At 37.4% G+C, this 72,089-nt stretch overlaps 4 protein-coding genes and 2 pseudogenes across 4 annotated transcripts; all 6 read right to left on the bottom strand.

Annotated features, from left to right (window-relative positions):
* Positions 1-8,882: 8,882 nt before the first annotated feature.
* Positions 8,883-9,887, bottom strand: LOC101829964 (olfactory receptor 143-like). The gene has a single exon (XM_005069347.4). The coding sequence runs from the start codon at positions 9,879-9,881 to the stop codon at positions 8,931-8,933; it is 951 nt and encodes a 316-aa protein (XP_005069404.2). The 5' UTR covers positions 9,882-9,887; the 3' UTR covers positions 8,883-8,930.
* Positions 9,888-30,019: 20,132 nt separating this feature from the next.
* On the bottom strand, positions 30,020-30,955 carry LOC101829695 (annotated as a pseudogene).
* Positions 30,956-38,706: 7,751 nt separating this feature from the next.
* LOC101829422 (olfactory receptor 143) lies at positions 38,707-39,663 on the bottom strand. Its single transcript, XM_005069346.3, has one exon. It carries the CDS (start codon positions 39,655-39,657, stop codon positions 38,707-38,709), a length of 951 nt encoding a protein of 316 aa, XP_005069403.2. The 5' UTR covers positions 39,658-39,663.
* Positions 39,664-51,620: 11,957 nt separating this feature from the next.
* Positions 51,621-52,596, bottom strand: LOC101829159 (annotated as a pseudogene).
* Positions 52,597-57,703: 5,107 nt separating this feature from the next.
* Positions 57,704-58,663, bottom strand: LOC101828895 (olfactory receptor 143-like). Its single transcript, XM_005069345.3, has one exon. It carries the CDS (start codon positions 58,655-58,657, stop codon positions 57,704-57,706), a length of 954 nt encoding a protein of 317 aa, XP_005069402.1. The 5' UTR covers positions 58,658-58,663.
* Positions 58,664-70,144: 11,481 nt separating this feature from the next.
* On the bottom strand, positions 70,145-71,089 carry LOC121133489 (olfactory receptor 147-like). The gene has a single exon (XM_040730115.1). It carries the CDS (start codon positions 71,087-71,089, stop codon positions 70,145-70,147), a length of 945 nt encoding a protein of 314 aa, XP_040586049.1.
* Between the last annotated feature and the right edge of the window lie 1,000 nt (positions 71,090-72,089).

Genomic DNA, 72,089 nt, shown 5'->3' with positions numbered 1-72,089 from the left:
ACTACTATAGCCGGCAAAGCTCTCAATCACTATAGACGGAGAAAACAAGATATTCCATGACAAAACTAGATTCAAGCAATATGTGTCCACTAACCCAGCCCTACAGAAAATTTTGGAAGGTAAACTCCAACCCAAGGAAGCTAACTACAACCAGAAAAACATAAGCATTAGAGAATCCCTCTCTACCAACAGCCAAAAGAACAAAGGGGTGAAATTCCACACATAATTCCACCAACAACAACCATCGCAAATCGAAGAAGGATGAGCAATCAATGGCCATTAATATCCCTCAATATTAATGGCCTTAACTCACCCATAAAAAGACAAAGACTAGCAGAATGGATTCGAAGACAGAACCCTTCCTTCTGCTGCATACAAGAAACACACCTCACCCTCAAAGACAGACATTACCTGAGAGTTAAAGGTTGGGAAAAAATTTTTCAATCAAATGGACCCAAGAAACAAGCAGGGGTAGCAATCCTAATATCTAACAAACTAGAATTTAAAATAAAATCAATCAAAAGAGATGAAGGAGGTCATTACATACTCTTCACAGGTGAAACCCACCAAGATGAAGTGTCTATCCTGAACATCTATGCCCCAAATACAAAGCATCCACATTCGTTAAAGAAACATTATTAGAACTTAAATCTCATCTAAAGCCCCACCCAGTTATAGTGGGAGATTTCAACACACCACTCTCACCACTAGACAGGAATACCAGACAGAAACTCAACAAAGAAGCAAAGGGTCTAATAGAAGTAATGACCCAAATGGGATTAACAGATATCTATAGAACATTTCATCCACATAAAAAAGAATATACCTTCTTCTCACCACCACATGGAACCTTCTCAAAAATCGACCACATACTTGGCAACATATCAAACCTCAGCAGCTACAAAAAAGTTGGAATAACTCCATGCATCTTATCAGACCACCATGCTTTAAAATTAGAATTCAACAACAACACAAATTGCAGAAACCCTACAAACTCATGGAAATTGAATAATGCTCAACTGCACCATCCCTGGGTCAAAGAGGAAATAAAAAAGAAATTAAAGACTTCCTTGAATTCAATGAGAATGAAGACACAACATACCCAAACCTATGGGACACTTTGAAAGCAGTGCTACGTGGGAAGTTCATAGCACTAAGTGCTCACATGAAGAAACAGGAGAACAGTTATACCAGAGAATTAACATCACAGCTGAAAGCTCTAGAACACAAAGAAGCAAACTCCCCCAGGAGGAGTAGACGCCAGGAAATAATCAAATTGAGGGCTGAAATCAATAAAGTAGAAACCAGGAAAACAATACAAAGAATCAATGCAACGATGAGTTGGTTCTTTGAGAAAATCAACAAGATAGACAAACCTTTGTCCAAACTTACCAAACAGCAGAGAGTGAACACGCAAATTAACAAAATCAGAAATGAAAAGGGGGACATAACAACAGACTCTGAGGAAATCCAGAGAATCATTAGGTCATACTTTGAAAACCTGTACTCTACAAAATTCGAAAATTTAAAAGAAATGGATGACTTCCTGGACAGCTATCATTTGCCAAAACTAAATCAAGAACAGATAAGCAATTTAAATAGACCTATAAACCCTATGGAAATAGAAGCTGTCATCAAAAGTCTCCCAACCAAAAAAAGTCCAGGTCCAGATGGCCTCAGTGCAGAATTCTACCAGAAATTCAAAGAACAGCTTATACCAATTCTTCTCAAAGTGTTCCACACAATAGAAGCAGAAGGGTCTTTGCCAAACTCTTTCTATGAGGCTTCAATAACCTTGATCCCCAAGCCACACAAAGATACAACTAAGAAAGAGAACTTCAGACCAATATCCCTCATGAACATTGATGCAAAAATACTCAATAAAATACTGGCAAATCGGATCCAAGAACACATCAAAACAATCATTCACCACGATCAAGTAGGTTTCATCCCAGGGATGCAGGGATGGTTCAACATACGAAAATCCATCAACGTAATCCACCATATAAACAAGCTGAAAAACAAAAATCACATGATCATCTCACTAGATGCTGAAAAAGCCTTTGACAAAATCCAACACCCCTTCATGATAAAGGTCTTGGAGAGATCTGGGAAATCAGGGAAATACTTAAACATAATAAAAGCTATATACAGTAAACCAACAGGCAACATCAAACTAAATGGACAGAAACTCAACGCAATTCCTCTAAAATCAGGAACATAACAAGGCTGTCCACTCTCTCCATACCTTTTCAACATGGTACTTGAAGTTCTAGCTATTGTCATACGACAACAAAGGGGGAATCAAGGGGATACAAATTGGGAAGAAAGAGGTCAAACTTTCACTGTTTGCAGACGATATGATAGTTTACATCAATGACCCAAAGAACTCTACCAGGGAACTCTTACAGCTGATTAACACCTTCAGCCAAGTGGCAGGCTACAAGATCAACTCAAGAAAATCAGTAGCCCTACTATATACAGATGATAAAAGGGCTGAAAGAGAAATCAGAGAAACATCACCCTTTACAATTGCCACAAACAACATAACATACCTTGGGGTAACGCTAACCAAACAAGTGAAATACCTGTATCGTAAGAACTTTGAATCTTTAAAGAAAGAAATTAAAGAAGATACCAGAAAATGGAAAGATCTCCCATGCACTTGGATAGGTAGGATCAATGTAGTAAAAATGGCAATCCTGCCAAAAGCATCTACAGATTCAATGCAATCCCCATTAAAATCCCAGCACAATTCTTCACAAACCTTGAAAGAACAATAATCAATTTTGTATGGAAAAACAAAAGACCCAGGATAGCCAAAACAACCCTGTTCAACAAGGCAACGTCCGGAGGCATCACCATCCCTGACCTCAAGCTCTATTACAGAGCTATAGTCCTGAAAACAGCTTGGTATTGGCACAAAAAGAGACAGGTAGACCAATGGAATCGAATTGAAAATCCGGGTATTAACCCACACACGTACGAACATCTGATCTTTGACAAAGAAGCTAAAAATATACAATGGAATAAAGAAAGCATCTTCAACAAATGGTGCTGGCATAATTGGAGACTGGCATGTAGAAGAATGCGGATCGATCCATGTTTATCGCCATACACAAAACTTAAGTCCAAATGGATCAAAGACCTCAACATAAATCCAGCCACACTGAACCTCTTAGAAGAGAAAGTGGGTGGTACCCTTGAACAAATTGGTACAGGAGACAGCTTCCTGAACATAACACCAGTAGCACAGGCAGTAAGATCAACAATTAATAAATGGGACCTACTGAAACTGAGAAGCTTCTGTAAGGCAAAGGACACAGTCAGCAAGACAAAAAGGCAGCCCACAGAATGGGAAAAAATATTCACTAATCCCACATCTGACAGAGGGTTGATCTCCAAAATTTACAAAGAACTCAAGAAGCAAGTCTCCAAAACACCAAAGGACCCTATTAAAAAGTGGGCTGCAGAACTAAATAGAGAGTTTTCAATAGAGGAGTCTAAAATGGCTGAGAGGCACTTGAGAAAGTGCTCAACATCCTTAGCCATCCGGGAAATGCAAATCAAAACAACTCTGAGATACCATCTCACTCCTGTCAGAATGGCTAAAATAAAAAACACCAACAACAATTTATGCTGGAGAGGATGTGGTGAAAGGGGGACACTCCTCCATTGCTGGTGGGAGTGCCAACTGGTTCAGCCACTTTGGAAATCAGTATGGAGATTCCTCAGAAAAATGGGAATAATCCTACCACAAGACCCAGCAACTGCACTCTTAGGCATATATCCAAAAGATGCCCATTCATACAACAAAGATGTCTGTTCCACTATGTTCATAGCAGCTTTATTTGTAATAGCCAGAACTTGGAAGCAACCTAGATGTACCTCACCCGAAGAGTGGATAGAGAAAGTGTGGTACATCTACATAATGGAGTACTATTCAGCAGAAAAAAATAACGGAATCATGAGATTCGCAGGCAAATGGATGACACTAGAAGAAACCATCCTGAGTGAGGTAACCCAGTCACAAAAAGAGAAACATGGCATGTACTCTCTCATATATGGATTTTAGACATAGATCTGGGGAGTGCCAGCCTACAATCCTATTGCCAGAGAGTCTGGGAAACAGAAACTTCATTTAGTGGCTGATCGAAGAACAGGAAGACTCCCTTGGTTAAGTACTGAGCTGAACTCAAGAAAGCCAGTTACAGAGAGGGAGGACTGATGATCAAAGGGATTAAGACTGGGCTGGTTTAACCCCCAGAAACAGCTGACCAGACAAAGGTTAACTCTTGAATCCCAGGCATCAGCCTGGGAAGCCAGCATGGGACTGATCAAGACCCCCTGAATCTGGGTGTCAGTGAGGAGGCCTAGGGAATCTATTGAGCCTTGGGCTGCAGATCAGTACCCATCCCAAGTATACACACGGACTTTGGACTCCCATAGAACAATGTGAGGTGCACTCTCACCCTGAACTTTTGGGGAAGGGTCTAGGCCCTGCCTTATATGAAATGACAGACTATGGACACCCCCATGGAGGGCCTCACCCTCCCTGGGGGAATGAGGGGATAACGGGGGGGGAGGGCACGGGAGGAGGGGAGGGAATAGGAGAGGGACCTGGAACTGACTTGTGAAGCAACCTCGTTTCTTATCTAAATTTAAACTGGAAAATAAAATATAAAAAAATAAAATAAAATAAATTGTAAGAAATAATTTAAGCAGTGCAAGTGCTGAAAACTGAAATAGAGACAATAGGAAAACAGAGTCTGAAGAAATGCTGGAAATAGAAAAACTGGGCAAACTGTCAGGTACTACAGATACTAGCATTACCAACAGAATACAAGAGATGGAAGACAGAATCTCAGGTGTTGAAGATACACTAGGAGAAATGAGGGGAGGGGGAATGCTGGATGGATGGTCATTTGAGGGAAAGGGTTGGGCAGGCTGGGTACTAAAAGCAGGTTGGGGGCAGGATGGGGGAGATTAATGAAAGAGACATCTTTATACAAGGAGCTATTTCAGAATTAGGGAGAAAACTAGTGCCAGAAAACTCCCATGAATCTACAAGGATGACCATGCTAAGACTCTAGCAATAGTGGGGAGGGTGCCTGAACTGGTCATCTACTGCAATCACACTGGTGACTACCCTAGCTGTCATCGGGCAGCCTTTATCCAATAACTGATGGAAGCAGATGCAGAGATTCTCAGCCGAGCATGGGGCTAAGCTCTGAGAGTCCTCCTGAAGAAAGGGAGGGAGGATTGTGTGAACCAGGGTGGTCAAAGTCATGATGGGAGAACCCACAAAAACAGTTGACTTGAGCTCATGGGAGCTCATGGACTCTGGACCAATAGTTAAGCAGCCTGCTTAGGACTGACCTAGGACCTCTGCAGGTGTGTGACAATTATGTACTTGAGTCTGTTTGTAGGGCTCCTAGCAGTGAGATCAGGACCTATCCCTAATGCTTAATTGGCTTTTAATTACCTTGACCAGCCTTGATACCTGAGGAAGACCTTGGGGTAGATGGGAGTTGGCCAGGGAGGGGAGGGGACATGGGGACTTGGATAAAATGGGAGGAGAGGAGTAAGGGTAAACTGTTGTAAGTATATAAAAGAAATTGAAAAATGTTAATTAAAATAAATAAATAAAAATTTTTAAAAAAACAGAAACTGGAAACAAATTAAATGTCCCCAACAGAAGAATGAACAAACAAAATGTGATACATTTACACAATAGAGTATTACACAACTGTTAAAAAATGACATTTGGAGACAAATGAATGGACAAAAAGATCATCCTGAGTGAGCCAACACTGACCCAGAAAAATAAATATGGTATGTAATCACTTACAAGTGAATATGACCCATTAAGTAAATGAAAACCAAGCTACAATTGGTAGGCCCAGAGAGACAAGATGCACTTATATGTACTTATGTTATCCTGTTTTAAATTTACTTTGTATACTGTTTTAAAAATCATAGGCATTTCTGCCAGTAGTGGCATGCACCTTTATCCTAGCACTCTGGAGGCAGAGTCAGGCAAGTCTCTGTAGGTGTGAGAATAGCCTGGTCTACATAGTGAGTTCCAGAACAATTAGAACTATACAGTGAAAGTCTGTCTTGAAAAAAGTCATAGAATAAATATTCTTATGGATTTGTTTATGATATTAAGTCTGTTCATTTCCTTTTCAGAACAAATAATGATGCATGTCAAATAAGCCTCCTTTGATTCCCAGAACTGAGCCTGGCTATTTGCTGGTTTGTTCTGCATTAGTCTATACTTCTGACTGCGATACAGAAGTCAGACCACACTTTATATGATGTGCTTGTGGCTCACATTCACTTTCTGACTGGTAACAACCCTTTACTTGAGTGGATATTGCCTACTGCAATCTGTCTTTTATAAACATGGCTAGTCTTTCAACATGTGTGCTTGAGAATAAACACAAAACAACTTTCACAACTCTTGTTTACTCACACACTGTAATGAATACAAAAGAAAAACTGAAAAATGCTCTAGACTTTAGACTACACTGGGGAAATTAAGAATATCCAATAACCATACCACCCTTAGAATAAATAGAAATGTTTAACTTTCTAGAAACACTCATTTTTATCAGATTGATTTAACTTGTTTGTTTGTTTCAAGACAGAGTTTCTCTGTATTGTTTTGGAGGCTGTCCTGGAACTCGCTGTGTAGACCATGCTGGCCTCAAACTCACAGAGATCCTCCTGCCTCTGCCTCCCTAGTGCTGGGATTAAAGGTGTGCGCCACCAATGCCTGGCTTGATTTAACTTTTTAAAGACATCTTTTTTTCTACTTTTGCAGTCCTAAATTAAATGTATTAGACTCTTAAAAACATTGTTAATATAAAAATTATAGTTTCTTGATCTTTTGAACCCTAAGCATGATACATCCTCTATCATGTAGCTATTTTCTTAATAGCTATGTTCCTTCCTGGAGAGAAGACAGATGATAATCATACTCATGAGCTCACAAAGCTTATTGTCTTCACAATGCACTACCTGAGAACATCATCAGTAAACAGAGAGAGGAAAACAGACTCCTCAGTGAAGCTAACTGCAAGCTGGACAGGGAGCTTCATTGAGGGAGCTTAGACACTGACCACCCACATGTCTGGGGCTTTTCAGTGAACAGTAGAGAGCATAACTCCTATAAACCGTATACAGACAGTAAGAAAGTATAACAAAAGGTAAGTTATTAATTGTATATTTCATGAATGAACTATGTTTCTGTCTAAATAAAGATAGAATGTTTGGTAGACTTTATAAAGTGTATGTTAAACTATGAGAATAGTGACATAACTCTTCAGAAAGTCTTAACCATCTACATCACTTTTGTCATTCTAGAAAGACAATCACTAATCAAGAATAAAAGAATGAAATTTGCTTTGTACTTCAGGATGCTTACACCAAATTATTCTGAGGTTTCTGTAGAGAGATGTGTACTTTTAAAACTTGGACTTCAAGCCTTATAGAGTAAGCTCTTTAATATAGGCACCTTGTCTGGGACCATATTCTCATACATCTCTCTCTTGGGAAACTGTGGGGAATAACTCTCAGGAAGTTTTATCTTTCTTCACTATCATTTTCTTTGTCATGTATTACTGAATGAAAAATGCAATGTCTGAAAATGAATTGTGAATCATTAGTTGTATGGTCATCCAGTAGTCAGGCTACCATTTCCTAAATTAGATGGCATATTGATAAAAGTGGTGACTGAAAGAGGAACAGAGGTCGGGATCTACTTGGTTGTGGAAGTTCAAGGCACAAAGGTATAAACTATACCAATAGGCCTTAATCCTATGTGCTGTTTCTTTAATAGAAGTTAACTGTTGTCTTTTTAGACATCAACATCCATTCTATGGAACAGGGAGGTAATATAGATATGATTATAACACTGTGTTCTACGGCCAAAATGTATGTAATTTTACAAAAATAGTCATAGACACAATCCACATATCATAGGCAAAAAGGTGATACTTGCAACTGTATTCACAAACAAAAATATTAGTATTGAAATGTCTCAAAATCATGGGAGGGTACAGAAAAAGGGCTGGAGGAATATGCCTAATACATGCTCTGATAATCATGAAAGGAAAACCTTATATCAGTAAATTACAGATTTCAATCATAAATTTCAAGCCAAAAGGGTAGAAAAGGAAACGATATTAAATAATTTCTAGGGTTTTAGCAATTATATCATGCCCTGAACTGTCTTCCCATCCCCTTGAATGAATATTCAAACTCATTCAAATAAGGACATATAAAATACAGACATACACCAGAAAACAAAGAAATGAACTATAAATAAAGGATATAGCTCCAAGAATTTTATTGACTAGTAAAACTGTGTGACTGCAGTCATGGAGAGAACTCAGTTGTTAACAGCTCTTCATGCTCTTACAGAAGATGTAAGTTTCTTTACCATCACATACATGGCAGCTACTGATTACCTGTAACTATTCTGACACCCTATTCTGTCTGGAAATCTGATACACTCTTCATTTCTCAACCAACCTCTAAATCTACATGGTAAGCAAATACTCAGGGACATTCCATCACATACATATAAATAAATGTACAAAAATTTTAAATGAAAGAAAAAGCATTAAGAAATTTTATCCTCAAGTAAGGTTTTAAAAAAACCAGACCAGGGTCTTAATCTTCTGTACACAGTGGACTTGGAATCATCTTAGAAACACATTGAATCTGAGGCTGTTTCATATCCTCATAGATAACAGAGTGTTTTATTGCAAGGTGGAAAGAGAAAAGTGGTATTATACTATAAATTCCATCAGTTCTAATGGAGGGTGATATTAAAGATAATTAATAGAATATAGGTAATATAAAATAAAGAAAAAATCATGCTGGGAGGGATGGAGCTAAAGGAAGCACCATGGGTTGAATCAGCTTGTGAGTTTCTTCCAGGTTCTCTTCACAGCAAGTTTGACATCTTTGTTCCGGAGACTGTAAATGAGAGGATTCAGCATGGGGACCACAAGAGTGTAAAACACTGAGAAAATTTTTCCCTGTCCCACAGTCTTAGTAGATGAAGGCTTGACATAAGCAAGCAGCCCAGATCCATAGAAGAGACTAACAGTTATGATGTGAGACCCACAAGTGCCCAAGGCTTTGGACCAACCCTTACCTGGCGACATATGAATGATATTGAAAAGAATCATAGCATATGATACTAAGATAATGAAGCTAGATAAAATGATAATTGTTCCAACCACAGCAGAACTCACACACTCATTGACATACGTACTACTGCAGGAGAGCTGTAGGAGAGGGAAGATGTCACACATATAATGGTTGATGATGTTAGAGTCACAAAAATTGAGCCTGATTATAAACCCTGTGTGGATCATGGCCCCAGCAAAACCCATCAAGTAAGAACCAAACATCAGCAGACAGCAGAAATTAGGGGACATGACAGTTGTGTACTGGAGGGGCTGACAGATGGCCACATAGCGATCATAGGCCATAGCTGTCAGCACATAACTCTCTGAGTTCACAAAAAATAAGAAGAAAAACAGCTGACTCATGCATCCTCTGAAGGAGATGGTGTTCTTCTCCAAAACAAAACTCATGAGCATTTTGGGAGTAAAGACAAGTGAATAACAGAAGTCAATGAAGGACAGATTGAAGATAAAAAAGTACATTGGAGTGTGAAGGTTTGAGTTTAGGCAAATGAGATTCATTAAGCTCAAGTTTCCCATCACAGTGGCTGTGTAGTTCACCAAGAACAGAACAAATAAGGGCAGCTGGAGCTCAGGTTGGTCTGTCAGTCCCATAAGAATGAACTCGGATACTGAAGAGTCATTTCCCATGGTTACTTTCATCACTTGTAGCATCTGCAAGAATAAGTGTAGAAAGCAGTATTAACCTGTACCGTCATTCACTCCAAGGGCAGAGTTGATTTCATTGGTTTCCATGCTTGAGAGATAGAACAAGGAGCCCTGCAGAATCCCCATTTCCTTTTCCCCCTACCTGTATTGTGTTTATCTCCCCAGAAAGAGTCTTTTAGCAGTACAGCCTGTCCTACACCAATAGTTTACTAAGGTTTAATGATGACAAGAACAGTACATCTTCAGAATCTAGGACTTACATAGCTGTTGCTTAGAAGGTGAAATGTCAAGATAAAGATTACTCAGTGCTCACCTCAGTTTACCTGGGTCCTTCCATGACCTTGGAGTTCATGACGACTTTCTCCACATTGTACTCAGAGGGTCAAAGTTGCTATTAATGAAGTAAGTAGTTGCAGTCAGCGCAGACCTGTCTGACTTGCTTAAAAAGGTTCCAAGGAGAATGACATGATCACTACTTGAGAACTTCACAAAAGTTCTTACCTTACACAAAAAGAAAATAGCTTTCCTATATATGTCTCTGATGTCTCATGGACAATGTTTCTCAGAAAATTTATTAGCACAGAAAATAATTCTCTTCTTAATGACATTCCCCATGTTTGATTAATCCCTTGTGAGTATAATTTATTTAGTTTATGTCCTAGAATTAATACCAGTCCTTTAGAGATTAAATGTTCTACTCAATTTATAAATTTCCAGTAGTACTTCCAGAAGAAGTAATTAGTCCCCAGGGCAGAACTGTGAGTGGTCCCCATTGTCATTTTCTTCATTAAGTTTTGCACAGCTCACTGCTCCTCAGTTTCCCTTCAGAAAAGAGTAGCCCCCCCCCCAGGGATATCAACTATATGGCTTAACTAGATGCAATAAAAATAGGCATAAACCCTCATATCAGTGTTGGATAAGGAACCCAAAAGAAGAGTCCTAAGAGCAGACACAAGAGTTCGAGACATGCCCTACTCTGAAGCATGAATTAACAGAGTTATAAAGAAACAATTTATTAAAAGGTGCAATTAAAAGGACAAGATCACAGATACAGGGTAATGCTGAAGCCATCACTGGTCCTGTGCTGACTCTCTCCTCCCTTGGGTCTCTGATCATGCCAAGTCAAGTTAGAGCAAAAGAGAGAGTGTGCTTTCCTTTCAGTCTCATAAGTTCCTCTGCAGCATCCCAGGCCATGCCTTAAAGCTGGTACCCAAAGCTACTGGTGGAATGGATTCCCACAAAACTTCCCCCTTTGTATAATGAGAGGATTCTAAACCTAATACAAAACTATATACAATAAGAACAAATACCAAGTATTATCCAGGAGAAAGAAAGAGTTATACGTACACAAAAATAGAACTACAGCCAACAAAATTAACATCGAGCAAAAAACATACCAAATGTCCAAGCCATAGGTAATTGGCAAATAGCAAATATTATTACACCAACTGTCCATATTCTGAAGAATCTAAGTGTTGCACATAAAATGCCTCAGCTAAAATATGAGAGGATAGTGACTGTGACTCTTAATTCTTCAACCCCAAAAAGACATGAGAAGAAATTAATATTACCTGAGCAAGTCAAAAGTACAAGAAAGCAACTTCCAAAAAGTGCAAAAAATGACAGAAAAATGTCTACATAGACAATCATCTATTGTTTCTCTGCAACACTGGAGCAACCTACTTTGGTTACAGCCCTAGAATATCTGACAGACCACTTTCACAATCAGGAAAATTCAAAAGACTGTCCTACCCTGTCTTGGCAAGTTACAACAGTCACTTTTGAATCCTACTTGTCCAGATTGGACAGTGTGTTTACTGTAAGCAGATGAGGCTAGGGCCATTTTGCCAAGAAGAAAGCAACCTCCATATGGGGTGCCTTTGATGCCCAACATTCTCTTGAGAACAGCTCAGTACTGCCAGGAACAGTCATGTCTCACGTCAACAGAATTCTAAATTATTAAACTCCTTTTTCTATAAATCTTAGAAGTGTTTGAAGATTAACTATTTATGTGGAGTACATCTCTGTGCATCTAGAGAACCTAACTAACTATAAGTATAACAAACACAGGTGGCTATGTCCTGTAATTCTCAATAGCCTATAAAGATTACAGACAAGAACTTCACACAAAAATGAACAATCTTAAAACAGATGTGCATCCTGAGGACCACGACCTAGAAATTATAACAGATATATAGAAGTATCTTGACCAGAGGTAGAAATATATAGTACAATGTGACAAAAATATCCTTAAATTTTATCAATATTCAAAGCACCTTAATCAGATATAGAAGCATACATACATATAGTATAACAAAAATAATTTCATATTTGGATACAAAAATATTGTAAACAGAAATAGGAACACACAGTATGACAAATAAAATTTTGAATTTACATCAATATACAAATTATCTTAGACAGGAATACTAAAATAATTTTACATATGTATCAATATACAAGAATCTATATCAATGTAAATTGTATATAATTAATAATTGCTTAAATAGTTTACAAGTAAGTACACTAGTCTACCCCATTATCCTGTCCTATCTTTCTTCCTTTTTTCTATACCAAACAAGATTCCTGAGTTTGCTATTACTTTATCCCCAACCTTATAATAACTTATAACCAACCCTGAGGAAAACCAAAAACTATCCATCTCAACTGTTGGAATAGGGTGTGGCGTTTTCACAGAATTATTTCCAGCTGTCCAGGGCATGACAGTGTCTCTATGGGGTCCTATAAAAAAACAAAAATAAAAATAAAAAATAAAACAATGGTTAATTCTCAAGAGGACCAGCTGTAACAAGTAGAGGTAAGGCTTATCTGAAGTTGTGGCTAGTGTGTTGTAAGAAGGTGGACCATCTCAGCTAGCCAAGTTGGAATTACCTTGAGCACTTTTAGTACCAAGCCAATACTTCACTGGGCATCATTATGAACCAGGGGCTAGAAGGCATCATTATGAACCAGGTAGAAGCATTGTTGTGGGTCCTCATCTTCTTACTGGAGACTTCAGAGATTGCTGTTAGGAAGATTCATTGTTCACTGTGAAAAACGTAAATATTATAAATATCAAAATGGAAAGTTTAAGTTTAAAATTTTGATAGATATGCACCCAAGGAAAGGTATCATAGAGATGAAGATAAGTACTGGAAGAAGTAGAATTTTGTGGAAATAAGAGAGTGTTGACAACGATAGTCCCCAGATTTTCGGTTTTCTTCTGCTCCACACCAGGTGGCTCTTCTGGTATGAGACAGAAGCTCTGAATTTTTTCTTTTAACAGCATGCTTGGATTTAGAGAAGGAGAGAGCCACACTCCAACACCAAAGATAATTTTGATTTTTAGTTGATTCAGGACTACAACCATTCGAAGAAGTAATGAGATAAAGATGTTTAGGTAGTGAGATTTTACTCTGCAAAGAATATTGGTACCATAGGTGAGATTTCCCTTAGCTTGGTAATTTTTTCTAGATAGCTTTCCCTTCTTCTTTAGATACCTAGATATCCAAGGTCTTTTCACTTCTTTACTGTAAAGGCAAAAACAGAACCCTGTCCCTAGCCCTGTGAGTTTTTCTTACAACTTGTAAGATTGTCGCACTAGTAGATGAGCTGTGTTTTCTCATTATCAAGCGGCTTCTCCTGTTCTAATCGAATCTTAATTAATTTAAATGGCATTCATAGCCTTTCTTCTCTTGTGGAAAAATAAGTCAAGCCCCTTTCCCAATGTAACACATATGTACTCACTCATATATGGATATTAGGCATGGAGCAAAGGATTACCAGCTTACAATACACACCTCCAGAGGAGCTAGAAAACGAGGACCCTAAGAGAGACATGCATAATCCCCCTTAGAAGGGGAAAGTGACAAGACTTCCTAAGCAAATTGGGAACATGCTAGGAGATAGGGAAGGGGAGAAGAGAAGTGGGGGAGGACAAAAGCATTACTTTAAAAGTGCAATTAGATCTCTCAATAACAACTTGTCCTATAGAATAGTTCCGTATACCTGTAATATGCTTTGTATTATTCAAAAACTCAGTTTACTAGAGGCATATGCTGTAACATTGTTAGTTTTAATGTGTACAAGTATACCCATGAGGGCCATAACTTCTAATAGGCGTGTAATAACAAAATAAATCTTTTCAGAACTCAAAGCAGTTGCCATTGAAATCCTGAAAGCATGTCTATTGTGTGGTGCACATATTTTAATTTTTCAAATTCTGCTAAATAAAGTACACCGATTTGCCAAATTAAATCTTTGCATACCTTTTGGGCTACTTCCTACAGGCAGTGGAGTTCAGTTACAGAAAAAAACTAGCAGAACATTTTCATTTTTACAAATTCCCTGTATTGTTGCCAAGTGATCGACCAAAAAAAATCCTTTTTAAAAACATTTGCTATTGACATGATTTTTTCATGAAATTCTGAGGCATCCAGCACACTTCCTATTTAATAACTGATCAATTTCATCATTGCCTTGTACTAGAGGACCTGGCAGACCCATATGGGATCTGATGTGATATACATGTATACATATATATGATGATTCTTATTCCTGAATATCTCTTATAATTTTATAATAGTGAAGACAATTCTGTTCATCAGCAGATTCAATATGTAAAAAAAACTCTTTTCTGTGAACTGAGATCCAGTAACTATATTGAGAGGTTATGTAAAATCCATTAGTACCATGAGAATGGCATGCGATTCTGAATTTTACACAGAGTCATAAACGCTTTGAACTACTTTGCTTAAATTTCCTGATTTATATCTTGCCTTTCCTGATGTATGTACATCAGTATAGAACATAGGGACTCAAGAAACTGGTGTTTTCCAAACGATGCACATAAGGACCCAAATGATTCTTTTTATGAATTTAATTCTCTCAATTTTGGGACAATTGTCACTAATCTGTCCCAAAAAGTTACTGCAAGCTCTTTACCAATATTATATTTCCATAAAGAGGAAATACCCTCATTAGTTAAAGGTACTATAATTTCTCCTAGGGCTATTCTTGTCAAGTAATGAAATCTTAGTTTTCCTTTTAAAATCAAATCAGAAATCTTTTTCCATGTGAGTCTTTAATTTCTTACCCTGTTTTATGGTATAAATAACCACTCCAATATGCTATCTTTCCTATGCATCAAAGGGGATTCCCTCAAGGGCAATATAACCAGCTTTGGATCCACATGATCCATATGTACATCCATATTTTCTTTGTCATCAAAGTCAATTCTCTTTCAGCTTCAACTTGTAATTCTTTTGGACTATTTAAGTCCTTATCCACTTCTAGGTTCTTGGCCAAATTATTCAGTTCATGTCTTTCTACTCCAATAGTTGACCTTAAATAGGAAATGTCTCCAGCAATACTTGAAATCATTAAGAGTCTACAATTAATCTCTCTTGATCTGTACCTTATGTGGTCTAATATTTTGTAGACCTATTTTACATCTCAAGTAATTAATATAATCTCATTTCTGTATTTTTTCAGCTAGGCAAATCTTTCTTTACTTCTTTAAACATTTTTCCCTAAAGTGTCTACCTTTGACTCTGCCAATAAGATATAACTCATATAACGGTAAGTTATAGATTGTGGAAACTATACATGATTTCCAATGATTTTTGCACAAAATATTGGCGCAGGGTTAGGTGAGGCTATTTTATGTTTCTTGTGGGAGAACCTTCCATTGATAACTCTTGACTGACTGATAATTATTTTTCATAAGCACCATGAAGGCACATTTTTCCCTATCTTTTTCTTGTAAAGGTATAGTGAAGAAATAGTATTTTAAGTCAATAACAGTAATAGGCTACTATTTACATAACAGAGAAAAAAAGCATTCCAAGTTGGCTTAATTTGTAACTCTCAGGTCTGGCAGCATTCTCCATTTTACAGATTTCTTTTTAGTAATAAATACAGGAGAATTAAAAGGGCTGGTAGATTCTTGAATATGTACAGAATTTTGCTATTCCCTAATCAGTTGCTCCAAAGTCTGTTGCTTCTCTGATGTCATAGGCCTTTGCCAAACCCAGACAGTGTTTCACTATCCGAATTACACCTGACTTCTCAATGGAAACGATGAAAGCCAGAAGATCCTGGTCAGATGTCCTACAAACGCTAAGGGAACAAGGATGCCAGCCCAGACTACTATATCCAGCAAAGCTCTCAATTACCATAGATGGAGAAAACAAAATATTCCATGACAAAGCCAGATTTAAACAATACGTATCCATGAATTCAGCTCTACAGAAAATGCTAGAAGGAAAACCTAGAGCCAAGGAAGATAACTACATTCACAAAGACACAGGCAATATATAAACATACTTTACAAAACACCAAAAGAAAAAGGGAGGAGAAACTACACAAAATAACTTCACTAACAATAAATCAAGCGCAAACAAGGATCACCAATCAATGGTCATTAATATCCCTCAATGTCAACGGCCTCAACTTGCCTATAAAAAGACACAGACTAGCAGAATGGATACGAAGACAGAACCCTTCCTTCTGCTGCATACAAGAAACACATCTCAACACCAAAGACAGACGATATCTCAGAGTAAAGGGCTGGGAAAAGATCTTCCAATCAAACGGCCCCAAGAAACAAGCGGGCATAGCAATCCTAATATCTAACAAATTAGACTTCAAATTAAAATCAATCAAAAGAGATGAAGAAGGGCACTTCATATTCATCAAAGGAAAAATACATCAAGACGAAGTCTCGATTTTAAACATCTACGCCCCAAATACAAAGGCACCTACATTCGTGAAAGAAACATTACTAAAGCTCAAAATGCACATAAAATCTCACACACTAATAGTAGGAGACTTCAACACTCCGCTCTCACCGCTAGACAGGACCTCCAGACAGAAACTTAACAAAGAAACAAAACAATTAATAGAAGTTATGACCCAACTGGGTTTAACAGACATCTATAGAACACTCCACCCAAATACAAAGGGATATACCTTCTTCTCGGCACCACATGGAACCTTCTCTAAAATTGACCACATAATAGGAAACATAACAAATCTCCACAGATACAAAAAAAATTGGAATAACCCCCTGCATCTTATCAGACCACCATGTATTAACATTAGAATTCAACAATAACACAAATCGCAGAAACCCTACAAACTCATGGAGATTGAACAATGCACAATTGCACCATCCCTGGGTAAAGGAACAAATAAAAAAAGAAATTAAAGACTTCCTCGATTTCAATGAGAATGAAGACACAACATACACAAACTTATGGGACACTTTGAAAGCAGTGCTGAGAGGAAAGTTTATAGCACTAAGTGCCCACATGAAAAAACTGGAGAACAGTCATACTAGAGAATTAATAGCACAGCTGAATGTTCTAGAACAAAAGAAGCAAACTCCCCAGGAGGAGCAGACGCCAGGAAATAATCAAATTGAGGGCTGAAATCAATCAAGTAGAAACCAGGAAAACACTGAGAAGAATCACTGAAACAAAGAGTTGGTTCTTTGAGAAAATCAACAAAATAGACAAACCTCTGTCCAAACTAACCAAAAGACAGAGAGAGAACATTCTAATTAACAAAATCAGGGATGAAAAAGGGGACATAACAACGGACTCTGCGGAAATCAAGAGAATCATCAGGGCATACTTTGAAAATCTGTACTCCACAAAATTTGAAAATTTAAAGGAAATGGACAATTTCCTGGATAGATATCACTTGCCAAAACTAAATCAAGAACAGATAAATAATCTAAACAGACCTATAACCCCTAATGAAATAGAAGCAGTCATCAAAAGTCTCCCAAACAAAAAAAGCCCAGGCCCAGATGGCTTCAGTGCAGAATTCTACCAGAAATTCAAAGAAGAGCTCATTCCAATACTCCTCAAAGTATTCCACACAATAGAAGCAGGAGGCTCACTGCCAAACTCTTTCTACGAGGCTACAATTACCTTGATACCCAAGCCACACAAAGACACAACTAAGAAAGAGAACTATAGACCAATTTCCCTCATGAACATTGATGCAAAAATACTCAATAAAATACTTGCAAACCGGATTCAAGAACACATCAGAAAAATCATCCACCATGATAAAGTAGGCTTCATTCCAGGAATGCAGGGATGGTTCAACATTAGAAAATCTATCAATGTAATCCACCATATTAACAATCTGCGAAAGAAAAACCACATGATCATCTCACTAGCTGCTGAAAAAGCCTTTGACAAAATCCAGCACCCCTTCATGATAAAGGTCCTAGAGAGATCAGGGATAACAGGAACGTACCTGAATATAATAAAAGCAATATACAGTAAACCAACAGCTAACATCAAACTAAATGGAGAGAAACTCAAAGCAATTCCTCTAAAATCAGGAACAAGACAAGGCTGTCCACTCTCTCCATATCTCTTCAATATTGTACTTGAAGTTCTAGCTACAGCAATAAGACAACAAAAGGAGATAAAGGGGATACAAATAGGAAAAGAAGAAGTCAAACTTTCACTATTTGCAGATGATATGATAGTTTACATAAGTGACCCAAAAAACTCCGCAAGGTTACTCCTAGAGCTGATAAACACCTTCAGCAATGTGGCAGGATACAAGGTAAACTCAAAAAATCAGTGGCCCTATTATATACAGATGATAAAGTGACTGAGAAAGAAATCAGAGAAACATCCCTTTTACAATAGCCAAAAACAGCATCAAATATCTGGGGATAATGTTAACCAAGGAAGTGAAAGACCTGTATATCAAGAACTTTGTGACTTTGAAGAAAGAAATCAAAGAAGATACCAGAAAATGGAAAGATCTCCCATGCTCTTGGATTGGTAGGATCAACATAATAAAAATGGCAATCTTGCCAAAAGCAGTCTATAGATTCAATGCAATCCCTATCAAAATTCCATCACAATTCTTCAAGGACCTGGAAAGAACATTAATCAACTTTATATGGAAAAACAAAAGGCCCAGGATAGCCAAAACAACACTATACAATAAAGGAACTTCAGGAGGCATCACCATACCTGACTTCAAGCTCTATTATAGAGCTATAGTCCTGAAAACAGCTTGGTATTGGCACAAAAATAGGCAGGTAGACCAATGGAACCGAATCAAAAGCCCTAATTTTAACCCACACACTTATGAACACCTGATTTTTGACAAAGAAGCTAAAACTGTACAGTGGAAAAAAGAAAGCATCTTCAACAAATGGTGCTGGCATAACTGGGTACTGGTATGCAGAAGACTGCAGATAGATCCATGTTTATCGCCTTGTACAAAACTTAAGTCCAAATGGATCAAAGATCTCAACATACATCCAGCCACACTGAAACTTTTAGAAGAGAAAGTGGGAGATACTCTTCAACGAGTTGGTACAGGAGACCACTTCCTAAACATAACACCAGTGGCACAGGCACTGAGATCGACAATTAACAAATGGGACCTTCTGAAACTAAAAAGCTCCTGTAAGGCAAAGGACACAGTCAAAAAGACAAAAAGGCAGGCCACAGAATGGGAAAAGATATTCACTAACCCTACATCTGACAGAGGGCTAATCTCCAAAATTTACAAAGAACTCAAGAAACAAGTCTCCAAAACACCAAAGGATCCACTTGAAAGGTGGGGTACAGAGCTAAATAGAGAATTCTCAGTAGAGGAGGCTAAAATGGCCAAGAGACACTTAAGAAAGTGCTCAACATCCTTAGCCATCAGGGAAATGCAAATCAAAACAACTCTGAGATACCATCTTACTCCTGTCAGAATGGCTAGAATCAAAAACACCGAAGACAATTTATGCTGGAGAGGATGTGGAGAGAGAGGAACACTCCTCCACTGCTGGTGGGAATGCCGACTCATACAGCCTCTTTGGAAATCAGTATGGAGATTCCTCAGGAAAATGGGAATTAATCTACCACTAGACCCAGCAATTCCACTCTTAGGCATTTATCCAAATGAGGCAGGTTCATACAACAAGGGCATCTGCTCCACTATGTTCATAGCAGCAGTGTTTGTAATAGCCAGAACCTGGAAGCAACCTAGATGTCCCTCAACTGAAGAGTGGATAGAGAAAATGTGGTACATTTACACAATGGAGTATTACTCAACAGAAAAAAACAATGGAATCTTGAAATTCGCAGGGAAATGGATAGCACTGGAAGAAACCATCCTGAGTGAGGTAACCCAGTCGCAAAAAGACAAACATGGTATGTACTCACTCATATATGGATTTTAGATATGGATCAGGATAGTGCCAGTCTGTACTTCCACAGATAGAGAGTCTGGGAAACAGGAAAGAACCTAAAAGATATGCATATATGCATAGTACCCAAGAGAAGAGGATGGAGACAAGATCCTCTGAATGGATAGGGAACACGGCGAGGGGGGGGGGTGGAGTGGGACCTGGGAAGAATAGAAGGGATAAAGAGGAAGGGAGTTGGTCATGGGGGAACAGGAAGTTGAGGGGGTGGGGGTAGAATAGGGGGAAGAGGGAATCATAGGATCGAATACAGATCAGGCACCAGAGTGGCCTCGAGTGATCTAAAGGTATAACATCAATTGGCAAGCTAAGCAATAGTGGAGGGACCACCTCGAATGCCCATTCCTGATAATGAACTTGATGTCTATAACCATCCGGGAGCCTTCATCCTGTGACTGATGGAAGCAGAGGCAAACACACAACTAATCACTGAACTGAACCCAAGGAACCCAGTGACAGAGAGAGAGGAGCGATGAGCAAATTGGCAAAGAATGGGCTGGCAAAACCAGCAGAGACAGCTGATCTGAACAGGGGAGTGCTCTTGGACCCCAGACCGACAGTGGGGAGGCCAGCATGGGACTGATCTGGACCCCCCAAATGTGAGTGTCAGTGAGAAGGCCTGGGCAACCTATGGGGCCCTGAGCTGTGGATCAGTGTCTATCCCTGGTATACAAACTGTCTTCATGTGCCTATAGCACAAAGAGAGATGCTCTCTCAGCCTGGACTCTTAGGGGAGTGCCTTGACCCTACCAAGAGTAAAATGACAGACTCTATATATCCCCTATGTGGAAGGATTTGGCAATAGGGTGGGAGGGAGGGGGGAAGGGGAGTGCGGGAAGAGGGGAGGGAGAGGGAACTGGGATTGACATGTAAAACAAGCTATTTAAAATTAAAATAAAAAATGATAAAAAAATCATATGGAAATAAATCTCAGTCAGAAGAATATGAAAACAGAGACTACTCCTTCCAGTGAGAGACAGCTCTAAGATTCTAGACAACTACTGACTTTTTTTGAACTATCAAGATACTGCTCTATGACATGTATTGATTTTATATTAACTCCCACAAGAAGAATATTTTACAGAACTTTTCAGCTCCTGAACGTGTACATAAAGTATATACCTCTAAAGTCTTGAAAATCACTTTGCCAGAGACGCAGGAAGATGACAGTGGATATTGGCACTCTCGGGAACCTCAGCGGCTCTCCTAGGAGCCTGAGCAATCCATGGAGGCCTCAAGGGCAGAGCACACATTAACTCCAGCACAACTTTTAAAAAGCGGGTCTTATGGGAAGATCCTTTTTAAAAGTGGTGCAGAACTGCAAGGAGAGCAGAGAAAATTGACGAGACCTGGTTGCCTAGCTATCTGGCCTGCATTGTTGCTTCTGTCACTGTCAAATAAGGAACATGTTGTTAATGAGTAGGGCTAACCCTGGCTCAAGCCAGTGGGTTGTGCCTGCAACAGAGAGTCATAAATACTGAACTATTGCTGAGACTTGTCTTGGATATCATGCTGCCCAGCATATCTTAGGGCAGGATCAGCAAGAGCTCCAGTCCGTTGCACATCTCTCTGCCCTCAATGCCCTTTCCCTGTGATGAGATTGATAACTACCTTACATGCCATCATAGAACCGTCTTCCAGTGGCTGATGGAAGCGGAAGCAAAGATTCACAGCTAAGCATTGAGCTGAACTCCTGGAGTCCAGTTGGAGAGAGGAAGGAGTGATGAGCAAAGGGGTGAAGACTGTGCTGGGAGAGTCCACAGAAGCAGCTGACCTCAGCTTGTGGGAGCTCATGGACTCCAAACTGACATCTAGGGAATCTACATAAGACCAAACTAGGTCCCTTGAATGTGGGTGTCAGTTGGGGGGGCTTGGGCAGTCTATGGGGCTTCTGGCAGTGGAACCAGTATTTATCCCTAGTGCATGAGCTGGTTTATGGAGCCCATTCCCTATGGAGAGATACACTCTCAGCCTAGATACACAGAGAAGGACCTCAGTCCTGTCCCAGATGATGTGATAAACTTTATTGATTCCTCCATGGGAGGCCTCATCCTTTCTGAGGAGTGAACGGGGGGTGGGATGGGGAAAGGATCGGAGAGTGGGAGCATAGGAGGGAGAGCAAATTGGGATTGGTATGTAAAATAAGATGGTTTTTAATTTAAATTTTAAAAAGAGGAGGAGGAGGAAGATGAGGAAGAAGAAGAAGAAGAAGAAGAAGAAGAAGAAGAAGAAGAAGAAGAAGAAGAAGAAGAAGAAGAAGAAGAAGAAACCTTGGGCAAGACTGATGACTCACTGTAATAACTATTTGCATGCAAATATGTTTGGACAAATATATATATATATATATACATATATATATATATAGGTAGAGAGAGTGAGAATGTGCGTGCGTGTGTGTGTGCGCGCGTGCGCATGTGTGTGTACTGCAGGACACACCCCAGTTTGCAATGCCACGTTGATGAATAAATGTGTGATGGAGAGATGGGAAAGCTGACAAACAGCACAGCAATGCCAGTCAGGTAGAGCTGGAACTAGAGCAGCTGCAGCAATGGCAGATACGGTAGCACAGCTATGCTGGACAAAGGAACACGCCATTGACAAGAAGAACCGCAGGGAGGTGTGCATGAAAGCTCTGTCCCTGAATGCACTGCCCAGTTGTTCAGCCACCCTGGCTCAGGGCAACAAGATGTCCAAAATGAATACTGCTTCATTTTCTGGATTAAGCATCATCAAAAGACCTCTGTGGTCAATGCTGCATCCAGAGGCCATGATGGTGTCTGTGGTCTGTGTCGCCTGCCCCTGAGACCATATGGATGTTCCTGGTTGATGGTACTATCAGAGGATATGTGGATGTGCATGGCCTGGGCTTCTGCCTGAGGCCATGTTGATGTCTACAGTTCATGTTGCCACTCAAGTCCATGCTTATGGCCCTGTTTATGGTTCATGCTGCAACCAGAGGCCATGTTAAGGTTTTTGGTCTGAGCTGCCACCAGACTGTGGATGTGCGTGGCCCATGCTGCTGCTGGCTGTTATGGGCAAAGAAGCTTCTTATGAAATGGTATGGATGACTGCAGACTCATAAATAAGAATGACAACTATTGAAGGCTTCCATGACAACCCCCACCCCATTAAAAAAATAGTCCAGATAGGAAGAAATTGAAGAGAGTCCTTAAAAATTGTGATAAAGATGCTGAAATATAGCTCTTTACAGTTGATGGCTTCTGGTGTGGAGGGGTGGATGCAATTATCTTTAAGGGGGCTGGCCACTAAAGTTTAATCATGCTCCTGGGAGTACATGGGCAACACACATTTTTCTTTTTGGGGGTAGCGTACAAGAATGGGATGGTGGACCTTGTAGGAATGGGAATTAAGTGTGATAATGGTACATTGTATGAAATTCCCAAATAATCAATAAAAAATATAAGGGGAAAAAGGAAAATCAATTTGTCAAAATTGCATCTCTGAGACAAGTGAAAATTTAAAATAACAAAATGCACTCAAAGGTGCCACCTCAAAAAGGGAAGCCCATAGGGACCCTTTAACCTTACACAAAGCTTTGCTATTATACATCTTATGGGATTACAAATTTGGGGAATTTTTACATCCAGTCCTATCATTGTGAATGACATTTATGTCATCTCGTAGTTCTTCTACCTGTCTAACCTGATGGAAAATGAGTTTCAGTTACAATGACAAAATAAGTTTCTTTGGAAATTCTGAAATTTTAGTTTCTTTTTTATTACAGGGAAAAATAAACACGTGAAAACATTTAAACGAAACAAATAGAGATCTGTTCCTAATCCAGTTTGGTAAAAGATCACCTACCGCTGGACATCGGTGGCACAGGCCTTCAATTCCAGCACTCTCTGGGGAAGACTATTTAACCTCTTTCCAGCATTCTTTAGTTGCCTATACATGTCTGCTGTGGGTGGAGCCCTATGAAATTCTCCCCTTCTGTCTTAGCATGCCTACCTGTACTACACTTCTTCAGGTCTTGTTTAAGAAGCCTTACTGTTTCTGAATCATCAATTAAGTTCCCTGTAATTATTTTATGAGACACAGCCTCACAACAGCTTTCCAGGTCACTCCCCCTCCTTGGTGCACATATAACATCCCCAACTTACCTTGAACATTAGGTTCTGATTTTGTGTTGCATACATAACTATAGTACTACACACCTCACAATCATTTGTTCTCTGTAATTTGACTGTAGAGGTTTTCTGAAATCATATTCATACAAGGAACACTGGTTGGACTGAGCTAGTGATGGGGAAACCTGAAGGTTTGGAGGGAGGAAAAACGGGGCAAATATGTAATTATATTTTACTTCTCAATAAATTAAATTTTAAAAGAAAAAAAACTTCATAGTGGTAGCACACTGAGATTTTACAAGACTGGTTTTCCTTTTTGCCTACTAAATTCCTATTAATAATGTACAAACTGGGACTTTAATAGCCCTGGTGCTAAAAGCAGAGTAATCGCTCCATGGGAAGGATTTAACCCAACTTGGTACTTCTTATGCCTGTTTCTTGGCTTTTGTTTCCTCTGTTCCATGAAATTATACACTGCTACAGGAATCTAAGAACTTTTCTTTCCCCGACTCTGACAATACTATAAATAATCCTATTTTATTTTTCTAATTTATATTCTTAATTTCTTTTTAACTACAAGGAAGTTCAAGAAAGAATCTACAGATGTAAATGCCTGATAACAGTTTTGGCTGAGTCAGCCAGATTGAAAACTCAGGGTAAACCAATCCTAATAGCTGGAATACAGCACAGGTGTCAGATTTTCCCTCTCCGATGACACCAGTATAGATTGTCTATAAATACATACTAGCTAAGGAAAAGCCTTTTGGTCTTGATCTATATTCATATATTGGTGTCCTATTCAGTCTTCATCAAAGAGGCTGCTCCTCTTGCTGGAGAATGGAACAAATACAGAGACCGACAGTCAGGTATTATGCAGAGAGAGAGAGAGACAGAAATCAGACACAGGGCTGTAAAGACGTCTCCATCAAATCCCTCCCCTCAGAGCTAAGGGAACACCATAGAAGAAGAGGTAGAAAGTGGGTGGGAAACAGAGGGGACAGAGAGCACAAGGAGAACAAGGCCTTCTAAATCAACTGAGCAAAACTCATATGAACTCAAAGAGACTAAAGCAGAATCACAAGGGACAACATAGACCCAGATCTTCTGTATAGCTTTCACTTCAGTACTTTTATGGGACCGCCAAAAAGTGTAAATGAGTGGGTCTCTGATTCTTGTGCCTTATTTTAAGGCTCCTTTTTTTTTTACATTGGTTTGCCTTATCAACTTCAATGTGATGGCTTTTTATCATATTTTATTTTATTATATTTTTTGTTTTCTTATTTTCTTTTCTAATAAGATACAGAAAAGGAGAGAATTTTGATGGTAGGGGAGGTAGAACGGGGCTGGAAGGAGTAGATGGAGGGAAATCACTATTCAGATTACATTGTGTGAGAAAATAACCTATGTTTAATAAAAGTGGGGGTAAGAAAATCCATTAAAAGACATTTTTCTTATGAAATAATATTGATACATTCACCAGTGCAATTGAAACTCAAAAAATGAACAAAAGACTCAAAACCATATAAGCAACACAATTTTACCAAACAGATTTTAAAGAATACCCAAGATTATGCTAAACTAATAAGAATCACAGCAATATTTACCGCTAGTCACTGATGAAGGTGGCCTTTGATTGGAAAGAATGTGAGCAAAGAACACGAGAGAACTTTCTGGAAGATGGGAAATTTTATACCTTATTGCTGTAGATAATCATATACACATATACTATACAAAAATAAAAAGCCAAATAATTTTAATATATTACTTGTGTACATTTTTATAAAGTAAAATTTTAATACATTAAACATTTATTAATAATTGTCTACAAAATTAGCACAGTTTGACATTTTAAGCAATATGATTTTTAATTAACCTATAAAAACTTTTTATGGACAACTAGAGGGCATTTCAATAGCATAAATTTGATCTCTGATATTACATTTAAAATACCCATTCATCCAAATTATTACCCATTCAGATGCATAAGACTGGTATATAACACACATGCCTAGAAAAAATATTCTGACTTACAGTGTCTTCCCTTCTAAAACTTGGAGGAAATCATCTGACATCGATGCAACAGATAAAGAAAAATCAGTTACAAATAGGAATGTCTATATCGTTCCATCCCATCTTTGTGCCTCTCCAGTTCTGCAAACATTGCATGGTGTTTATATTTCTACCATCAGTCATCAACTTCTGTTCTTCAAAATATTCAGTGTAATATTAATAGTTTTAGTTTAAAAGCAGGTCAATGCTTATTTCAAATTAACTGAAACCTAATTCATAATTTGCTTGAACTAATATATAAAGAACTAAGAAAAAGAAAGTTTAATTAATAACTAGGAAAAATCAATTAAGTGAATCATAGCTATATTTAAAAGAGACAAGAACAAAGAGAGCTATCATCAATACATTTCATGTTTAAGAAGAAAATGAATTTTAAATTAACAACAGATGATTAAAATGTAGAATATTTCATATTGATCTTATAGACATAATGAATATAATGCCTGAAATAAAAAAATACCCTAAGTTTAAAAGGACCAACACCCATTCTAATAATAAGATAGTAAAAAAAATTTCAATTGAGGAATTTTATACAAATCTCATAGCTACTATTGCTGCTTGTAGTTGCCCAAGTCATCCAACATATCTGAAATTGAAGGTGGTAACACTCAGTAAGAACAGAAGCTAGTTTTCCCATGACATCCAAGGCGATATATAAATGAGACCCGAGAACACAACAAGACTTTAGGGAAAATTAGAGAAATGTAAATAAAAAATACACACCGAGAAACATGTGTCAGTGATTGGAATGCAAGTATATTATTAAGATTTGTTGTTTCTATGCTTGTCAGAGCTGCTGACCTGTAGTTTGTCAGGTCTTTACCTGGTTTTACCATAAAATAGATACTGGTTTCAGAAAGGAAGTTTAAAAATACTCTTTCACTTTTTATTTGCTTTAATAATTTAAGACATATCAATTCTTTCTAGTTGAGTATAATTGGGTACATCAACCACATTTAAGTGAAATTTCCATGGCCAGAAGTAGATAACCAACACAAAACAAACTTTCTGGTATTTTTGTAGATTTTTTTGTTTCATTGCTACCTTAGTAGTTTTATTTAGTTTTATTTATAAGTTTTATTTAGTTTTACTTATAAGTTTTATTTAACTTGCTGGTCTTTTGTATATTATGCTTTTCAATTTTGTGTTTTTGTGGGGTTTGTCCTCTCTTCCTGGTCCTCCAGGAAGAGTCATGATATTTCAGATGTTGTATTTTCTCTGACTGTTAAATAAGATGTTGCTTTACATGTTAATACCACCTAAGATACCTAGCTCAATGTAAGTAAGCTTTTATTTAAAAATTGATCTAATATGCACTTAACATTTGCTAACAGAGTATTATGAAACATACATTCCCATTCCAAGTATGTAAATAAGATATAATGATTCATATATTGGATAAGAAGTATATGTAGAGTATGTTCATATTTTTAACAAATACATATATAGTGCCTCTAAATACTGACTAAATGTCAAATTAGTTTACCTTTTAAAATTAACTTCTATCTGTTATACTAGTTTTTAAATTATAATAATTTTAACAATTTATCTATGCAGGCTAACTAAAATGTTAAATCAATTAATTTTCCCTGGTTGATTGTCAGGGCCCATAAAAATGGCTTCACTTCAACTTGGCTCAAGGTCACAGTTCAAAACTCTCCTTACTCTTCCAAGGTTAAAGTCATAAGAACTAAAGGTCTAAGGTGTGGCTATTGTAGGATGTTTGGTCTTGATCATAGATGTCTTATCTAAATAAAAAGACACTTGCTCTGAGGTGTGGTTACTCTTAACCTTCAAGGTCAGATAATGAGAAATTTAGTCTAAGGTGTGGCTACTAAATGTTTAGAGATTTAAGGAAGAATGTCTGATTCTTCCTTGTATCTTGATAAAGAAGTGTTTTGCCATGTTCCCCATTTTGTTTGGAGTATTCAGCAATGTTGAAGAATAAACTCGAGGCATTCTGTATTCACTGGATTGCCCTCCTGACTCTATTGTGTGTTTCTCTCTCCTCCTTAGCATCTTTACCCTCAATTTGTCAATCCCACACTCCCCTTCTCAGGTATGAACCAGGCAATTTGGCTGGATCAGACTGAAGACTCACACAAATGGGTTACAGCAGTTGATATAGTTATACCTGTAAAACCAGCCTATTTGACATGACAACGCTCAGCCCAGACTATTTGTTCATATTTTCTCCACCTGTCTGTCCTCTGACTATAATGTCACACTCAGACTAGAGAGCACATTCTATTCCTGTGACTCATCTTATATATTTGCTAAGTTCCAAGGTTTCCTGGGAATTGAATTTCATACAACTTAAACTGATAATTTAACAATCATTCTACGACTTTACTAAAATATGTCTTATGATCAAAATTTAAACCAAAGCATTTTAATAACTTGACCTAATCTGGTACTATAACAAATGAAAACAAAACAAGTACATCCCAGGCATTCATTCTTTGCCTGGAAAATTATACTGCATTTAAATGTAAAAACATTATAATGAATATATGTGCTTCAATATCTAGTACCAATAATTGTAATGAAGTTGATTAAATTTCTTAACTTACTCTTTTTTGTATAGCTAGATTACTAATCTACTATTTCAGAAATTTTCAAACACAATGGCCTTTATGTAGATATGAGGATTACAGTTTGAAAAATTATTGTCTCTGACTACTGTATCTCAACTAATGGGTACATGCCCTGAATTCATGTAAAATTGAGACAAAAAAGAACAACAATAAAATAACAATGTACCTTCCATACTAGAAACACATAAGAAAATTTTGTAGAGCATAATTTCTATTATGAACAAATAATTTTGCTTTTCAGAAAATACATGATATTTAATAGGCTTCTTAAAGACATTTTATTAGATAGATATTGACATGCTTCACAAAAAGGCTAGATCTAAACACTCAGCTTCACCATCCTTGAAAGGATGATCATTAATCTGAAGAAACAAGATGATTCGTCCTTTGTAGCTAGTTCTGCTCACCCCAATTCAAAGTCATGTTTTTCTTGAGTATTTGTTTTTTTCCTATCTATGTATTACAGTCTTGTGGACAACCTCTCCACAATAGGCAACTTGGGTAGACCATCATTCTAATACTCCCTTCTTTGGACCCATAATGAAACAACTACCCAAAGGTTCTTTGTCTCTATAACACTCTATTTCTATTAATTCTTCTTTGCACAAATAAATATTATTCGATTTAAAAATAACTACCTGATTACCTTGTGTTAGAAACAATACATAGATGAACTTAAGGATTGGAGATAAAATGGTGAGGTGTCAGCTTCCTAGGTTTGATTCCTAGGACAGCACAATCCAATGGATTTATTTTAAAAGAAGAGATAAGAAGAGATATAAAAGAAAAAATAAAAATACTATTACCACTATGTATAGAAATATGCCAAACAAACATATTCATTTGGCACAGGCAGTAAAGATCAGATTTGAAAATCTTGAAAGTATAGATGAGACTAAAATCCAAGAATAAGACCCCAAAGTTACAAGGGGGCACTGGCTGCTCATGCTGCTTTTGTGTGTGTATGTGTGTGTGTGTGTGTGTGTGTGTGTGTGTGTGTGTGTGTGTGTTAGTAGAAATTCTGAACAGAATGATGAAAGTGATGAGAAGAAAGAGAAGACTAGAAAAAAGGTGGCCATGGGGAAGGAAAGGAAATGAGAAGACCTTATACTGCAGTCAGATACTACTGAAAAACCCCTTCATTCAGCTTGTGATTCTCATCTTGGTTCTCCTTGCAGCAAATTTGACATCCTTGTTCCTGAGACTGTAAATGAGAGGATTCAGCATGGGCACCATGAGAGTGTAAAACACTGAGAAAAATTTCTCTTGGTCCACAGAGTTAGCAGATGGTGGCTTGACATAAGCAAGCAGCCCAGATCCATAGAATAGACTAACAGTTACAATGTGAGAACCACAAGTGCCCATGGCTTTCGACCAACCTGTAGTTGCTGGCACGTGAACAATATTTAAAAGAATGGAAGCATATGAGGTTAAGATAACAAAGCCAGATACAATGACAACTATGCAAGCAATAAGAGAACTCACAAGTTCATTAGCATAGGGGCTGCTACAGGAAAGTTGGAGAAGGAGGAAAATGTCACACATGCAATGGTTGATGACATTGGAATCACAAAAGCTGAGCCTAATCATAAAGCCAATGTGAGCCATGGCACTCGCTAACCCCATCAAGTAGGATCCAAACATCAGCAGGGAACACATCCTAGGAGACATAAGGATGGCATACGTCAAGGGCTTACATATGGCCACATAACAATCATAGGCCATTGCTGTCAGCACATAACATTCAGAATTACCAAAAAAGCAGAAGAAAAATAGCTGAGTCATGCAGCCTGCATTAAGGGATGATGCTTTTCTCTGAAACAAAGCCCATCAGCATTTTGGGAGTAAAGACAAATGAATAACAGAAATCAACAAAGGAAACAGAAAAAAGTACATGGGGGTGTGTAGGTGTGAATTCAGACAAATGAGAATCATTAAGCTCAAGTTTCCCATCACAGTGGCTGTGTAGCTCAGCAAGAACACAAAAAACAAGGGCAACTGAAACTCAGGCTGCTCTGTTAATCCCATAAAAACAAACTCAGTCACCAAAGAGTCATTCCCCACAGACATTTGCTTCATAGTGTCATCTTTACAAACAGAGATAGCATAAGAAATTAACAGGAAAGTGTGGTTTAACAGACAGGGAATTCTGGAGATGCTATATTTGCAAGCTTAGTATTTTTAAAGATGATACAAGGTATATAAGTATAACACATGCTGTTTCCTGAGATATCCCCATTTCCTCCTTTCCCAAACTATATGTGTCTTTCCACAGATAAAGATGATGGCAGTTTCTCAGGAAAATGGGAATCTATCTAAATTAAGACACAGCAATTCCACTCTTAGAAATATACCCAAAGATGCACACTCATACCACAAGGAACTCTGTTCAACTATGTTCATAACAACATTATTTCTAATAGCCAGAACCTGAAAGCAACCTAGATGCCCATCAACCAAAGAATGGATAAAGAGAATGTGGTTCATATACATAAGGGAGTACTACTTGGCGTAAAAAAAAATAAAAAACAATGGAATCTTGAAATTCGAAGGTAAATGGATGGGACTAGAAGAAACCATCCTGAGTGAGGTAGCCCAGACATAGAAAGATAAACATGGCATGTACTCATTTAAAGTGGATATTAGACATTAAGTAAAGGAGTACCACCCTACAATCCACAAACGCAGAGAAGCTAGGAAACAAGGAAGAACCTAAGAGAGACATACATAGACCCACCAGAGAAGGGGAAAAGGACAAGATCTCCTGAGCAAATTGGCAGCATTTGGAGAGGGATGTAGGAGAGAGAGAGTAAGGGAGAATGGAGGTGAGATGAGAACAGGAGGGATCATGAATATTAATTTGGAGGAAGGACAGGGAAGGAGAGCAAGGAAAGAGATACCTTGATATAGGGAGTCATTGTGGAGTTAACAAGAAACCTAGCACTAGGAAATTTCTCATAAATCCACAAGGACAACCCCAACTAACAATCTAAGCAATAGGGGAGAGACTACCTTAAATGTCCTTCCCCTATAATGAGATTGATGACTACCTTATATGCCATCATAGATCTGTCATTCAGTAGCTGATGGAAGCATTACTGCTATTTCACAGTTAATCACAGAACTGAACTCCTGGAATCCAGTTGTAGAGATGGAGGAGTGATGAGGAAAGGGGTCAAGACCATGTTGGGGAAACCCACACAAACAGCTGACCTGAGCAAGTGGGAACTCATGGACTCCAGACTAACAACTGGGGAAACTATATAAGGCCAGACTAGGGCCCCTGAATGTGGATGTCAGTTGGGGTTCTTGGGCAGTCTATGGGACCACTGGCAGAGGAACCAGTATTTATTACTTCTGCATGAACTGACATTTTGGAGCCCATTCCCTATGGGGATGTATTTTCTCAGCCTGGATACAGAGGGGAGAGCCTCAGTCCTGCACCAAATAATGTGACAGACTTTCATGATCCCCCAAGGGAGGCTTCACCCTGTCTGGACAGTGGGTGGGGGATTGGATAGGAAGATGGTTGGGGGAATGGAAGGATAGAAGGGACAGAAATATGGAATTGGTATGTAAAATAAGATTGATTTCCATTTAAATAAAAAAATTTCAAAAGGATAAGAACCAACAGCATATTTGAGGGAACATTATATGGAGAGAAGATAGCTACATAGAAAAAAACCCACCACAGTTTGGTGACTATGCAAAAACTGCATCCCTGGAGCTGTCTATGAAACTAGCAGGCACCTCTACAGGTGGAAGAACGTTCTCCAGACAACTCAGATAGTCAGTCTCCTCCCTGTAGCAGTTAATTACTGCTTATATGATACTTAGTATGGCTTTGAGAATCTTATAAGTTTTCACTGTCCTAGACTTGTGAGATTTCTTTACATACTCATGATCCTCTCTATTCCCTCTAATTTTCTTTCAATTCAAAGAAAATTGCTATGCCCCTTTCTTATATTTAACTTGGTCAATTTTGAGTTATTTTTAGTGTGTATGAAAAAGCCACACCTGTTGAATATCAATATGCAATCATTCCAAAGTTGCCTGTTATCTGTAGTAGAATAATTTTCTTTATTTGTCTTTATTTGCATATTCTTGACATCTTTGTAGAAATTAATTGACTGTGATATTAGGGTTTACTTTTGCAATCTCATTCTATTTCTCTGATTTGTCTATAGTTACTCTATAACACATTGCAGCATTCAGGAAAATTTGAAATTTATAAGTATGAGTGCTACAGCTTTGTTTTCCCCCCACTTTGATAATTTTTGTGATAGATTCTGGAAGCTACTCTGGAAACTCCTGCTGTCATTTCACCTGGTGATCACTCCTCACTCCTGGATCTGAGGCTAGGGCCTCGCTCTGACACTGCTCTCAAGTCTGGGGCTCATGGTTCCCTTGGTGATGCTGGGGAATTAAAGCTAGAACATTCCTCTGATGCTGCTGATGCTGCTTACAAGTTCAGTCCTACCTCTAATGATGCTTCTGGGTCTCTACTTTGATATTTTTTTAAACTATTGGTTAGACTATAAATCACACTGAGTGGATGCATCACCACTATCAACATGTTACCAACCAAGGCTAAAGGAAAGTCTTGGAGGCAGAAAGAGAGACAAATATGGTATGTTTTCCCTTATATCTGCTTCAGCTGTTAAGTCATTGATAAGCAAACTAGAAGCTATAGGATAACATTGGTTAGGGATAGAATAAGGGATAGGTAGTGGGAGAGATGGATCTCCCTCAAAAGGGAAAATGAGATAGTTACAGGTTTATAGCATGGGGACTAAATCAGGAGGATCAAACAAGAAGTGGGATATAATAGGCAGCATGGGAAAATACAGGGAGGAACAGCTAAAACTAAAGTTCATTTGAGGAGGCACTTGAAAACCTAATACAATAGAGAAGCTTTCTAAAATATATGCATATATAATGTTGATCTAAATGGAAATTGCCAAATAACAAGGAAGACAGAATCTCAACTGGATGTTTCTCATCATCATAAGCAGATTCTAATATACAAGGAAGGGGTTACATCTAATCAAGTTGTTGGCCAAAGGGATGACATGGGAACCCCAAAAAACCACAGGTTATAGACAAGACTGTGGTTTTTCTTCCACAATTTGGCAAGAAGGCTCTATTGCTGAAGAAAATACCTACACAACCCAGGGAAGAAAAAGAAGTGAAGTAGATGCCTATCTAAAGCTTTGCCCCTGTGAACAAATGTTCATGGTACTGGAAGGAGAACGTTAAATGCTACCAAAGGAGAAAGGTAAACACTAACCCATCTAAAAGCACTTCAATCTACAATGGTGACCTACCTTCAATATATGAAGATATAATGGCACAAAGTTTATGGAAGTAACCAACCAACATCTGATTTTACTTCAGACCAACTCCATGAGATGCTACCAATGCCAAACACTGGTTGGATAGGTGGTATACATGGGACTAGATAGGCCATTGACCTAGGGTAAAACCACATCCTACTTGTCTCCTAAAAGAACATAGCAATAAAATGACTCTTAATAACATTAAGTGATACTTATAGGATGTTTCACCCAAACATAATATAATATACCTTCTTCTCATGAAACCTTCTCCAAAATTGACCTAATACTCAGAAACAAAACAAGTGTACATATAAAAGAAAATTGACATAACTCCTTGTACCTATCAAACTACTGCTGATTAAATCTGAATATCTGAAACAGCAGAAACCTACTAACTCATGGAAACAATTCTGTACTAGATGAAAAAAAGATCAAAATAGAAATAAAGAAAGACATTAAATCTTTCAAGAATTTGATGAAAACGGATGCACAACATATCCAAACTTATGAGACACAAGTGTTGCTCAGAAGAAAATTCATGGCACCAAGTATCTACATAAAAAAATTGGAGAAATCAAATACTGGCAACTTAAGAGCACTCCTAAAAGCTCTACAACAAAAGGAAGTGTTCACACCCAAGAGGAGTAGACAATAAGAAATAAACAAACTAAAGGATGAAATCACTAAAATAGAAACAAATACATTAACACATATAAATTATGAAACAAAGTGTTGGTTCTTTAAGAAAATCAACAAGATAGATGAACTAAGTAAAAGGTAGAGAGAGAATATACAAATTAACAAAATAAAAAATGAAAAGTAGGACATAGCAACAGATGCTAGGAAGTCCAAAGAATCATAAGGGCATACCTTAAAGACCTGTATTCCACAAAACTGTAAAATCTAAAAGAAATAGATAATTTTCTTGATAGGTATCACTTACCAAAGTTGAATCAAGATGATATAAATAATTTAAATAGACCTTTAGTGAAGTAGTTGCAGTCATTAAAATCTCCCAACCAAAATAACCCATGCCAGAGGGTTTTATTTTAGCACAGAATTCTACCACACTTTCAAAGAAGAGTTAACACCCATACTTCTCAAATTATTCCACAAAATTGAAATAGAGGGAGCTTTGCTAAATTTAGTTTATGAGTTCACAGTTACCCTGACACCAAAATCACATAAAATCTCAACAAAGAAAGAGAATTACAGACTATTTCCCTTTATGTACATTGATGAAAAAGTACTCAATAAAATACTTGTGAATCAAATCAAAGAACACATTAAAAAGATCATCCACCATGATCAAGTACCCTTCATTCTAGAAATTCAGGAATGGTTCAATAAAAAAGTCTGTAAATGTAAGCCACAGCATAAACACACTGAATGACAACAATCAAATGACCAACAAATTAGATGCATAAAAGTCCTTTGATGGACTTCAACACACTTCATGATAAAAGCCCCGGAGAGAGTGGAGATTCAAGTGACATATATGAATATAATGAAGGCAATTTACAACAAACATATTGCCAACATCAAATTAAATGTAGAGAAACTCATAGCAGTTCCACTAAAAACAGTAACTGGACAGTGTCATGCATACTCTCCATAACTATTCAATATAGTACTTGAAGTCTTAGCTAGAGCAATATAACAAAAATAGATCAAGGTGATAAAATTAGAAAGGAAGAAGGAAAAAAGTATCATTACTTTTGATGAGAGAATGTCCTTCTTATGCTGTGTATATATGTTTCTCTTATTGGTTGATGAATAAAGCTGTTTTGGCCAATGGATAGGTACGTTGATGACACGCAGGAAGTATATGTGGAGCTATCAGACTTGGAGAATTACAGGAAGAGGAATGTAGAGAGTGGGTCTCAAGAGAGATGCCATGTAGCTACCAAGCAAGAAGGTAGGATGCCCAGGCACTATCTGCTAAGCAAAGACCATGTAGAAATACATAGATTAATAGAAATAGGTTAATAATTAAGAAAGAAATAGCTAATAAGAAGCCTGATCCATAAGCCAAAAAGTTTATAATTAATATAAACCTCTGTGTGTTTATGTGGGACTGAACAGTTATGGGACAAGATGGGACAGAAACTTCTGTCTACAATTTTCAGATGATACGACAGTATACATAAGTGACCCTAAAAATTCCACCAGAGAACTCCTACAGCTGATAAACACTTTCAGCAAAGTAGCTGGTCACAAGATTAACAAAAATCAACAGCCCTCCATATACAAATTACAAAGGAAGAAAGAAAGAAATCAGGGAAAAAACACTTCTCATAATAGCAACATATTGTGAAACAACATAAAATTTCTTTGAATAACTCTAACTTAGCAAGTAAAACATTTGTGTGATAAAAAAATTCAAGTCTTTGAAGACAGAAATTGAAGAAGATATCAGAAGATGGAAAGATCTCCCACGCTCATAGTTAGGTACAATTAATGTAATAAAAGTGGCCATCTTACCTAAACAATCTACACATTCAATGCAATTCCCACCAAAATTCTAACACAATTCTTAACATGTCTTGAAAGGATAATTCTCAACTTCAAATAGGAACAAACAATCCTGAATAACAAAAGAACTGTAGGAGGTTTCATCATTGTAAACTTTAAGTTGTAGTATAGAGCTATAGTAATCAAAATCTCATGGTATTAGCATAAAAATAGACATGTTGGTGAATGGACTCAAACTGAATACTCAAACAAAAATCTACACACGTTTAAACACCTGAGTTTTTTATAAAGAAGTCAGAAATACACACTGGAAAAAAAGATAGCATTTTCAACAAATGGTTCTGACTAAACTGGATGTCTGCATGTTGGAGAATGCAAATATCCATACTTATCACCCTGCACAAAACTCAAGTTCAAGTATCAAAGACCTCAACATGAAACCAGATACACTGAACCTGATAGAAATGAAAGTCAGAGATAGCCTTGAACTCATTGACACAGGGGAAGCCTTTTTTTTTAACAGAATGATGATTTATACAATGGAGTATTACTCAGTTGTTTTTAAAAATCAACATTATAAAACTTGCGGTACAATGATGAAAGTAGAAAAGATCATCCTAAGTGAGGTGTCTCAGGTCCAAAAAGATACATATGGTGTGTATTCACTTATAAATACATATTAGTCATTAAGTAAATGATAACCAAGCTACAATCCTTAAACACACAAAGATCAAATATACTTATATGTACTAATGTTATATTGTTTTTAATTTGTTTTCTGTGTGAACTTTTAAAAATCATAGGCTTGTATTAATATCTAGGGCTGGAAAGATAGTTCAATTGTTAAGAGCACTGACTGCTCTTCCAGAGGACCCAGGTTTGATTTGCAACAACCTCATGGCTTCTCATAATATCTGTAACTCCAGGATCTGATGTCATCTGGCCTCTATGGGCACTACATGAATACACATGCATACAGATATGTTCATGCACATAAAATAAAAATAAATATATTTTAAAAATATACTTGTGGATTTGTTTAAAATGTCAAATCATTTCATTTTACTAGTATAGTGCAAACAGCTGTGCATGTCAAATAAGCCCATTCACTTCCTGGAACTGATCCAGGTTATTTGTTAATTTGCTTTGCACCAGGTTATTCTGCTCAAACTCATAATAGTGTGGAGAAACAAGACCAGAGGAATAGGCCTAATATACTCTCTAATAGCCATAAAAGTAAAAACTTATGCTAATAAGTTACAAATTTCCATCATCGATTTCAAGATAAAATACAACAAAAAGAGTCAAATAAAATAATTGGTGGGATTCTGACAATTATACTGGGTCTACAATTGTCTTCTCATCTCTTGGAATGAATATGCAGGTAATAACCCCACAAATAAAGAAATAACTCAAAATTATATCAGAAAACTAAGATATAAATGAATCATAGGACTCCAGGAATTTTATTAACTAGAAAAAAATGCATATACTTGGGGCCATGAAGAAGGCTCAGCTGATAAGAGCTCTGAATGCTGTTATAGAAGAAATGGAATACATTCTCCGAACCTACATGGTGGATTCTGAGTGCCTGTAACTGTACTTCTAACACCTCTTCTGTTCCCCACACTCCTGTAGGCAAATGGGAAATTTTAAATAAATGTATAAACAATTTCAATAGAAATATATGAAAGATAAAGTACTAAGAACTTTTATCCTCTAGTAAGATATTTTAGAAAAATAAAAGCTTACCAGTGTCTTAATTTTCTATAAGGAATGGACATGAGATCCTCATAGAAACAAATTAAACCAGAGGATGTCTCATTTCCTCGTAGGTCACACAGAAATATATTGCATGGAATAAAGACAAAAGAGGTGTTATAGTATAAATTCCATTAATGCTAATGAAGGACAATGATAAACCCAAGTAATAGAATATAGATAATGTTAAAGTCAAGAAAGAAAAAGACACATCAAGCTCAAAGGGATGGACTAAATGAAGCACCACAGACTGAATCAGCTTGTGAGTTTCTGCCAGGTTCTCTTCACAGCAAGTTTGACATCCTTGTTTCTGAGGCTGTAAATAAGAGGATTCAACATGGGGACCAATAAGGTATAAAACACTGAGAAAAATTTTCCCTGGCCAACAGTCTCAGTAGATGATGGCTTGACATAAGCAAGTAGCCCAGATCCATAGAAGAGACTAACAGTTATGATGTGAGACCCACAAGTACCCAAGGCTTTGGACCAACCCTTACCTGATGACATATGAATGATATTGAAAAGGATCATAGCATATGAGATAAAGATAATGAGACAGCATAAAATGATAGCTGTACCCACCACAACAGAGCTCATAAGTTCATTGACATAGGTACTACTACAGGAGAGCTGCAGAAGAGGGAAGATGTCACACATGTAGTGGTTGATGATATTAGAATCACAAAACCTGAGCATAATCATGCACCCTGTGTGAACTATGGCACTAGCAAAGCCCATCAAGTAAGAACCAAACATCAATAGACAACAGATCTTAGGGGACATAACAACATTGTACAACAGAGGCTGACAGATGGCCACATAGCGATCATAGGCCATGGCTGTCAGCACATAACTCTCTGAGTTCACAAAAAATAGGAAGAAAAACAGCTGACTCATACATCCTCTGAAAGAGATGGTGTTCTTCTCCAAAACGAAACTCATCAGCATTTTGGGAGTTAAGACAAGTGAATAACAGAAGTCAATGAAGGACAGATTGAAGATAAAAAAGTACATTGGAGTGTGAAGGTTTGAGTTTAGGCATATGAGACTCATTAAGCTCAAGTTTCCTATCACAGTGGCTGTGTAGTTCACCAAGAACAGAACAAGTAAGGGCAGCTGGAGCTCAGGTTGGTCTGTTAGTCCCATAAGAATGAACTCAGACACTGAAGAGTTATTTTCCATAACCATTTGCATCATGTGTGGCATCTGCAAGAATAAAGGTAGAAAGAATTGTTAAAACATAAACTATTTTTCACTCCAACAGCAGAGTTGGATTTACTGAGTTCCAATTTTGAGTGAAGGAACAAGGAATATGACATAATCTCTAATTCCTCTTTCTCTATCCATGTTGTGTTTATCCCTCCAGAAAGATTCTTGAACATTACATCCTTTTGTTCACTAAGAGTTTACTAAGGATTAGCGATAAAAAGAGCAATGCTTGCATTTTCCTCAGAACCTAGGACTTATATAGCTGAGGTTTTGAAAAAAATAAAGATTATTCAGTACTCACCTTGGTTCACCTGAGTCCTTCTGTGACATTGGAGTTCATGACTCCACACTGTGCTCAGTGAGCTAAAGTTGCTATTAATAGAGCAAACAGTTGCAGTCAGTAGGGACAATGTGTCAGATTTGCTAGAGGATGTTCCCTAGAGGATATGATAGGGACTCTGAGAATTTCACAAAGATTCTTGTCTAATACAAAAAGACAATGACTTTCTTTTATGAGTCTCCAATATCTCATTGTCAAGATTTTTGAGAAAATTCACTAGAAGCACAGAAAATTATTCTCTTCTTTATGATATTACCCATGTTTGATTAGTCCTTTGAGAGTAGAAGTTATTGAGTTTGTGCCATAGAACTAACACCAGCCCTTTAGAGATTAAATGTTCTACTCAGTTTATAAATTTCCATGAGTATCTACTCCCCAGGGCACAACTTCATTAAGCACAACTTCATTAAGCACAACTCACAAGAGGAAATTTCCAGGGACATACTCACTTGCCATTTTAACTCTCCTTGATTTCAGTAACAAACTGTTGACAAAGGATTAATGCTGTACAAAAATAATTATATGAAGGGGATAAAAGTATGAGTAGGCGCTCATGTTAGTACAAATTTACATTACATAGGCTGTCGAGTTATTTAAAATTTACATTAGAACTTTCCACTTCCAAGCTACGAAACTGTATGCTATGCTGGTCCTTATTTATTTAATATGTGCATGTTGGTATAAATAACTTTAAGAAGACTAATAAAAACAGATTAAATCCTAGACCAGTAATACATTTCTTGTATATCATACAGAAATTTATGGGCACAATTTTTATAAAGAATAATAAAATATTGAAAGATCTCTTATGTTTTGAGACAATTTACACAATGCATTAGAAGTTTACTAGATAAATAAAAATATAACAGTGTTTGTCCCCATATACTGTTCACATGCTTACTCAAATAAGTGAGGTTGTCATTTCCTTGACATACTTCAAGAAACAAAATTGTTGCTGTGCTATTGTCATGTGTAGTAGAAACAAAACAGATTATTTTGGCCCCTACAATTTCATGACATGCTCTCCTCTTCACTATCATACACATATGAACTATAGCCTACAACATTTCCTCTAGATATTATCAAATGTGCATTACATAGTAATATCCTTCAGAAAATGACATGTTGAAGAATATTTTCTGATGGGGACTATTTTGAACAAAAGGACATTGGAGATATAAAAAAGATGCTTAAGTATTAAAATAAGAATTATGTCCACTACATACAAAAATCAATACACAACATGCCATCTATCTAAATACAAAATCTAAAGCCATAACACTCTTACAAAAAGACTGTAAGATGAGAAAAACACTAGGACTTACAGATCTGCAAACACTTTTAGATTAGGCTGATCTTTAACTGTTAATAAATTGCATTACTCTTTGCAGAGGATTAGAGAAAAAATCAGGACAAAGAAATGGAAGATTTGAGACAGGTGTTGGTGGCACACGCCTTTAATTCCAGCACTTGGGAGGCAGAGGCCGGCAGATCTCTGTGAGTTCAAGACCAGTCTGATCTACAAGAGCTAGTACCAGAGCAGCCTCCAAAGCCACAGAGAAAACCTGTCTCGAAAAAAAAACAAAAAGAAAAAAAAAAGAAAAAAAGGGAGCTTTAGGAGAAAAGGGTTAATAATAAAAAAGTCAAAGAATGCTCTCAAAGCATAGGGAGTAGGCAAGCCTGGGAATTCACCCCATATTATTTGTCTGTCTGTCTGCCTGTCTGTTTGTCTCTCTCTCTGTCTCTGTCTCTGTCTCTCCCTCCCTCCCTCCCTCCCTCCCTCCCTCCCTCCCTCCCTCCCTCCCTCCCTCCCTCTCTCTCTCTTTCGTATCTGTACATGTGTGTGTGTGTGTGTGTGTGTGTATTCAACCCTCCTTCCTTTCACACAGGAGCACTTGTTTGGTCTGTCAGAAACAGCCATGGAACACTTACTAATGACATCTTTTACACTGTTCATCACAGCTGTGCAAGATTTTCCTCCGAGGTTTCCCATAAGATCAAATTTTTATTATTTTCAGTCAATAATTTTCTTTTTCTTCTTTTTTCTTTTTTCTTTTTTCATTTTTTTAATTATTTTAATTTTAAATAGCTTGTTTTACATGTCAATCACAGTTCCCTCTCCCTCCCCTCCTCCCATACCCTATCACCATCCCCCCCCAGCCTCCCAGCCTATTGCCATTTCCTTCCACATAGGGGATATCTAGAGTCTGTCATTTCACTCAGGATAGGGTTCAGGCACTCCCCTAAGAGTCCAGGCTGAGAGAGCATCCCTCTTTTTGTTATGGACACACGATGTCTGTTTGTATTCCAGGGATAAACGCTGATCCACTGCTCAGGACCCCATATGCTGCCCAGGCCTCCTCACTGACTCTCACATTCAGGGGGTCTGTATCAGTTCCATGCTGGCCTCCCAGCTATGGGTCTGGGGTCCAAGAGCTCTCCCCCTGTTCAGATCAGCTGTCTCTGCTGGTTTTGCCAGCCCATTCTCTGCCAATTTGCTGTTCACTCCTCTCTCTGTCACTGGGTTCCTTGGGTTCAGTTCATTGTTTAACTGTGGGTGTTTGCCTCTGCTTCCATCAGTCACTGGATGAAGGCTCCAGGATGGTTTTAGACATCAAGTTCATTATCAGGAATGGGCATTCGAGGTGGTCTCTCCATTATTGCTTAGCTTGTAAGTTGGTGTCATCCCTTTAGTTCACTACAGGTCACACTGGTGCCTGATCTGTCTTCTAACCTATGATTCCCTCTTCCCCCTATTCTACCCCCCACTCAACTTCCTTTTCCTCCTTGACCTACTCTCTCTTCCTCTTCTCCCCCTCTCTTCTTCCCAGCTCCCACACCCCACACGCCGTGTTCCCCATCTGTTCAGAGGATCTTGCCTCATTCCTCTTCTCTTGGGTACCATGCATATCTCTTAGGTTCTTTCCTGTTTCCCAGACTTTCTGACAGTGGCACTATCCTGATCCATGTCTAAAATCCATATATGAGTGAGTACATACCATGTTTGTCTTTTTGTGACTGGGTTACCTCACTCAGGATGGTTTCTTCCAGTGCTATCCATTTACCTGCGAATTTCAGGATTCCATTGTTTTTTTCTGCTAAACAAGGGGGGAACACATAGACCCCAGACTAATGACTGAGGGGAGCATGGGACTGATCCAGACATCCCTCCCACCGACCCTGGGTGACAGAGAGGAGGCCTTGGCAGTCTGTGGGACCTTGGAGAGTAGAGCAGTATTTATTCCTGGCATACAGAGAGACTCTGGGAACCCATACCACGTGGAGGGATGCTCTCTCAGCCTGGATACATGGGGAAGAACCTAGGACCTTCCTGGGATGACAGACTCTGAAAATCCCTCATGGAAGTCCTTGTCCTCCCTGGGGAGCAGAAGGGAGATGGAGTGGGGGTGAGGAGTTGGGAGGATTGGGGAGGAGGGGAGGGAGAGGGAACTGAGAGTGACATGTGTAAAAAGTTAAATAAAAAATATGAAAAAAGAATGTTAAAATAGCAAAAGAAATTCAAGGGTGCTACCATGAAAAAACCCCAAACAAGAACTCTTAAACTGACACAAAGCTTTGCTATAGTACATCTTATGGGATTTCAAACTTGGGGAATTTTGCATCAAACCCTGTGTCTTCTTGTAAGGAACATACTGCTCTCTTGCATCCATCTAGATTTATGAATTACATTTATGGTATCTCAAAGTGCTTCTACCTAGAAATATTGCCTAAATTGACATAAAATGAACTTCGATTACAATGACAGAATGAAGAACTTAAGAAATTCTTACATTTTATACTTTATTTTCTATTACAGAAAATCATAGAAAAGCATTTTAAACTAAAGAAATCAAGATCTGCTCTCAATCCAGTTGGGTATGAGATCACCTAGTTACAAAATGTACATAAAAACTTAAGAGAGGAAAAACTCTGAGTGGAACATCTCCTAAGCAACTTTGGATTCTGTCAGTGGAACCGACGTGGCTCCATAGCGCTCTACACATGATCTTAGCTGGAAGTCATAGAATGGTCACCTAATGTCCATGGTTAGGTCTGACTCAGGTGCCATCATACCAAAAGTTTCAGTCTTTATCGGAGAATCATCCTGATTGTGCCTTTTGTGGGAAGCTACATTTTCATCCTGATGCCCACATCCCACAAAGAAAAAAATCTTCATACTAATTGGGGAGGCATTCATGTGGGGGAAGATTTAACCTCCCCCAGTTGTTCTTTAGGTGCCTGTGCTTCTCTGTCTGTGGGTGGAGTCCTGTGAGATTTGCCTCTTTCATATTGGCATATCAATTTGTGCTATACTCCTTCAGACCTTGTTTAGAAAGCCATATTGTGGCCGGGCGTTGGTGGCGCACGCCTTTAATCCCAGCACTCGGGAGGCAGAGGCAGGCGGATCTCTGTGAGTTCGAGGCCAGCCTGGTCTACAAAGTGAGTTCCAGGACAGCTTCCAAAGCCACAGAGAAACCCTGTCTCGAAAAACCAAAAAAAAAAGCCATATTGTATCATCAGTTAATCTCCCTGAATTTTCTTATGATACATAGTCTCACAGCCACCTCCAGTTCATCTAGCTCTTACACACACCCCACCTCTTACCTAAGTTTCCTCGACGTTAGGTGCTGAATTTGTACTGCAGATAGAGCCGTGGGGAGTGAGAACCCCACAGTCCTTTGTTTTCTATATTATGACCCTTGTGATTTTCTGAAATAATATACATAAAAATAACACCAGCAGAACTAAGCTACTGAGTGAGAAAATGGGGGGGGGTGAGGGAGGAAAAAGAAAGGGAAACCATATATTTTACTTCTTAATAAATTAAATTTTTAAAAATTTATAATGGCAACCCTGTAACTATGTGAAATATTACACTGAGGATTTATCAGATCGGTTTTCCTTTTCTGTCTACTAACTTTTTGTTAATAATGTACAAACCTGGATTCTATAATCCTAGTGCCAAGAGTAGCTTATTCCATTGAAGGATTTTACACAATTTGCCACTTTTTATACATGTTTCTTGGCTCTTGTTTTGTCTGTTCTATGAAATTGTAATACTGCTACAGGAATCTAAGAATTTTTCTTTCCCCAACTCTGACAATACTATAAATATTTCTTTTTTGCAAATTTATGTTTCTTAATTTCTTTTAAATGCAAGGAAATTGAAGAGAAAATTTACAGATGTAAATGCCTTATAATAGTTTCGACCAAGCCAACCAGATGGAAAACTCAGGGTTAACCAATCCCAACAGTTGGAATAGAGCACAGTTGTCAGCTTCTGGAACCTGCCAGTGGCAACAGTTTAGGTTGTATAAGTTCATTTTGATGAATTAGTTAGGGAAAACACTTTTGGTCTTGACCAAGTCTTATCTGTGATTGGCTTTATACTTGGGTAGGTTCCTAGCATTTGAAATCCCTGCCACTTTGAAAGCTAAGGTGAATAAATCATTATATGGTTGTTTCTTTATGTGGCAGGAAGGAAATTTCATGTTCACTTTATTTGCCTTGTTATGTAGCCCAACTTGGTATTGGTTTTTTGTGTTTTGACCTCATCTAACACCATACTTAAAATATGACAGAAATATGAACTCATGATGAACCATTGTGCTAACAAGTCCCATGAGATACACTATGTCTACTGTTTGTTTGGTGGTTTTAATGGTCATTGGAAGAATGCCGTTTTAGAATAAAGAAGTGTTCAGGGAACTAAAATTGTAGGCAAACTAGTCTCCTTGCATTTGAAATTGAAGTCATTTCAGAGATTTTTAATGCAATTCATGTGGGCATGAGCAATGTTCTTGAAATCTTGGTGACTCCTAGGAGAAATCCCAGATGGCACCCTCTTTTGTTCTAAAAACTTCACTCCAAATCAATGTAACAGTTTTATTGGTCATGTGTACATTGCTCTATCAGTTTCTGTCTATAATTGGTTTGATGAAGGCTGAAAAGATGATGGCTGAAAGCACAATACCACTTCAGGTTTATCTACATAGGATACCTGGGAATCCAAAGAGAAAAGACAAATGTTCCCTCTAGTTCCAACTCACCTACAGTCATAACTCTAGGTAACTAGGGTCTTAAAAGGTGTATTGGTGGTTTCTGGCCCCATGAAATTCAGTGGTTCTATAGGAAATCTCATCATTATGTACTCCATTTCTGAGTCGTAATTAATTATAATAGCACACCTTGGATTAATTGCTCTGTTTTTTAGCTACATGACAACTTTTGGTGGTTGGGTTTCTTCAGAAAGTGAGGAATGGTACTCAGTTCATTGGCAATATTTTGAGAAATAATATCTATTAATTATCATGTATTGTTGGATCAAAGCACTGCCTAGCATTATTTCTTGCTTTATCCACCAAGAAGTGCCTCTAACCAAATGAGATTCAACGCAGTATGAGGAAAAACTTAATGTACCCTAGAATTCCTCAAAATAACTGATGATATAATTCTAGTAGCTTCAGTGTTACATTTTAATACATTGATTCTAAAATTATTTTTTCCTCCCTAATTTATCAGTGGTATAAGTATATTAATATAAGAATGTTTGGGTGAGTTTGAGTCTTGCAGGTATAACAGTAGTGGGTGTTCCATCTGCTTAATTTAAAACTGGCAAGCATTAGCACTTATTTGACAAGATTTTTAGAAGACTAACTATATTTTAATCTATTTCCATGTTCAAGTATAATTATGTGGTGGAAAGATAGCCAGCTAGTAGATGACACACTTTTCATGTAATGACTCAAAGCTCTCTGAAAAACCTATGGGCATGTTAAGGTCCTAAAGACAGCTATATCAATCTCCAATATTGCGTCATGGTTGTAGAGAAATTTCAGACAAGTATCAAAAGCATCTTGGACTATTTTAGTTCTTTAAAACTCATTTCCATTTCTTTTTGCATCTGGCATATCCAACTTGTGACCATTGGGTAAACATGAAACTGTGAATCAGCATGCTTACCCAAATCCTAGTCTACATTAAAACTAAGGTAAAGAAGGCTACAAGGAAACACCACAAACTTATGAAAGAGTTTCCCTCTACTTGCTGTTTAGTATTCCCACCAATGTAATTAGAAAATGCATTAATTTATGGGTTATGTCACTGCTTCCATTTAGGAATATGAGTAACATGTTTTCCTACATCTGTGTTTATCAGATATGGTCAAGCACACTTAGCTCAGAGCTCACTATTTTCTAATTTTCTTAAAAGAACAATTACTATTTTACATCATCATATTCTTGAGGGTCTAGATTTAATCCCAAACATAACACCTCAACAGTCAAAAGAAACTGGTATTATTAGAGATGAAGTTGACCAGAAGTGTTAAAATTCAATCTTGTTTATTATTCTAACTAACAAACGAATTGATAGCTGGTCAAAGAAGGTCAATGAGTAAAAGTTTTATTCAGAAATACATTTATTAGACCAAATGAAAGTATGAACACTAGAGAGAAAGAAACATGACTGACTGATACAAGAGATTTAGGAAAATCAATGATTGAGTGAGGAAGCCTAAGGTTAGGGTTACTATCAAAAGGATGCTTTCTCAGATAAAGAACGCAAATGAGCTCAGAAGTGTAAATGTAAGTTACCAGGAAAAAAACATTATCACCAACATTAGAGATTACAGAAGGCTTATTCACTGATTAGCACTTTGTGGTTGTGAAGCATTGGAATATTACCATTTTAGAAATAAACTATCTTAAGATACCTATCTCTAACCTTTTTTGACTTAGTTAAAACCTTTAGAATATCTTAATTTAGCCTATTACTGATTTCTACAGACTTAAAAGTGAAGATAGTCAACATATAATATATAAATATATGGATGTTTTCCATGATTTAGTGTAACCTGGTGTTCCTGATACTGTATTTTGAAAATGCCTTTACATTCGGCTCTCTTTTCTCTTTGACTATGAATGTTTATGCATCCATTTGAAATGTATAAATATAGACAACTTGAATCCATGGACATTAGTCAGAGTCACTCACATTTGGTTCAGAATACATGATTTTTATGCCCTTGGAGTAAAAAGCTTTTGTTTTGCATAATCAAAACGACATTCAACGGGACTTTTAAAAAATAACTAATGCAGGAGAGAATGGAGTAGAGATTGAACTATATAAACATCATTCTTTACAGATATACAAAAACAATCTTAAAACTTTTATGAAAGCAATAAATATACTTAGAAAACTAAGCAAAAGGAATAACACTGGAGGTATAATCATTCCTTGAATTCAAGTTGTATTGCTGACCTGTAGTAATAAAAATTAGTATTGTACTGGCATATAGGTCAGTGTGACCTATATGGATTTACAGGATACCAAAATAAACCTATTGAGCTACTGCCACCTTATTTTTAATAATATTTAATCAATTATATGAAAATTTCATATATGAATTTTGATCATGTTCATATCCCTTATTTAATCCCTCCCATATCTACCCTTGCCTCCCCACCCAACGGGAGGGTTTTGGTTTTTTGTTTGTTTGTTTTTTACTAAGACCATCCAGTTCTAATTATGTTTTCTAGTTACTCTTCAGTTTATGCCCTAGCCAGGAGTGTGGTAAAATTAACCAGGGTCACACTAATCAAGAAAATTAGCTCTCACTGTCCCAATAGTTATTAAATGTCAACAGTTCCTCAGCTAGTGGTAGGCTTTTGTCCACCCCTCCTTGTCTCCATGCTGATATTTTGTCTGGGTTGAGATTGAAAAGTTTTATGCATGTTGACACCATTGTTGTGGGCTTATAAAGGCAGCTTCCCTTCTGTATGAGGACACACTCTTTCCTTGAAATTATCTACCATCACCTCAGTCTCTTGTAAACTTTATCTTCTGTGAAAATCCCTGAGTCTGAGGGGAGGAGTATGACATCGAATGTCCCATTTAGGGCCAAGGACTCCAAAACCTCTTGTTCTCTGCATGTTAATCAGAAGAGAGTCTGTATATCAATTGTCATCTACTGCAAAAAGTTTCTCTGAATTGGGTTGATAGATCTATGGGCATAGCAATAATTCAATAAAGATCATTTTATATATGTCCATTTAACAGAATAGTAGTAGTATGTTATTTCCAGTCCCGACAACCTATCTAGTCACAGGATCTTGGGACCATCAGATATGCCAGAAATGTATATTGGAGAAAAGATAGCCTGTTTAAAAACAGTTACCCAACGTAAATATCACCTGTGTAAAAAATGAACCTGGATGCCTATTTCTCACATGTATAAAAATCAATTACAAATGCATCAAAGATTATAACATAGGACTAGGAAGTCTTAAAGGAAATCATGAAGAAAATAGTTTAAGACATAGGCATAGACAAAGATTTTCTGAAAGGCTTCCAGGAACTTAAAAAATAAGAAAGAAAGAAAAGAAAAGACAGAAAACAATAATAAAATATAATTGAATGATATTTAAAAAACTTCTGCACATGAAAGAAGCTGTTATTAAAGTAAAACAACAGGCAAAAGAATAGAATAAAATACTATCTATACATTAGGCTCAATATCTAGAATATACAAAATAATTTAAAAATGTAAAAAATGAAGCAACTGAAACCAAACAAAACTATCAATGAAAACGCTAGTGAAATGTACACACAACTGTCAATTAGCAAAACAAACCTATCCAATATATATTTTAAAATGTTCAAAATCATTAATCATTAAAGAAACATGCATTTAAACAATGAGCTTTCATCTGACCCCATTCAAAATGGCAGCCACAAAGAAAACAGATAATAGCAATGTTGAGGGATTGAAGAGAACATTTGTACACTGTGGTTGGGAAAGCAAACTTATCCAGCTAACATTAAAATGAATATGTAGATTATTCAAGGTACTAGAAAGAGATCTATGCACTAACAACTATGAAAATAACCCCTCTTTATATGAATTACACAAGTCTATTACAAACATGAAGCGAAAAGCCTTGAATACAAAATGCTGGCAACTTCTTAATGATTTCCTAATACAAATCCCACATTCACAGAATATATATGGTGTTAAGAGAAGCTTTTTCTTTTGCTAGCCGCTTTGGTTTATCCCCCGCCAGTCGCCTGGGCTCTGCCGCGCCAGCCTGGTTCTAGATCCGCATGAGTCCCAAATAAACACACAGGAGGCTATATTAATTATGAAGCTGTTGGCCTTGTTTGTCTCTTACGGGCTAGCTCTGCCTTAAGTAATTACCCCATAATTGTTTATCTAAGTATGTTTCTTACCGGAGAATAGTTCCAGGCTTCCTACCCCCAATGGCGTCACATGTTGACTCTCTTGTGTTTCCCCTTCCCAGAATCCTCCTCGACTCCTAGTCCCTCCTATCTAGGTTTTCTATTGGCCAGACAGTACTTTATTGACAAATGCACAGGCAAATAACAGGACTTCCCCAACAATATGGAAGTTAGGTAAAGCAGTTTTGCAGAAAATGTCTTCATTATATTCAATATCAAATCTCATATCTGCCACTGAGTAGATTAACAACTTCAGAGAACTGTATGTGCCTTAGTTTTCTCATTGCAAAATAAAAGCATTGACATTAGTGTCAGATATTTAAGAAAGTTATGAAAAAGAGTCTGGCCTATAGTAACTCAATAGGCATTGTCATTACTATTGGCAATAATGGTATTATATTAAAATGTATTTTATTTACAAAGTTAAACTCTAATTTTTTTTTTTGGTTTTTCGAGACAGGGTTTCTCTGTATTGTTTTTGGAGGCTATCGGTCCAGCCCAGCCTTGAACTCACAGAGATCCGCCTGCCTCTGCCTCCCGAGTGCTGGGATTAAAGGCCTGTGCCACCACCGCCTGGCTAAACTCTAATTTTTTACTGCATGTAATTTTTTCCTACATGATTTTTGGATAAACGCCAAAAGTAAAAGGTGGAAATTAAGGTGATAAAATATTTACAAAGAAACAAGTAACATATTAACCTGAAAATGTACTGAAATTTTGGCTATTATGCAACCTCTCATTTTTGCTAATGAATACATAGAAAATGAGCCTATCAAATAAGGAAATGCATACACAAAATTACTACAAAAGTCAAGAAAGAAATGAGTTTGTGGTAAAGAATACAAATCAATGGATTTTAGTGGACATCAGAGATACATAAGAAAAAGTACTAGGTAGTGTTGTCTTATAAAAAATAAGCCATATTTTTGGTTGTGAGCCTAGCCTTTAATGGCAACATTTTGTAATAGAAAAATTCCAAAAATCAATGCTAATATTTATTTAAGAAAGTGAGAAAAACATGATAAAAGAAATTTGTACTTCTCTATAGTTGCAGCATTAGTTAATTTTTGTTGCCTTAATAAAATACCATGACCATGACAACTTAAAAAAAATAAGCTAACAGAAAAAGGTCTTAATGTGATATAGGCATTGGACACCATCTTGGATATAAATGAATCAGTGGATACTTCCAGACAAAGAATGGGCACATTCAAGTAGCTTTGCACAGGGGAAGGACAAATGATACTATAGAAAACTTGGTGATACTACAGAAACAGGATAAGAAGGCTAAATAAATAAATAAATAAATAAATAAATAAATAGGTAATAAAAAGATAAAAATGAAAGAGAAACAGATCTAAGAGAAACACCCTTAAATAAATCAGTTTGTGATCCTCCTCATGGTTCTCTTCACAGCAAGCTTGACATCCTTGTTTCTAAGGCTGTAAATGAAAGGATTCAGAATGGGCACCAAAAAGGTAAAAAAGACTAAGAATATCTTCCCCTGACCCACAGTTTCAGCAGACTATGGCTTGACATATGCAAGCAACCCAGATCCATAGAAGAGACTAATAGTTATGATGTGAGACCCACAGGTTCCCATGGCTTTACACCAACCCTTATCTGATGACATTTGAGTGATATTGGAAAGGATAAGAGCATATGAGACTAAGATACTGAGGCTAGATAGAGAGATAACTGTACCCACTGTAACAAAACTCACAAGTTCATTGACATAGGTACTACTGCAGGAGAGCTGGAAGAGAGGGAAGATGTCACACATGTAGTGGTTGATGATGTTAGAATCACAAAAGCTGAACCTGATCATATACCCTGTGTGACCCATGGCCCCAGCAAACCCTGTCAAGAACCAAACATCAGCATAAAACATATCCCAGGTGACATGATAACCTTGTACAGCAGTGGCTGACAGATGACAGATGGCCACATAGCGATCTTAGGCCATGGCTGTCAGCACGTAATTATCTGAGCTCACAAAAACAAAAACAAAAAAACCACACACAAGAAAAACAGTTGAGTCATGCATCCTCTGAAGGAGATGGTATTCTTCTCCAAAACAAAACTCATCAGTATTATAGGGGTAAAGACAAAGGAATAACAGAAGTCAATGAAGGACAGATTGAAGATAAAAAGTACATTGGAGTGTGAAGGTTTGACTTTAGGCAAATGAGACTCATTAAATTCAAGTTTCCCATCACAGTGGCTGTGTAGTTCACCAAGAACAGAACAAATAAGGGCAGCTTGAGCTCAGCTTGGTCTGTCAGTCCCATGAGAATGAACTCGGACACTGAAGAGTCATTTTCCATAATCATTTGCTTCATGTGTGGCATCGTCAAGAATAAATATACAAATCAACTTTAACCAATGCATTTTTACCCCAAGTTTATAGAGAAATGAGTACTGATCTAGTGATTTACAAGCATGAGTTGACAGAATACATAGCTGGAATCAAAAAGCAAACACCTGTTCATGATGATTCCTAAGTGATCCCTATTTTTGTTTCCTCTATCAATAACATATATCCATCAAATCTATGTCAACAGTCCTCCAGTTGACTCAGAATATAATTTATTCCCTTTCTCTTGGGGTTTCTTCCAAAATTCAAGATTTATGAAACTCTGAATTTCAAGGGAAATTGTCAATTTCACTATTTGTCACAATTCAATGCTCACTATTTGTCATAGAGAAATGTTCTTGCATTGGTAACACTTGGTACCTTCCTTCTCACAGTTCAAGGAAAACCAAATTTAGTGGTAATGAAGTGTGTGATTGCAAGCAGTACAGTAATGTATCACTTGCTAGAAGAGTTTTACTGCAGGAAATGACATTTCTATAGAAGGTTCTTTCCACATACTCAAAAGAAAACAGCAATCTTACATAAGTCTCTAAAACACCAATCTACCCAAATGAAAGTATGAAGATAAAGTTGTCTGAGAAAAATGTTTTAAGGACAGAAAGTATTCTCTTGTGGGATGTGTCCCTTGAGTGTAAAATTACTGAGTTTATGATTACATCAAATGCTGTAAAATTAAGGTTGGATCTTTTGAGATTCAAAATCTTATTCAGTTTATAATTTTTCACCAGGGAGTATTTAGTTCTCAGAGTAGAATTGTGATTTCCACCCCCTTGTTATTCTCATTATACTCTGCACAACTATACAAATGAGTATTCGGAGAACTGTTCACTTGCCATTTGCTTTCCTATGAGCATCAATGACTGAAACAATAAACAGTAGACCAACAGGTTGAAAATTCTGATAGATAGATAGATAGATAGATAGATAGATAGATAGATAGATAGATAGATAGATGATAGATAGATAATAGATGATAGATAGATATACAGACAGATAGATAGATTAAACTGTACAGATAAATTTGTAGAGTGGAAAGAGGCATTCAAGTAATATGAGATTACATCTAGGCCTTTCCATTCTTAGCAGTGTAGACATAGACTTCAAGTACCTATATATATCTTGTATATACCTAATAGATAAACAGACTATTTCAAAGGGATTTAAAGACAAAAGCATGTGAGTTTTGGATTGGTAGTAGAGTTCTTGCTTAGAGTACATACATTTTATGTATAATAATATTGCAAGTTGCTTTTCTCATGCCTATTACTGCAAAACATAGAGACAATTTAAGAACAAAAATATTTATTTATTTATTCAGTCACAGAATGTCATGGGATTTTGCTCTGTCTTTTCAGGGAAAGCACAGCAGGGGGAGAAGTTCCATTTGACTACAGCAGGAGAAACTCACACAAAAGAAAGATTCAGCCAAAATCCCAAGCCAATATAACTTTCAAGTCCTTCCCTCAGTGTGGTGATATATTATTAATGATATAATTAATAATGGGGACCAAAATGCAAACCAAGCCATGTTAGTTAACTATAGAATCTGGGCAGTGATGGCCCACACCTTTAATCCCAGAATTCAGGATACAGAGACAGACAGATCTCTGTATGTCTCATACCACCCTGAGCTGCACAAGAGTGAATCATTCTAAAAGAGTAAGAGAGCTCATGCAATCTCAGAAAAAGAAAGGTATATAAGGAAGAAGCAAAGGGCCTCATGAGGGATTCCATTTTCTCTCAAGGAATACAGGACCTCCATTTCAGTTATTTGGTTACAGTGGTTGTTTTTGATGGTTGTTATCATTTTATTCAGATTTTTGACAAGCTTTCCTATCAGGAAAAAGGGAAATATTATAGCATTCTTCCTAAATTGCCCACATAGTAAATGAATAAAGTCACCTTTCCACAAAGCAGTTTGGCTACAAATATTGATTTGAAACAGTCATCTCAGTAACAAAGTTTACAATACCAATTACATATGTAGATGTGAAAACAACTGGAGCACTCATAAACTATTATGAAAGTAAAATTACACAAATACTTCAGAAAATATATTGAGATTTTACAACCAAACTTCAGATGTGTAGCATCTGAGGAAACATTCCAAATGCATGCATATAAATTGTCTATAAATATATACATTGTGTGCTCAAAAGAAATCACAAAGTCCTTAACAAAATCTTGTATACAAATGTTCATTGCAATGTAACAAATTATAAAAAGATAGACAAATAATAAAAATATTTATGAATAAATATCACTAATAAAGTATCCCCTGTCTGGTTGGCAATAATATAATAATGTTAGAATAATGATGGGTATATTCAAGTATAATTCCAGATAAACTTCAGGTCAATAATGGAAGAACTTTTCTAATACTTTCTAATATCTTTATTTAATGGCTTATCAAGTCAGAATAATTCTCTACAATACTGATTTCATAACACAACAAAAGTGGTGATATTTCTCTCTTGTTTAAAAATTTTTATTTTAATTTTAAATAGCTTGTTTTACATGTCAATCCCAGTTTCCTCTCCCTCCCCTCCTCCCGCACTCCCCCTCATCCCCCCAACCTCCCACCCTATTGTCAATTCCTTCCACATAGGGGATATCTAGAGTCTGTTATTTCACTCAGGGTAGGGTCCAGGCACTCCCCCTAAGAGTCCAGGCTGAGAGAGCATCCCTCTCTGTGCCATGGACACACGATGTCTGTTTGTATTCCAGGGATAAACACTGATCCACTGCTCAAGTCCCCATAGGTTGTCCAGGCCTCCTCACTGACACTCACATTCGGGGCCTTCATCCAGTGACTGATGGAAGCAGAGGCAAACACCCACAGTTAAACACTGAACTGAACCCAAGGAACCCAGTGACAGAGAGAGAGGAGCGATGAGCAAATTGGTAAAATTTTTTTATTTTAGCTATTTCCCCTTGCTGAGGCCTTGAATGTGTGTCTCTCTTAGGGTCCTCCTTTTTACCTAGCTTTTCTGGGGTTGTGAACTGTAGCCTGATTATCCTTTGATTTATGTCTAATATCTACTTACAAGTAAATACATACCATGTTTGTCTTTCTGAGTCTGGGTTACCTAACTCAGGATGTTTTTTTTCTAGTTAGATCCATTTGCCTGCAAATTTTAAGGTGTCATTACTTTTTTAGTGCCGAGTAATACTCCATTGTGTAAATGCACCATAGTTTCTTTACCCATTCTATGGTTGAGGGACATCTAGATTGTTTCCAAATTCTGGGTATTACAAATAATGCTTCTATGAACATAGTTCACCAAATGTTCTTGTGGTATGATTGTGCATTCTTTGGTTATATGTCCACAAGTGGTATTGCTTGCTGGGTCTTGAGGTAGGGGAAGAGGAAATAGTAAAGGTCTCCTGGGTAAACTGAGAAAGAGGGAGAAGAGAGTAGTGGGGATGAGAACATGATGGATCAAGATAGCTAAGTTGGGGGGATGGAGAGAGAGGGAGGGTGGATGAAGGGGGAGAGCAATGAAGGAAATATCTTGATAGAGGGAGCCATTATAGGTATAGGGAGAAACCTGGTGCTAGAGAATGCCCTGCCCAGCAGGGCACAATGGAGTTTGGGAACTGTTGGTCATGATAATACACCCAAAGTCTGCAGAGGCACAGGGATCAGGCTGCCCATGTGGTCACCAGAACCTACCACTCTTTCAGACTCATTCTGAACAACTCTTTAGCTTTCTCTGTCACTTTGTAATTCTCTAGCTTTCTTTCCTTCTTCTTTATTGGATGCACAATGGGTTAAAAACTAGGGCTTATATTATTAATTATACAACCTAAAAGGTATAAAATCCAAAGAACATAAGAGAAGAATTATATTAGCACTCTATTTAAGAATGTTGTACATTACACAGACATGCAGGTAGATTAGCTTTTGTTTGGATAGTATGAGTTGGAGGAGGGCTTCCTATAAATAAACAACAGAAAAAATAGATTTCCACATTTAAATAAAATTTTCAGTTGCTCAATATTTGTGCCATAAACACATTTATATGAACATATGTTTAAAGGATATATATATGTATATATATGTGAGTAGGTGTATTTACATGACTGGTAAGAATCAAACAAGAGCATATATAAGCACTCTATCACTAGGTTATATGTCATCTATGGTTTCTTTTTTAAAAGTAAGCTGACTGTTCTTTGAAGACATCATCCTTGTTATAATACATGGTTCCTAAAGTAATCAGTCTTTATCAAGAGTCAATTGTAGAGACATTGTACTTATGAGAAAACATCCTATTACAAATAAACCACTGTTCCTGTTAGTGTTGTTTAAAAAGTCTGAATACAAAATTAGCCTAATGCAAGCTTCAATAATTATAAAAATCGATCATTACACCAAGAAAATACATAATGTCATTTTGGAATACTGGGGTCCAAAAAATCCAAATTATAAGAATTTTAAAAAACAATAAATAATACTAGAAATTTTGACAACTTTACTGTGGTCACAATTTTTGTCGTTCATTCTCTCTTTAATTGCAATTCATAAGTGTTTTTAAAAACCTGTAATGAAGTCGGGGGTTGGTGGCCCCACAATTTTAATCCCAACACTCGGGAGGCAGAGGCAGGCAGATCTCTGTGAGTTCAAGACCAGCCTGGGCAACAGAGCAAGATCCAGGACAGCCTCCAAAACAATACAGAGAAACCCTGTCTTAAAAAAAAACCTGTAATGGGAAAAGCTGTACAAATGTCTCCCTGAAAACAACAACACAAATAAACTTATTATGAGGCATTTATCTTCCTTGGTTATAGAAGTACATAGATAAATACTAGATAGAGTTGTCTTAACATACAAAATATATCTTCTTATGTCTCTACCTTGGACAAAGATAAAGCTGGATTCATATTCAGGCTAAGTCCCTAGATCAAAAATACTTTCCTATCCCCAGATAAGAAAATTGAGATTTTTGTGGAGCCAGGAGAAGATTATTAAACTGGAAATCTTGCCAGAATACAAAAAAAAGGTGAACAGAAGGAAAGACAATATTGAAAGGAAGTTGATAAGAAAATACAGTGGTAAGAAAAACCCAAATTGGGGTCCTGGGCTAGGGCAGCCCCAGTGAATCAGTCACTGTGAATCTCCTCATAGTTCTCTTTACAGCAAGTTTGACATCCTTATTCCTGAGACTATAAATAAAAGGGTTCAGCAAGGGCAGCAAAAATGTACAAAATACACTGAAAATTTTGCCTTGAACCACAGATTCATCAGATGATGTTTTGATGTGTGTAAGCATACCAAATCCATAAAACAGGGCAACAGTTATTATGTGAGAACTACAGGTGCTCATGGCTTTGGACAAACCCTTACCTGATGACAACTGAGTGACATTAAAAAAAATGAAAGCATAGGACATTAAGATGACGAGGCTAGAAGCAATGACTACTATGCTGACAATAACAGAACTCACAAGCTCATTAACATAAGTACTGCTGCAGGAGAGCTGGAGAAGGGGGAGGATGTCACACATGTAGTGGTTGATGATGTTAGAGTCACAAAAGTTGAGCCGAACCATACACCCTGTATGGACAATGGCACCAACAAACCCCATCAAGTGTGAACCAAACATCAGCAGGGGACATTTTCTAGGAGACATGATGACCATGTACAACAGGGGTTGACAGACAGCTACATATCGATCATAGGCCATGGCTGTCAGCACATAGCACTCAGAGTTGGCAAAAAAGCAGAAGAAAAACAGCTGAGTCATGCATCCTCCAAAGGAGATGGTGTTCTTCTCTGAAACAAAACTCATTAGTGTTTTGGGAGTAAACACAAATGAATAACATAAATCAATAAAGGATAGATTAAAGAGAAAAAAGTACATTGGGGTCTGCAGATTTGAGTTTAGGAAAATGAGACTCATTAAACTCAAGTTTCCCACCACAGTGACTACATAATTCACCAGAAACATGACAAACAGGGGTAGCTGGAGCTCTGGTTGGTCTGTCAATCCTGTGAGAATGAATTCAGTCACTGTAGAAACATTCTTCATAGCCATTTGTTTCACCAGGAGATCTGTAAAACAGTAGTGGAGGTAGTAGCATTTACATGAAATTCTGTCACTGACTCCAAAAGGACAGCTAGAGGCAGTTACAAGTTCATTATTACCTGAAGCCACTGAGCAAAGCACTCAGAGAAAATTGCTTCCCATTCCTGAGAAATCCCTATTTCTTCTTTTGCTATCCATGATGAGCACCTACTCTGAGAAAACACTGACACAACTCCTGAGGTCTTTAAACAACCATTTCCTCCTGCCTCTTTAGTCTTCCTTAGGGACTAGGGCTAGAAGGAGAAATAAACCAAAACTGTCTCCTGGAGACATGATTTATAGAGCTTTGATTTCAGGGATGTTTTGAAGGTAAAGACACTTAATGAAATGCTAACCTCTTTTCACCTGAATATGTCACTGCTGTTGGGACCACACAAGCCTTTCACTCCAAAAGCCTAAGGAACCACATTTCTGTTAATGATGTGAAGTTACTTATTAATACAAAATTGGTGCTCACCTCCTAAAATATATATGCCAGGGATATGACATGATTTCAGTTTAATGATTTCTATTAAACATTCCATTGATTTGTACTAAGGATAATAATGATCTCATATGTGCATCAAATATATTATTTCCCTCAAGCAAGATTCTTATAACTAGCATTCTATAAAATATATCAGAAGTTGTATTAGTCCGGGTTCTTTAGAGTCACAGAACTTATGGAATGAATATATGTATACACACATATATGTATATATGGAAATATATTGAAATGATTTCAATTTATAGGCTGTAGTCCAACAATGACTAGGTATGAATGGTAAGTTCAAGAATCTAGTAGCTGCTCAGTCAAACAAGGCTGGGTATCTTACCAAGTCTGCTGGGATCCTGAAGGAGGAATAGATGTGCTTACAAGATGAGAAAAAGCAGGTAAAGAACGAACCCTTCTTTATTCCATTGTCTTTATACAGGCTTCCAGTCGAAGGTGTGACACAGACTGAAGGTGTGCTTTCTAGCCTCACTATCTGGATTAATGGCATGTGTCTTCCTGCCTCAAGATATGGATCACAAGTGTGCCCCCCATTTCTGGATTATAGTTTATTCCAGTTATAGTACGTTGACAACTAAGAACAGCCATCAGAGAAGAATAGAAAAGTATTCTTTCTTTAATGACCCCTTCCAGGTTGAGCTAATCTCTTAAGGATAGAAATAACAAAACCTGTGTTTATATCATATAGCATGAATATAAACAATCTCTCTTTTGTGGTTCAAACTTCTGTTTATTTTGTAATTTCCCACAAGGAATACTTAGTTCCCTGAGCAGACTATTGGGTTGTTCCCTTCAGAATTCTACTCATTAGTCCCTGCACAACTCATTAAGAGAAAAATCCAGAGATATACTCATTTGTCATTTCTAGAAATTTTCTACAAGTCTTTGAAATTGTATCATGAACTATTAGATAAACAGTTGAAAAAAGTGTTTTGGAGCAAAACAAAATTGCAGAAAAAGAAATATACACTCAAGATCATCTGAGTTTAAATACAGATATTTCTGTTTCTTAATAATGAATCTATAAGTCAAAATTATAATTTCTCTAGCCTTGTAAATTTATTTTAACAAATCTATATTTCTGTGGATATCTATAAAATACAACTCATAAAAGAGGGTCTGTTATAAGATGAGATAGTGTGTGTTCAGGGTAGTATGGCTATAGACAAAGCCAGATAGTGGTCAAGCACATCTTTAATCCCAGACTCAGAGGAAAAGGCAGGCAGATCTCTGTGAGTTCCAGACCAAGCCTGGTTTACAAGAGGTAGATGCAGGACACCCTCCAAAGCCACAAAGAAACCCACGCCCCACCCAAAAAAGTGTATGGGATATGGCTCAATAATAGAAACATTATTTTGCATACACAAGCCTGTTTGTCTAATCTCAGCATTGTAATAATGATAATATATAATAATAGTAATGAAGCAAGAAAAAAGAGCTACTATATCATTATTGTTTAACTAAATTCAATGATTCATATAAAACAATCCTAGACATGTAAAAAGATGTCTTCCCCTTTCCTTGTTCCATTTATTTTCTATTTTTTATTTAAATTGGAAACAAACTTCCCCTACATGCCTGACCCCCACTAACACCCTATCCCATCCCTTTTCTGCTGCCCAGGGAGGGTGAGGCCATCCAAAGAGGAATCTTCAAAGTCTGTGACATCATTGAAAGCAGTACATAGGCTATCACCTGTGTGTCTAGGCTAAGAGAGTAACCTTCCATGTGGAATGGGCTCTCAAAGTTCATAAGTATGCTAAGGATAAATACGGATCTACATCAGAGGCACCATAGAGGCATCCTTAATGACACCCACGTTCAGAGGGTCTGGATCAGTCCTATGCTGGTTTCCCAGCCATCAATCTGGGGTTCATGAGCTCCCCCTTGTTTAGGTCAGTTGCTTCTGTCGGTTTTCCTAGCCTGATCTTGACCCCTTTGCTCACCACTCCTCCCTGTCTGTAACAGGATTACAGGAGTCCAGTTCAGTGTTTAGCTATGGGTGTCTGCATCTGCTTCCATCAGCTAATAGATGAAGGCTTTAGGATGGCATAAAAGAATAGTCAGCAATTTCATTATTGAGAAGGGCATTTAAGGCAGCCTCTTGGGTATTGCTTAGATTGTTAATTGGGGTCATCCTTGTAGATATCTGGACATATCTCTAGTGCCAGATTTCTCTTTAAACCTATAATAGCTCCCTCTATTGTGGTATCTCTTATCTTGCTCTCCTCTTTTCTGCTCCTGACTCAACCTTCCTGCTCTCTCATGTCCTCCTCTCCCCTTCTCTTTTCCCCTTCTCTTTCTCCTAGCTCCCTCTCTCCTCCCTGCATTCTCCCAATTTGTTCATAAGATCTTGTCCCTTTCCCATTCTCTGGGGGACCATGTATGTTTCTCTAAGGGTCCTCCTTGTTTCCTAACTTCTCGGGTGGTGTGGATTGTAGGCTGGTAATCTTTTGCTCTATATCTAGAACCCATATATGAGTGAGTACATATCATGTTTGTCTTTTTGAGACTGAGTGGCATTTCTCAGTATTGTTTCTTCTAGATCCATCCATTTGCCTACAAATTTCAAGATTCCATTATTTTTTCCACTGAGTAGTATTCCATTGTGTAAATGTACCACATTTTCTCTATCTACTCTTTAGTTGAGGGCCATCTAAGTTGCTTCCAGGTTCTGGGTATTAAAATAATGCTGCTATGAACATAGTTGAACAGATGTCCTTGTGGTATGAATGTGCAAATTTGGGTATATGCCAAAGAGTGGAATTGCTGGGTCTTGTGGTATGCTGATGCCCACTTTTCTCAGTAAACTCTATGCTGATTTTCAGTGGCTGTATGAGTTTGCATTCCTTCCAGCAGTGGAGGAGTGCTCCCCTTTCTCCACATCCTCTCCAGTACAAACTGTTGTTGGTGTTTTTGATTTTAGCCATTCTGACAGGAGTAAAATGGTATCTCACAGTTGTTTTGATTTGTGTTTCCCTAATGGCTAAGGATGTTGAGCACTTTCTTAAGTGTCTATCAGCAATTTTAGATTCCTCTGATGAGAATTTTCTATTTAGTTCAGTACCCCAATTTTCAAATTATTGGCGTTTTGGAGATTTGTTTCATGAGTTCTTTCTAAATTTTGGAGATCAGCCCTCTGTCAGATGTAGGGTTGGTGAATATTTTTCCCATTCTGTGGGCTGAAATCAATAAAGTAGAAACTAGGAAACAAAACAGAAGAATCAATGTAATGAGAAGCTGGTTCTTTGGGAAAATCAACAAGATAGTCAAACCTTTTTCTAAACTTACCAAAAGGCAGAGAGAGAACATACAAGTTAATAAAATCAGAAATGAAAAGGGGGACATAACAATGGACATCGAGGAAATCCAGAGAATCATCAGGTCATGCTTTGAAAACCTGTAATCCACAAAATTCGAAAATCTACAGGAAATGTCCAATTTTCTATAAACATATCACTTACAAAAATTAAATCAAGAACAGATAAATAATTTAAATCGACCAATAACCCCGAATGAAATAGAAACAGTTTTCCAAACAAAAATAACCCAGAGGCAGAGGGTTTCAGTGCAGATTTCTACCAGGAATTTAAAGAAAAGTTAATACTAATTCTGCTCAACGTAGTCCACATAGTAGAAGCAAAAGGGTCAGTGCCAAACTCTTTTTTCAAGGCTATAAATACCTTGGTACCCAGACCACACAAGGACACAACTGACATAGAGGACTAAAGACAAATATCCTTCATGAACATTGATGCAAAATTTAATTTTATTTAATTAAAAATAATAAACTTTAAAAAATTAGCTCATACAGTCCCCAAGTGAAAAAATATGAACATTTTTCAAAATGTCCTGATGATTTAATGCTTTTCCATGCTACTGAAATATAAGTAAACCCTGTAGCCTCTCTTGATCTCAGATAACTGGGAAATCAGTAATTTGAACTGTGCAGATGAACAACCCAAGATTTATTCCCTCACTTTGCTTTGCTGTAAATATCATGATGATTTTTTGGTTTAGATGATGGTGGTTACCTGAATAACTTTTCATAGACTTTTCCCAAAAGCACAGACTCTTCAATTGAACCTGAAGATTGTTCTAGGGTGACAAAACAGGTCGTAAGATTGACATTTCCACCTTCATGCTGTGTCAACATCCTCTGCTCCCTTACCTTTGTGTTATATTGCTTGCACCCAGACATACTAAGACATTCAGAGAAAGGCAGTAAAAGATTGAGATACACCAAATTTCCCCCTTCTCTCTAGTCCACTTCTAGACTAAATATACATTGAGTGACTAACATGACTTCAAGGTTTACAGAAAACACCAGGACCCACAGATTGACAACTACTAAGTTTTACAGCTTTGGAGCACTGCCTACAAGACTCTAGTCACCAGCACTTTCCTTATATGATCCTGTGTTTAACTCTTGCCAAACACAAAGAAAATAAATGAGTGCTGAGTTAACATGGGCATTTCTGAACACTAGCCACCATCTTTCTTGACAGACTCTATCAGTATTATTTTTTCATTTCAATAACTGACCCTTAATTCATGGGGCTTCTTTTTCAATAGTCTTTAGATGAACTTTGATCCAATGAACAATAGTAAATTGTTAGTAGAATAAATTATTCATCAGTAAAAGTAAATTTGATATGTGTGTCTTTTGACCATTTAAAGTAATGAATATCATTCACAGTATATTGGATAAGATGTTTCTATCATCAATGTCACTTTATTTTTTAAAGTAAAAATTTAAAGCCTGAATATTTAATGTATATTTACTTAAAATAAGATGTTTCAAAAATTAACCAGGAGTATGTGTCCATTTCATTAATTTTTAAAAGTTTCCTTTACATAAACTCTAAAAATAAATCATTAGTACCTCACAACTCAAAAAAATATGCTTCACATTCAAAACTGAGTAAATACCTTAGGGTTTTTTTTAATTTTCAAGAGTTTGTAAGGTTTTTAAAAGCCCATCCCTCCACTATGGGATGACTTTACTCACTGAATCAATCTTAATTAGAAGAGATGTGTTCAAGTGTTCTCCACCATTAAATGGTAGGCGAGGGAGATAACACTAGGAACTCATATTTGATCAGTAGACTGAATACATTTTTTCATAAAAAAATTAGAATGTCACAAGAATGAGATTACAAAACTTTTTCCTAAGAAACAAGAGGTATGAGACTTCAGTTACCAAAGTCATTCTTGCTTTCTGTTGCTAATCACAATTCTTACCTGGCATAGAAACAAATGATAGATCAGCATCCTGCCATGGGCCCAGCTAACCAGTACAATTGTGGGAAACACTGTGTTCGTGATAAACCTGCTGCTGTTGTTGCTATTGCTGCTGCATGACCTTCCTGTTAGTCCACTTCCTTCTTTCTTTTTTTTCCTCTTCCTTTTCGTCTGCCTCCTCCTTATATTTATCCTCCTCCCCTTTCTCCTCTTTCTTTTAAAAAACGTGTAAGAACGCATACTTCAGGTGTCATTTTGAAAACAAGCTTTTCTTTCTCTGGGAGCCAAGAATTTCAGTTTCCTCTCATAAATCTTTATATTCCTTCTTCTCACTCCCTTAAAGTGTTTTTCAGATGAATATTGCATGTCTCCTTATGATATTTTGGATCTTAAATATGTGCAATTATCGTTGCTCTATTTAAACTATATTTCTTTACATAAAATGAAATCTTTCAAAAACTAGAAAGTTTTGGCTTCATTTTTAGTCTTTCTTCTTGGGGTTTTTGTTTCTTGTTTTTGAGGAGGCTGCCTTATTTGTTTGTTTTGTTTTCTGTTTTACTTGGTTAGTTGGTTGGTTGTTTGGTTGTTTGTTTGTTTGGTTGGTTGGTTTTGAAAGACACATTCTCCTTATGCAGCACATGCTGCCTTGGAACTCACATGTGGTTGGATCAAGAACACATTGAATAAGTCAGCTTTCTGTCTCAAAATCCCATATGTATGGTTACAGTATATAACACAACATGTACACCACGACTGGAAAGTTTGTTTGGTTTGTTCTATTTTGTTTTTCTTACTAGAGGATCTTAAAAATATGAAGGGGCTGGGCCTGGAGTTATATGCCTATAATCCTAACAACACTGGATGCTCAGTTCATGACCTAAAGGGATGCAGGAAGGACTCAGTGAGACCTTGAATTAAATAAAAAAGTAAACTGAGGAATGGCTATAAGTAACACTATGATAAAGTACTTCCTGGTATGTTTAATAACTGGAACACAAAAGTTTGAAAATTGTATTTTTACCACTGTGTCACTTTCTTAGGTCTATCAAAAAATCTTAGCAGTGCAATAGAGCAGATGAATTAAACAAGAGGAGATCATTTTCTTGAAGCTCTGAGGGTTAAAATTCCTTCAAGTGTGGACATGTGTTCTGTGAGGTTCCCTCTCTGGCTTACAGATTGCTTTTGCTGTGTTGTCACCAGGCTCCTTATGCGTAATCCGTCCTTGATGCTTATATGTCCCCACTTATCTCTCATAAGGACACTAAGCAGATTGTCATAGGGTTCACCATTAATGTGCATGTTAACTAAAATGAGTTTTAAGTTAATCCCTTCATTAAGAAATTAGTACTGTGAAGAAATGTGCCTGTATTTTGATGGTGACAGCATTGAATCTATAGATTGCTTTTGGCAAGATTGCCATTTTTACTATGTTGATCCTACCCAAGAGTATGGGAGATATTCCCATTTTTCTGGTATATTCTTTCATTTCTTTCTTTAAAGACTCAAAGTTCTTGCTGTACAGGTCTTTCACTTGTTAGTTTGTGTTACCCCAAGATATTTCATGCTGTTTGTGGCTATTGTAAAGGGTGATGTTTCCCTGATTTCCTTCTCAGCTCATTTATCATCTGTATACAGTAGGGATATTGATTTTTTTAGTTGATCTTGTATCCTGCCACTTTGCTGAAGGTGATTAGCAGCTACAGGAGTTCCTGTGTACAGTTTTTTGGGTCACATATGTAAACCTGGGAGCAACCTCAACTGAAGAGTGGATAGAGAAAATCTGGCACATTTACACAATGGAGTACGACTCAGCGGAAAAAAACAATGGAATCTTAAATTTTTCAGACAAAAGATAACACTAAAGAAACCATCCTAAATGAGGTAACCCAATTACAAAAGACAAACATGGTATATACTTATTCATATATATATTTCTGACATAGAGCAGGGGATTGACAGCTTACAGTCCCACTGCCAGAGAGTCTGGGAAACAGGAAGGAAACTAGGAGAGATATGCATGATACCCCAGAGAAGGGGAATGGGACAGGATCTCCTGAATAGATTGGGAGCATAGGGGGAAGGGATAGGGAGTAGGGAAAAAGAGAGAGGGAGAAGAGGAGGAGAGAGGAGGACATGGAGGACCAGGAAGTTCAACTTGGGGGAAGAATTGAGAGTAGGATGAGAGATACCATAATAGAAGGAGTCATTATAGGTTTGAGAAGAGATTTGGCACTGGTGAGATTTCCAGATGTACAAGGATGACACCACCAACTGACAATCTATGCAATAGTGGAGACGCTACCTTAAATGCCACTCCCCAAGAATGAAATCGACGACTATCTCATATGCCATCCTAGCGCATTCATCCAGTGACTGATGGAAGCAGAGGCAGACACTCACAGCTAAACACTGATCTGAACTCCTGGAATCCAGGTACAGAGATAGAGGTGTGATGAGCAAAGGGGTCAAGAACGGGCTGGTGAAATCCACAGAAACAGCTGACCTGAACAAGGAGAGCTCATGGACCCCAGACTGATGGTTGAGATACCAGCATGGGATTTATCCAGAACACTTAAATTTGGGTGTCAATGATTTGGCCTTGGCAATCTATGGGGTCTCAAGTAGTAGATCCGTACTTATTCCTCCCATACAAATTAATCAAAGGACTAATTTCGTGGTTTCCCTGAGCTACAAACTACAATCCTGCCTCAGCGTTAAACCAAACAAAAATAAGCAGTGGGAGGCAGTTTTGGGGGAAATTAACTGAAAAATGACAGGTTTATCATTAATAAATATTAAATATAATATTTAAACACAATATGTAGTACTTATAAAATGCATACCATTTATTCACTACATACCATATCCATTTTAACATTAGTTGTGTAGAATCCAGGACTGAAAAAACAAAGAATCAAAACTTACAGAATTCAGACTCAAAACCAGACAAATTCCACTAACCTTTCCATTTGACCCATTTACAGAGGGGAAAAGGTGAGATAGGATAAAGGGACAACCAGGTACAGTCTATTGGTGCCTCAGCTGATATCTTCCAACCACTGACCAGTTTTCATTCAAGTGTGTATCATTAGCAAAGAAACAGCATCCCTCCTGCAGGACTCCAAAATCTTCGTTATTAAAGTTTGTTGCTTCATGAATTTCACTACAGATTAGTTGTAAATGAATAAACTGAGGAGCAGAATACAGAGGAAGGAAGAAAATGAGGTCCGCTGTGTGATTTTTATTGTACTTCTCGACATTCATTCTATTCTCTTACGAAGCCACAATTCACCCTCACTTGCTAATCGTTTTTCACACTTGTATTCACACTTTTATGTTTCACCTTCTTCCATAGCATCCATGTTTCCCATAACCATTCGAGATCATCATAAAGACTGTTCCCACATCTGAAGTGTTGCTCAGCCCTTCCTTCAGAATGTTCAGAGGGCATTCTTGCCTTCAGTCAGGTTATTTGCCTCCTACAAAAGGGCCCTTCCTGTTGTCCAGCACAAGAGAAGGCAGTTGTTATCAGGACAATCGCATTTGTTGAAGACATTGTGTATAATTTTTCTGACGCAAATTCATAGAAACAAAATTTATTTTTTTCAGCATTTTTCTAGTCTGTAACCTTCTGAGATCACCAGCATTACACTCTTCAGCATAGCTATATGTTTTAAGTATAATATTTTTATCCCTCACAGCAAAGCTGGACAATGAAAAACAATCAGAGGAATGGTGTCCCAAGAGCAGGCAAAAAGAGTCAAAGAATCGACTGCCCACCCACAGTTAGGAGGTCCCCAAAAACCAAGCTAACAGCCACAACATAGACACAGAGGACCTGGTGCAGATCCTTGTACAACACATGCATTCCCCCTTGAGTGCCTGTGAGCCCACACGTGCCCTACTTAGTGGATTCAGAGCACTCTGTTTTCTTGAGGTTCTCTTTCCCTCTGGTTCCTACAATCCTTTTACCTATTCTTCCTTGGTATTTCCTGTGCTGCTAGGAAAGGGAACAGATGGAGTACTACAATTTAGACTCTCTGCATAATGTCTGGTTGTATTTTTTTCCTTTTTATAATTTTTTAAAACAATTTATTTTATATACCAATCCAAGGTCCCTCTCCCTCCCAACCTTCTCACTCCCCCACGTTCTCCCCACACTAGAGCCGATCCGATGTTCAGAGGCCTCCCATGAGGAATCAACAAATTAAGTTACTTGAGGCAGAACCAATCCCCCTACACCTATATCAGTCCAGTGCTTAGCTGTGGATCTCTGGTTGTATTTTTAATGTTTGACTAAAGCTTACATATCTTTATGTCTAAAATAGGAAACACGTTCAGTTTATATTTGTTACTTCAATCACTGTATGTAGGAATCTGAGACATAATGAAAGTGGAAATTATTAAATAAATAAATTATTATTAAACTCACTGATAATAATTTAAGATTATATGACTTATTTGAGTAAAGACAAAATTCCTCTATTAGTAACTATTAAATTTGCTTAGTCAAATTCCTCCCAGTGAAGACATAACAGGTCTGTGGACTCACATATGGGCCTGAATGAACTAAAGAGTTTCGTTTTCAGACTTTAAACACTAGAATTAGAAAAAAATCACCAACTGCTTTCTCCAAAACTGATTTAAGACTAAAGAGAAGAGGTCGAAGAGAAAAGGGAATTTTTTGAATAAGAAAAAAACATATATTTATTGCTTTTTTTAATTACCCATTTTATTTATTTATTTTTTTAATGTTTTTATCATTTTTTATTTTAATTTTAAATAGCTTGTTTTACATGTCAATCCCAGTTCCCTCTCCCTCCCCTCCTCCCGCACTCCCCTTCCCCCCCACCCTCCCGCCCTATTGCCAAATCCTTCCACATAGGGGATATCAGAGTCTGTCATTTTACTCTGGGTAGGGTCCAGGCACTCCCCTAAGAGTCCCACCTTTTTTGAATCATCTGAGAGAAAAAGATCCTTTTGAAATAAGCTCTCCTGCAAATATCCCCAGAGGGTTGCTGAGTAAATGAGACACTGTCTCCAAAACTATTGAAGAGTTTTTCTCAGGGGAACAGCAACATAAGACATCTAGATGAAGCCTATTCAAAAATCTCACAGTCGGGCTTAAGATATAGTTCAAAGGCAGAGCACTTGCCTAGCATGCAACAGAGCTTGCATATTATTACCCAAACATACAAACTGCAATGCTATTCAAAAACGCACATTTAAAAGATCTCATAACCTTATCATTTCTGAATATAGTATCATTCAGTGCTTTCTACTTAAGACCCTGTGACTTCTAAGCTTGCAGTGTAATGTGCTAGTAGACGGCTACACAAATGTGTTTGGTCAGTTTTCAATACTGACAAAAGGTACATATTATTTTGAAAAATTAGAGAATAAACTATACACACAACCCCAAAAGACTTCACATCCTTCACTGGCTTTACATCTGTCAATTCATTGCTAATTAACTTAATTTTGAAAAACATTAAATAATTTTAATTCTACACTATTTTCAACATTGTTTTTTTTCTTATTATAACTGTTGTAGTCATTGAATTTTTTCAATACAGTGGGTCAAATTCAGGGAACCATTCATGTAAGCAAATGCTATCCCAATGAGCTGTGTCTCGAGTCCTCTCGCTGCATGCAAACCTCATGTATCCTAAGATTTACTTCCATAACAAATACAAACACTACTTAGGTAAACATATTTTACTCATTGTTTTTTTCAATGCAATGTGAACATCCTTATTTCTTACACTGTAGATGACAGGATTCATCATTGGGCCCACAATGGTATAAAAAATGGTAGATACTTTATCTTCATCCATAGATGCACTAGAAGGTTTAAGATACATGAAGGCTGCAGCTCCAAAGAAAAGAGAAACAGCTATTACATGGGAGCCACAGGTACTGAAGGCTTTTGACCTACCCTCTGCAGAGTGGATGCTGAGGATGTTGGAAAGGATCAAGATATACGAAATGAAGATAGTCAGAGTGGGCACTGTGACATTGACACCCACAACAATGAAAACCACAAGCTCATTGATGGCAGTACTTGTGCAGGAGAGCTTCAGAAGTGGAAGTATGTCACACACATAGTGATTGATGATGTTGCTATCACAAAAAGTCAGTCTCAGCATGCAAACTATGTGTGCCATTCCACCCACAAACCCCATCACATACACACCAACTGTCATCAAGTGGCAGACCTGATAGGACATGGTGACCTGGTAAAGCAGGGGCTTACAGATGGCAGCATATCTGTCATAGGCCATGGCTGTCAAAATGTAGCATTCATTAATAACAAAGAAGCAGAAGAAGAAGAGCTGGGTCATGCACTCAGCATGGGAGATGATGTTCTGCTTCACAAAACTCACCAGCATTTTGGGGGTAATGACAGAGGAGTAGCAGAGATCTGTGAAGGAAAGGTTGAAGAGAAAGTAGTACATGGGGGTGTGCAGGCGAGGGTTCAAAACAATCAGAATGATCAAGCCCAGGTTCCCCACCATGGAGACCACATAGATTGCCAGGAAGAGGAAGAAGAGAGGCAGCTGGAGCTCTGGCTGCTGTGTCAAGCCCAGGAGAATGAACTCCTTCACTGAAGAGTCGTTACTTAAGGTCATTCTCCAGGTCATTTCTGTGAGAACAGTAAAAATCATAACATTAAACTGAAATCCCAGCCCTCTCTAAACTATCCCATTAATATGAGATTAAGAACTAGAATCCAATGATAAATTGAAGCTCGGACTTCACTTTGGCTCTGTTTTCTCATTTTGGTTTTGGAGTCTGTATATGAAAATAGCCATAAATATATGGAAAGACATTTCTTTGAGAATACCACTCAGGGCACCAATGACCATTCTTGGCCCTGAAACATCTATGTTCTCTACCTCAACAATCTACTTCCCAATCCAGGCTCAATGGTTGTCTCACAAGAAATCACAATGCACAGGATTGCTCAGGTGTGGATTTGAAGAAAAAAGGATGCATTGAATCCATTGCTTACCTTTGTGCCAGGGTAAACCTCAATTCACCTTAGGAACTCTTGTTTTCTGTTCTCACAGACACATGGCACAGATGAGGTCAATGGTGTATAAGTTAGAAAAAAATGTTGTTTTCTGTTGTTTCAAGGTGTGGCTTTAGTTTGGTGAGGGATATTCATTTTGGCTTGGGTAATGCAGAGCCCTCATTCATCAGGGATCAGAAAAGCCATCAGCTTTAGTTAATGATTTCCAGTGGTGAATTTTCCCAGAATGTCTTTTGTATCCTAGAGGTTGGTAAATAACATTTACTGATGTCACAAGAGCCACCACATAATGATCCAAGACGTTTTAAGAGTCTGCTATCTCAGGGACCTGATTAAAATTTGAAAGATTTATGATTACCAGGTATTTCCCCAGAGATCAGGCTTTGTTACCATGGTGCTAACAAAACTACTTGAATAGTGATAGCATTGGCTTGTTGTAGAGATACACTCTTCCTTTATTTTGCTGTTGTTGTTTGAAAATTTTATACATGTGCACAATGTGTTTTGATGAAGTTCATCTTTGATTTCTTCCCACCCAATTTTCTCAACATTTTAGTTCAGAGATTTACTGTTCCCTCCTGTTTCCCCTGAGATAATAAGAAAGGTTA

This window comes from Mesocricetus auratus, unplaced genomic scaffold, assembly GCF_017639785.1.
Source record: "Mesocricetus auratus isolate SY011 unplaced genomic scaffold, BCM_Maur_2.0 Super-Scaffold_100022, whole genome shotgun sequence".
In the NCBI taxonomy this organism is placed as follows: domain Eukaryota; kingdom Metazoa; phylum Chordata; class Mammalia; order Rodentia; family Cricetidae; genus Mesocricetus; species Mesocricetus auratus.
Note: the sequence above shows the minus strand (reverse complement) of the source record. Positions and strands in the feature narration are given on the sequence as shown.

Coding starts and splice junctions, on each gene's coding strand:
- LOC121133489 (XM_040730115.1), bottom strand. CDS start 71,089: ATGACCTGGAGAATGACCTTAAGTAACGACTCTTCAGTGAAGGAGTTC.
- LOC101829964 (XM_005069347.4), bottom strand. CDS start 9,881: ATGCTACAAGTGATGAAAGTAACCATGGGAAATGACTCTTCAGTATCC.
- LOC101828895 (XM_005069345.3), bottom strand. CDS start 58,657: ATGGCTATGAAGAATGTTTCTACAGTGACTGAATTCATTCTCACAGGA.
- LOC101829422 (XM_005069346.3), bottom strand. CDS start 39,657: ATGCCACACATGATGCAAATGGTTATGGAAAATAACTCTTCAGTGTCT.